This window comes from Fundulus heteroclitus, unplaced genomic scaffold (assembly GCF_011125445.2).
Source record: "Fundulus heteroclitus isolate FHET01 unplaced genomic scaffold, MU-UCD_Fhet_4.1 scaffold_65, whole genome shotgun sequence".
NCBI lineage: Eukaryota > Metazoa > Chordata > Actinopteri > Cyprinodontiformes > Fundulidae > Fundulus > Fundulus heteroclitus.
In genome coordinates, this window is record NW_023397088.1 from 140741 (window position 1) to 212829 (window position 72089).

The following is a 72089-nucleotide window of genomic DNA, read 5'->3' on the forward strand; positions in this document are numbered from 1 at the left end:
ACATTTGCAGAAAACATCTAAAATATCCTGAAAAACCTCCAGAAACTGCATCACAATGAAGCAAACATGCAGCCTGAAAACTTTAGAGTTGAGCTTTATTTCAGATTTCTTGGTTACAGGCTGAAAATGAACCAGAGAGAAAAAAGAGCAACTTTGCAGTTTCATCAGATTCAGATCAAAACTACATGGGGCCACTAAATGCAGCTTAGTTTTCATTTCATCCTCATTGGTCCACAGAGACAAACAATATCAGACACTAAATGACAGACATGATCAGATAAACAGGATCAACATCTCTAAACTCAGAGTTCATCATCAGGATCCAGTCAGAGTCTCTTTAAACTCAAACTGCTGCAGCTTCAACCTCTGGATCATCAGGACAGCTCAGCTTCTCTCCTCCACTAAGATCATCACCACCACTTCCTGCAGAGAGAAGAAGGAGCAACAGAGGAGATCAGTGAGTGTTTCCAGCCTCTGGAAGCTGAACATGAACATCTCATCTGTTTGTGAAACATCAGCTGACTAAGAAACATGGAGGCTGTCCCTGAACACATCTGGATGAAACTACTGAGAGAAGGACACATGTCCAGATGTGCTGAGTGGACTTCAGCAGAGCTTCTGCTCTGTAGAAAGACCACATGGCAGTGTTGTAGTACTCGAGTCCGAGACTCGAACTCGAGTCCGAGTCATTAGCTAAATTTAGAGACTCGTGACTTGACTTGGACTTGAGCACTGATGACTCAAACTTGGACTCGGACTTCTACATTCAGATCATTCTGACTCGGAAATTGAGAAAAAGACTCGACTTTTTTTATATCATTAGGCTATAATTTTAATATGTCATTAGAATATTATTTGGTGTATGATTTTAATATCTAAATGTCGTACCGCGCACGTGACGTCACCATCTCATGAGCAACGCCCCTTGCCGCTAAGGTTGGGCAAACAGTGTCAGAGCGCACGTAGCAGCCAGCCATTACACATGCAACAGATACAAGGATATGACCGAGTTTTTCACTGTTAAACTTTCACAAGAGGATGTCCAGGCGCCCGGTTTACTGGTAGAACTATGGAACAACATACCAACGTTCAGCTCAAACGATGGCTTGAGTGTCGAGGGCTTAGAAAGACTGGGAAACTGGCCAAGTTGATAGAAAGGTAAGTCGTTGTTTTTCTCCTGCTCGGCGTTCATGGCGTCATCGGCCGTTTTTTTTCTGTTTGTAGTCACCGTCCAGGAATCGGTATAAATTTTCCGGCCCGCCGAACAATTTAGTCCGGTCCGGTGGCCAAATGCATTAACATTATCCAACGGCTGTATCTCCTCGCTGCATCGACCGATCTGCACCAGATTTGTTGTGAGTCATGGGGGAACGCTGCCGAACGCGTTTGTGGGAATCGCCCGGTGGACGGGCGAGGAAAATGCGTAACAGCATCTGCGGTGGCGGCCGGCCGGCGGTGCGCGAACCCCGCCGGCCGGCCGGCTGTGCTTGCGCTTTGCTCGACGCAGCGATAAACCGCCCTGGCGCAGCGCAAGCCATTGAAAAGAATGGGTTTCACAGCGCAGCAGTGCGGTCGTCGCAGCCTGTCTGAAAGGCCCATTAGACTTAGAAAAAGCGGCAGTTTTACTGAGTAAAACCAAGGGTAACTACAGCGAAAGAGTTATTAGTGCAATGGAATGTTACTGCTTCATGTCATACATCACACGTCAATAGTGACTCGACTCGGACTCGACTCGGATGAGTAGTGGAGTCGACTCGGATTTTTTTTTAAATGACTTGGACTTGACTCGGACTTGAACACTGGTGACTCGAACCTGGACTCGGACTCGAGGCATAGTGACTTGACTACAACACTGCCACATGGTGACTAAATGTAATGATGGGCTGTGAAATCAGTGATTTGCAGGCTGCAGTCAGACTGATCTCAGAGCTGTGACTAAGATGAAACTGATCAGCTGTTTCCTGTTGAAATGAGAGAACAAAGAGTCTGAGATCAGATCTGATGCTCCACAGCTTGATGAATGAGGACCACTGTCTCTAGACATGGTGGAAGGCTGTCAGCTGGAATCCAGCTGCATTTCCTGGAGACATGAACACAACAACAACAGTCATCTTCACATGGACACAAACACAGGAACACAACAAGCTGCTGGCTCCTCTGATTGGCTGGTTGTTGTCTTTGTGTCCAATCAGGAAGCCTGTCACCATTCTCCTCCCACTGAGAAGCTGCAGCTTTACTGGAAACACTGGATCTTTGCTTTGGTACCAACTGGGTTCAGAACAGTTCTGCTGACAGCAGCTGGACTCACTCCAACCATCTACTTACAGAGATTTCAGTTTGTAGTCTGGACTCTTTACAAGATCTTGCAGCTGCTGAACATCTGACTCCTTCAGGTTGTTGAGTTCCAGGTCCAGTTCTGTCAGATGGGACGGGTTGGACTTCAGCGCCAAACACAGAGAATCACAGCTGATCTTTGACAAACTGCAGTACCTCAATCTGAGTAAAGAATAAAAGATGTGAGCTGAAGCCACCAGGATGCAGGTTCTAACAGTCCAACAGAACCAGTTAAAGAACTCTCATTAATATTAATGACAACAAGCTGCTGCTTCAATAAAGACCTGCTGACTTCAGCTCTTCAACAATCAACAATATCAGAACTTTCAACAGTTAAAACTTGTTTAGCAGTTTTTAAAGTCCTGGGGTCTCATTTATAAAACTTTGTGTGGAATCTGTACCAAAAGTGTACGCCAAGAAAAAGAAAATGGTTTATGGCAAAAAATATTCAGATTTATAAAACCATGCACTCACACACCAGCAGCCATTTTCCTTTATAGATCACAGCTGTACCTGTACATTTGGTACCAGGTTCTGGCTCAGGTTCTGCCCTCTACACGCCCAGATTCAACCAGAAACGGTCGATGCAAAGCACCTCATGAATGTTAATGTGTAGAAAATGTGTCAGCTGATCATTTTTTCATCATGGTGACGTGGCAGCCATGGAGAAAAAGCAAAGAAACGTTGGGAAAATTTCCCAGAGAGGCGTTTATTAAATGTGGAAATCAGAGGTAAAAGCTCAGATGTTGTCCACATTAAAATAAGTTGTTAATAAGCTGTTAAAATAAATTGTTAAAAAGTGAACAACGCTGTGCTCCGTGTTGAAATTCCCCTGTGGCTGTGCGTTCAGATCCACATTCAGAGGAGAGAGGTTTCCCCTCCATTATTAACCCCCCCCCCCCCCCCCCCCCCCCCCTAAAAAGGTGATGACTGCCTGGGTGTGAGCAGAAAGCCTCCTTCTCTGCTCTCTGGGGGTTGGAGAGCTGCCTTTCAGCTCCTCAGAGGGAGGTGGAGCCACTTTCCCCTGTGGGGAACAGCACAATGCATGCTGGGAGTCAGAAGCAGGATATTGGCCAGTCCTCATTATTGGCCAGGAAATATTTGATCCCTGAAAGCGTTTCCTTAATTCTCCATCTGCACGGTCTTCCAGCAGTGCCAATGCATCCAGCGAGCAGCATTACGCACGAGTGTGTTTGACTGTTTCCAGCAATTAAAGTGATTGCTGCTCACCTGGTCACAATAATCTGTGGAACACGTCACCCTGGTGATCATTGGAGAGAGGAATGTGAACGTAGAAAACCAGAGAAAATGTTTGCAGACTTTGATTTAATATTTAGGGTGACTTATGGACATTTTATTTATTTGAAATGTCCCAGATGTATTTAAGAGTCACCAGGACAAGAATGAATAATACTGTGGTTTTGAATGCTTCTGATCAGGATGATCTATGATTAAAGTCTGATATGGAGTGAAATGAACGTCTGAGAGGAATCCTCATGCAGGTTGGCTGTAATTCACCACTTCACCATCTGCGTCTCCAATTTCCCTGTCTCCAGAATGAGCGTACGCCTGGGTCAGAGTTAGCATGAGGACCACACATTTTCCCCTCAAGTTCATTTTTATAGATCCCAACTTTTGATGGAAAGTGGCGTACGCACATTTCAGGTCCATTTTGTGTGTATCAAGCTTTCTAAATGACAGCCCTGCTGACTTCAGCTCTTCAACTCTGTCAGCTCCATCCAGAGCTTCTAAAAGTGCTGAAGCATCAATCAGGGATTATAGATTTGTTCCTGTCAGACAGATTCCTGGAGCTGAAATTCACTTTTCTAAACTGGGTTGAATTCCCTCTGACCCGCTTCACATGAGGGGCATTTATACACACTGGGGGTCCGAATGCTGTCCGGTTCTGACCTGAGATCAGGGCTCAAACTCAGTTACACAGAGACACAACATTAAAAACTGGCTCCAAGTCCAGGAACAAACTCAGGAAATATTTATTAGAATAGAAGATCTGAACTTTGTTTTTCAGATGAATTATATCCAATTATTCACAGAAATATAAACTCAATTATTTTAAAATCATCCTGTAGAAAATGTAGAAAAAGTGCTTTAATTAAGTTTTAAAGATATTAAAAACCTTCAAATAAATGAAACATCAGTATTTTTCATTTCTTCTATCTTCCTCTTTCTCAGTTCTAGATAAAATTAAATAAAATTAATTTCCCTGAATGTAAAAGTCCCAGAAACATGATGAACTGATGTCTGATATTTGATCCAGTAGAACTGATTTAAAGAGTTAAACCCAGCAGAACCAGAACATGTTATCATGACGTGTTGTTAGAATATTTCAACGGTTCTGGAGGGGTTACTTGTACTACCGTCTCCATCTTTGTTCTTCTATCCCTGGTTTCCTCACCTTCAGGATGTAAACCTCTGGATGTGTTGTCTCTCGGTACCTCTCCCTCAGCCCACATGGGCCCGTCAGGACCACATCCTAGCAACACCAGCAGCTATAGTGAGGTGGTCAGCTTAGCGCTGGCTTTCAGTAGTGATGGTCTGCTTGAAGCTGAAGCTCTGGTGCATTTGTTAGAAACAGCAACACAGTCCTTCAGAAGAACTTTGTTGGGGCTTGATTCATGGGGCCGGGTCATGGGTCAATGAAGTCCAAAGCTTCATTTGGGACGTCATTGATCTGGTGGTTCAGCACCTGCTTCATGGCTTTCAGCAGAAGTCCATCATGTGTAACAGCCGCTCCATGTAGCTCTATAATGAACCAGCAGGTTAAATAGGGATGTAGTACTATGGACCGGGCCCTGGAACCTTTAATCATGGCTCAGCGTACCACCTATTCACAGGAGATACTACTTGTTATTTATTTAGATTTCTCCTCAATAATTACTGTTTAGTTTAATGCTGCTGCCTCCACTTAGCAGCAATTTATCAATTTATAAACCTTAGATAACCTACGAAGAATTAAACTTTAGTCCATTCTAATCTGATGTTAGAAACACTCCCATGAAATACAAAATAAAGTAATATATAACTGGAAAACAAAACAGAGATTCAGACAATAAGTTTAGATGAATGTTTTAGTAAAACAATACTAATTAAATAAAAATAATTCCAGTCACACCAAATGTGATCTCAGCAGTGTCACAATAGTTTCTAACAATATTCACCTCTCAGGGTTATCAGGTCAAACTGCTCTCAGTCCAAAACATCACTAATCAGGTCAGCTAATATTGACTAAATACGGATAATTGAAGTCAGAATAAAGCGCTGCAGGCCTGAGTCGTTGCTTGGGTTTGCTGTGGCTAAAAACAAACATCCAGTTCACTTGCTGAGAAAATCAACTAAAATCAAGTGAACTTGTTAGGTTCATGGAGCCCAAATCCTTTAGAGTTTGGACTGGATGGGGAAGGCTAGATGGGGGATCCCTTTAATCTGCAGCTGGTCCACATGAGGAGGCAGGTGAGGGCAAAGGTCAACCTTCAAGGTCGTCCAGGGCAGCAACATGTGACGCCAAAGCAGCTGAATAACCAACATCTGCTCTTCCAGCGGGTCCAAAGATTGGCTCCTGGTCCACTCTGGACATCAACAGCTCTTAGCTCCTATTAAATTATTTACAAAACTCATTTTCTTCTGATATCGAGTCAGTAAGAGTTTAACTGGACAATAATGTTAGGAATTATGTTCAATAAACAATAAAGAAGCTGCTACCTCATTGAAATACATGCTAATAGCTCTTAGCAGTGCTAATTTTGGCGCAAAGCATCATTCTGAAGCAGCAGAAAACACAAAGACTTTTATCTTCAGTTTGCTTCTTAAAGTCTGTTACTTGTCTGTAACTTTGCATTAACCTCAGTAGTAGACAGCTTTAATCTCTCAACGTTATAATTCTGCTCCACACCGGGCCCTCTGGCTTGTCTGCTCATGCCTGTGAATATTCTCAATCATCAGAGTCATGGCAACTACAACAGGATTAAATCCAAGGTTAGCAGACTTTCACTCAGTTTCTGTGAAAACGTTTCAACACCTGATCCAGGAGTCTTTGACAATCCTGGAGGCTCTCAGTTGAGCAACGTGGAGTTTAGGAGTTGCTGTTTTTAGGCAATAAATCCTGGCAGGAAGTGTGAAACAGAAAGAAACTTTACCTGGAGCAAAGCAGTGAAGAAGAAAGCAGACTTTACCATGAAGATACTCAGTGTGGATCAGTAGAATATCAGCCAGATGTCTGCAGTTTAGTGTCAACACAACTTTCACATCACAAATATCAGAACTAAAACATGGAGTCTGACCTCAATATCTGTAGTTTGCAGAGGGGAGTCTGGAGAAAACCACAGAGCTCCTTCACTCCAGCATCTTTCAGGTCTTTGTTCCAGCTCAGGTCCAGTTCTGTCAGATGGGAGGGGTTGGACTTCAGAGCCAATCCCACAGAAGACCAGCTGATCTCTGACAACCTGCAGTCCTTCAATCTGAATAAAGAATAAAAGATGTGAGCTGAAGCCAACAGGATGCAGGTTAAAACTGAAATATGAAGACATAAATAATAAAATGTAGAAAATGAATTTCCCTGAATGTAAAAGTCCCAGAAACATGATGAACTGATGTCTGATATTTGATCCAGTAGAACTGATTTAAAGAGTTAAACCCAGCAGAACCAGAACATGTTATCATGACGTGTGAAGGTCCAGATCAAGATGTGTTTCTCAGCAGTGGCGGCTGGTGATGAAGATGTTCTGGGGTTAGGGTTGGGGGGGGCACTAGAGGATGGAGATTACCACACAACAATAAACTCTACTTGAACATAAATCCATCCATGATCACTTGCTGCTGCTGGATATTTAAGTCTGATCGCTCTGGCGTCTGTTTAAAATGCTGCTGTCTTCTAGTCTGGGTCAGGGTTCTGGTAGAACAGTGGTTCTCAGACCCATAATGTTCTAAACATGGATCATTTAACAGAGTTTCAGCTCAGATTGTTCTGGATTTATCTTCAACCTAAACCAGCAGCCTGCATGGAGGCTTTTCTCTAAGGAAACATGGCGTCTGTTTAAAGTTCTGCTCATTCAGTCCCTGATCACTGAACATTGGTCTCATGTTCTGCTGCTGGGCTCAGATGTTCTCCATCATACTGGGTCAGTTGTTCTCAGTGGGTCTCTGTGTGTCTGGTGGGTCATTTTGAGAACTAAAACCTAAGATGAGGAGACTTTCTCCACCTCTGACCCTCAGCTGTGGATCAGCCTTCCTGAAGACCTGAGGGCAGCTCAGAGGTTTGAACTAAATAATCATCATCTTGATTTTTCACTCCATCGTTGTACAAACCAATCAATGTGTTCTTTGCATTTAACCCATCCCTCAGGGAGAAGTGGCCGTCCACTGGGTGGGTCCAGGGGGTTTTCTGGGGCTAAGGGTTTTGCTCAGGGACAGAGGGCAGCAGACAGTGGGATTTGAACCAGTGAACTTGCAGCCTTTCCAGAAGACAAGTGCCCTGCTCTATCCACCTGGTCACCATTCCCCCACCAATAAATACATTTAACTAAATATGATATCAATAGAAATATTGGTATTTATTTTCTCTCATAGTTTATTTTACTTCTTAAATATTTTGGCAACTTTTATATTTTTTCTTTAGGGTTTATTATGTTGTTGCTGTTTAAGTTAATAATAATCAGGGTAAGAATCATACGTAGCTCACATGCTAAAGAGAACCATCAGGCTACTAATCAGGCAAAGATTCTGCTCTTTCTGCAGGCCAGCCATCACTCTTTTGGAGACAAAGATGTTTTCATCCTGGATTGAGAGGAATGTTGGTCTGACAGAGTAAAGGAGTAATTTTTGTGAAGAGAATCCTCCTGTAGATAAACAGGGGTGGTGACCTCCGTGTCCAATTATCCCATCTTAAAATCCTGTTAATGAAAGTATCACTCAGTGCCCTGGGAACATTTAACCTCTGCATTTAACCATCCCCTAGGGAGCAGTGTACCTCCGACACTGAGGGGCGCATGGGGAGCATTCTACAGTCTCTCTGATCTATTGCCACTGTTATCTATTGCTTATATGTTATTTAATACCCAGGTTGAAAAAACAGAGAAATACAGGTTAACAGGAGCAAACTCGCTGTACTGTCTGTTCACTGCCTCATCACTGATTTTCTGAGACTGAATTTTTGGTTTTTATTCTCTTTAACCCAGAATCATCAAACTGACAAGATATAAAAACTTTAAATATTTCACTCTGTGTGATGAATCTATGATTTTCTCTTTCTCATATGAGGGTCAAAAATGTAACATTTTCACAATGTATTTGATGAGATTGGTGTGCATACTAATATAAATTATGATTATTCAGTTTTTCTTTGTTTTACTTCTTGTTGCTCAAACTTATTAAAGGCATACTATGCAACATTTTTCAGTTAATTAATGTGTTCCATACCGTTTTGGATGATTAAATGAGTAATTTCAGGTCGAACAAAGGTTTTCTCGGCCGCCCTGGTGGTCTGTGGGGGAAATACCGTACTTGCAATTGCAGGAGCACTCAGCCCGCACCCACAGGCTCAGAAGTCTTGTGCAAGACCGCGAGAGTCGGTCTTGCTTTTACGGCGAGAACTCCATGTGTTTTTGCCCTGCCATTCACTATATGCACGCGCGAAAGCAACAACAAAGAACCGCGTGTTAACGTCAAATAAACATGCAAGCATATCTAGTTTTTTTTATTATTATTATAATTATTTATTTATTTATTTTTATTTTTTTGAATGTTGGCGAGGCGGTAGCGTGAGCAGATGCGCTGCGGGAAACCCTGATGTTCATACTTTCACTGTGATAGTCATTGTTTGTACTGCCGTTTTTTCGACTTTTCGTTGCGTTCGCCTGTCTGCTAAGCTCAAAACAACCGCGCCTGGCTTGACGGAGAAACCAAAACAGCTGAGCATCTTTATGACAGTGCACTTTTACTTTCGCCCTCTCGGGGGAGCCTCGCTGGAAAATCAACCCCGGTCTCATAGTATACCTTTAAGTGGTTGCTGAACAGTAGGGGAGAGCAGGGTAATGTGAGACACCGGGTAATGTTCTCACACCAGCTATATCTCAGCAAAGGAACCAAAGTGTGGTCATGTGATCATTATGTTTTCAAGCCCCTCCCATTCCACCCTTGCTAGCAAGGTGAAGTTGGTGCTGTGGTAAAACTTGTGGTTTAATACTTCATACAATCCATGAGGAGTGGTTAAATGAGCTTCAGTGTTACATTTAGTCCGTTTATCAGCAGCAACTTTTGGCTTATTTAAACTCACTTGTAACTTTCGGTTGTAGTTTCTTGGGGTTATGTTTAATGAAAAGTCAATTCTTTGGGCTTAGTTTTTTCCAACAGAACACCTTTTTCTGGTTTGCCATGTAGCAAGAAAGCGGGTTCGACCCTCCATACTCCTAGCCTCGTAAGACCATCCTGATCTCGCGAGCTTTCAAGGTTTCACTCGCAGATCAGTCTGGCTACTTCCGTTAAAGAAAATTTGGAGCCGTTCACCAAACGAACGTCCAATCAGCGTTGGCTTTGAGGCGGGTTGAGGTGTGACGCAACGAGAAGCGCGACAGTTCAGTCTAAAGAACATGGCGGCTTCAGCCGATGAAACTAGCGTTAGCGTGGCTATCAAGCAAGTTTTATCGGAATTACAGAGTATTTATTTGCTGAGCCAACGAGCCTTTACCTTTAGCAGCAAGAGTAGCTTGGCTTGTGGTTGTGTTTTGGTCATCGCTCGTAACAGAGCGACGACGAAGCATGTTGACGAGTACGTCATATGCTTCGTTGATCTGATTGGTTTATTTGGCCCGTCTATCACCAACATAGGCCAATCAGCTAACCAGTATTTTCGGCCCTTCCCAAAATTACTTCAACGGAAGGTTTCCAGATGGATATGCGGAGCAAATCCATCTGGCGGAGTCAGGTAACCATACTCCACACCCCCGCAACAACTTTTTACAAGCAGTAACGCACCAGTATGCACAAATACCAGCAAAATACATGCATTTGGATTGATTTATGTCTGCAGAGGGGTGTGTCTGTCTGTGTGTGTGTGTGTGTGTGTGTGTGTGTGTGTGTGTGTGTGTGTGTGTGTGTGTGTGTGTGTGTGTGTGTGACTGTTTTTAAGTCTATTTAATACATGTATTTTTCTTAGTATTAGCTGGAGTGGTGGCCTAGTGGTTAGACCAGTGCGCGTTCACTCTGAGAAGGTTACAAGTACCCAGTTTGATCCCCGCAGACTGCCACTGTGCATCCCTAAGTAAGACCCTTAGCCACAGATTCCTCCCTGGGTGCTGTGATAGCTGCCCACTGCTCTCTAAGGAATGGGTAAAATGCAGAAGACAAATTTCATTAGAACGTACACTTATAAATGAAAAAGAAACATTTCTTCTTCTATGCTATGGATTCAGTGGGTTTCTTCCTGAAGTTTGATCCATTGTGAGAGAGGAGAGGACAACCTCGCCAAATGTTCTACTAATCCTGCCTTCTTTCCTCTCATTTTGAGCCCTCTACATTTCAACCAACGTTTCAGCAGTTCTATCTGGGTTTCTCCATCGAAGCAAGTTGAAATGAAGCTCCTGGGACATCATCATCTTCCAAAATGATTAGTATGGCTGTTGTTGCCATTCTAGTTTGCACTCTTCCTGTCTGACCTGTCAGGAAACCGGCTGTCTCGGGAAAAATGTGATGCCATTTAAAAAATGCTCTATTGTTAAAACATGTATTGTTGTGGTAGTTTTAAAGTGGAAAATGTAAGTGGATCAACTTAACCCCAACTAGGGCTAAACAATTTTGAAAAATACTCTAATTGTGATTTTTTTAACTTATTATTGCGATTTATTGCCATTTTTTTCAGTTTAATTTATCATGTCTTTTTAAACATATACAAACAACAAATCTATCTGTTTCATCGCTGTGCAGATCAGGTGCTAAAAGAGCCACTGCGTCTCAACTCGGACCAGAGATGAATGCGTTCTGCCTACGATATATTTCAACCAAAATTGCAATTTGATTTGGACTTTTCTCTGCATTAACCACAAGCAACAAAATGGCTTCTAAATAAAGATCTTTGAAAACAAGGACTATTTAAAACAAGAACTTTTAAGGTTTTTATTAATCAGAATATTATTCAAGAGAACAGCTCTTAATTGATTTGGACATCAATTCTTGTTGAACATAAAGTGCAAAGTGCAGCCAAAAAGCAAGTCTATGTATTAAACTAATTGACCAGTACTTAATAATATGGTGAGATTCCATAAAGTTTCTGGTAAAACAGTATAATTATATAAACTCTAAAACAAGTAATAAAATTAGATTATCTCACTGCTGCAACTGTCTTCCCTTCCATGTGGAGGCAAACCCACTTTGAACATATTACTGACACCTAAAGGAGACGTCTGATTCACTAATTGTTACATAGCCAAAAATTGCAGACCTCTGCGATTTGGAAATTGCATTTTTTTAAATGGGATTATATTGCAAGTGCAATTAAATGTGCAGCCCTAACCCCAACCTGTTCACTTTATCCCATTAATTTCTCTGGTCTGTCTAAGAAAACATTGACCCAGAGTCTATGGCATCCGACCTTCAAAATCTCTGTTTGGAAAACTGTTTACCAGCCACGGACTCCGTGGATTACCATAATAACACCCTGAAGAGTATTCTGGATGTCCATGCCCCATTCAAAACCAGAACAGTCACTTTCTCCCAATCAGCCCCCTGGTACACCATGGAGCTATGTAAAATGAAGGCAATTGGGCGTGCTATTGAGCGGAGATTCAAAGCAACAGGTCTTACTGTGCACAAACAAGCTTTCCGAGAACACCAAAAACACTACTCAAAGTCACTCACAACGGCACGGTCACAATTTTATGGAAACATCATTAGAAACAGTCCTGGAAACTCCAAGCAGCTGTTCTCCACCATAAGCCAACTTCTCAAACCAATAACCCCCTCACTTACAGAAACTACAGAAGAGCACTGTAATAATTTCCTGGACTTTTTCAAAACAAAAATAGACTCACCCATCTCAATTGAACACTCACAGCTTGTAATCACACAGCCACTACAATGCCTTCCAGAAGTCTCCCAACATGAGGTTGAAAAGATCATCAAGAGAATGAAACCCACAACCTGTGCCCTTGACCCCTTTCCTACAACTCTAGTAAAAGCAAACGCCCCGGCCCTAAGCCCTCTGATTACCAATGTGATAAACCACTCCCTCCATTCCGGCAATGTTCCACCTGCCCTTAAAACAGCCATAATCAGACCACTCCTGATAAAACCTACCCTAGACCCAGATACACTTTCAAATTACAGGCCCATTTCCAATCTCCCATTCCTCTCTAAAGTACTGGAAAAAGTTGTTGCCACCCATCTCCAGGACCATCTCAAACAAAACAATCTTTTTGAGAAATTCCAGTCTGGTTTTCGCTCTGGTCATAGCACTGAAACAGCCCTGGTTAGAGTCACAAACGACCTACGAATGGCAGCAGATAAAGGCTCACCTTCCCTCCTCGTACTCCTTGATCTGTCTGCTGCTTTTGACACTGTTGATCATCAGATTCTTCTCAACAGGCTACACAAAACCACTGGACTCTCTGACACTGCTCTGAACTGGTTTCAATCATACCTCGCTGACAGAACAGAGTACATCTCAATTGGCAATACAAGTTCATGGCATCACAAAGTCACCTGCGGAGTCCCCAAGGGATCAGTACTGGGGCCCATCCTCTTCATCATCTACATCCTCCCCCTCGGTCATGTCATCAGCCATCATGGAGTCTCATTTCACTTGTACGCTGATGATACACAACTGTACATAAAATCTCATCCTACTGCAGCTTCAACAACAGCATCATCATCTTCAACACTCATTGCCTGCCTGGAAGAGATAAAGATGTGGATGAAACACAATTTTCTCCAGTTGAACAGCTCCAAAACTGAGGCAATCCTTGTTGGCACATCACACCAAGTCCAGTCATCCCCCATTACCGGTATAACCATCTCTGGCCAGGACATTCCCCTCTCCACAACAGTCACCAATCTCGGTGTAAGATTTGATCCACAACTAACCTTTGAACCCCATATCAAACAACTCTGCAAAATCTCCTTCTATCATCTAAGAAATATTTCAAAACTCCGTTCTACACTCACCTTGGCTGATGCAGAAAAACTGGTCCATGCCTTTGTCTCCTCCAGGCTGGACTACTGTAATGCACTTCTCATCGGGATCCCTAACAAGAGTCTGCAGAAACTACAATATATTCAGAACAGTGCTGCAAGGTTCCTGATGAAAGTCCGAAAGTATGACCACATCACACCCATTCTCCACTCCCTTCACTGGCTCCCTGCTTCTGCAAGGATTGAATACAAGATCTCAATTCTCACCCACCAGTGCATCTATGGAAATGCCCCACTATACCTGAAGGAACTGCTCTCCCCTCTCACCACAACACGATCCCGCCGCTCAAAACACTTAAATCACCTCCTCCTCCCCAAGACTAAGCTAAGCACCATGGGCGATAGTGCCTTCTGCTCTGCCGCTCCTCGGACCTGGAATGCCCTACCTGATCATCTGAGGGAACCACAGACTATTCAGACTTTTAAAAAAGGATTAAAAACATTTCTTTTTAGCAGGACATATGTCTTTTAACATTTTACAATTATGCTATTGATTTTATTCATAAGTGTTTTAAAGCGATGCTTAGTTTTAAATCTTGATTTTACCCTTCTATGATGATTTTACCTGTAGCACTTTGAGATTTTTCTTAAATGTAAAGTGCATTACAAATAAAATGTATTATTATTATTATTATTATTATTAAGTTTACCCTAAACTGGGGTAAAGCGAGACCCAAGACAGCTTTTTTTAAACACAATCATATTTCAATGGCCTTTGTCGTGAAAACATTCTGCTCATTCTCATAGTTAGAAAACATCAGGAATTAATAGGAAAAGAGTAAACTCTACTGATATATCATTTTTACTTAGCTAGAGGGAAGTAAATGTAAAAAGGCTCACGTTACCCCGTTCTCGCCTATGCTGAGTCCAGAGACCTTCTGCTGCACTAGAGGTTTTTATTGTTAATTATTGTGGAGTAGTTTTAATAGCCACACTGCTGGTTCTGGCAGGTTGAGTTTGTTCTGGTTCTGTCTGATTGAGCTGTCAGATTGAAGAGGACGGTTTCTCTCTGATCCTCAATCTTTTTTTAGATAATGCTATTTTTCTCTTATTTAACTTGTTTCTGTGTCTGTGTGTCATCCTGGCACCACTCTAGAAGAACAAATTTCTTAGTCACATCTTTTCATTAATGTTTGATGAAAAGATGTGACTAAGAAATAAAAAATAAAGCTATATTAAATTCATATGATTTGACTTATTCATTTCCAATTTTTTGTTCATCAGTTTCAAACATTTTAAGAGTGAATTGTTCAATACTGTGAAAATATTAAATGAGAAAATAAAAAATGTACAAGGCAAAACATTTAGACAGCAGGTTGTCTTTAAAGAAAATATGTTAAAAAATTATTAATTGGAATATGTTTTAAAGTAGCAATGAAGGATTAATAGATAAAACCAACCTCAGTTTCTTTATGTTACAGACTAAAGTCTCCAGGATAACACAGAGTGTCTTTATTTCAGAGTCTCCAATGGTTCCTCCATGGATCCGTTTTATTTCCAGTTCAGTCAGACGGGAGGCATTGGACTCCAGAGCTGAGGCCACAACTTCACTGTAAGTCATTAAGAGTTCATATCCAGCAAGTCTGTGATCAGAGGAACAAGAACATCAGTTAGTTAAATCAGACTAACAAACACTGATAAACAGACTAAAAGATGACTAATTAGTGATGTCATCATCAGATGAACATCTGCTCTTCATATCAATGTCCTGTTTGACCCACACAGAAAATCTCTTCAGTCTCTTCAGGTCTTGGTTCTACAGCAGAACTGATGTGTCTCTCATTTAGTTAAAAGCTTAATTTAACTGCAAAGATGAAGAAAGATCATCTACAGTAAAACAACAGAACTGACAAAATATATGTGGGTGGACATGTTAGGATTTGGCCGTCTCCTGTATGTAAATTATTACCAGAGCTGTCAGTTTTAACGCGTTATTAATGCATTAACTTTGTTATTCCATAACGGCGACAATTTTGTTTTGTCTGCGTTAGTCGCACGTCAAAACACACACCGTTCCTCAATGTGTTTTTCCTCACAGCGCTCTCTGGACTGTGATTTTTTTTTACGCTTGGTGCTTTCCGTAGTTCCAAGAATGCTATAGATACTAGCACAACAGACCCATGCTCACTGTTGCCAAATACGCTTATTTTATGCGACTTTGAGCTTCTTTTTTCTAAAGTCGCTAGTAAATTTAATCAGTTGCGGGTTGCGTTTTTTGGGGCTTGTTTCTGAAAGTGAAGTCGCTTATTTGGGCTCTAAAATAAGTGACGATAAACAGGAGGTATAAAGAGAACCGATTGCACTACAGATACTTGAGTATAACCAGCTGAAATATCCCTCTGCCTCAATTCGCGCTGCAGTGCCTCCTCCTCTAGAATGACAGGAGCTGAGGGAGTAAAGACAGAGGAAGCAACTCTGCCTGTATTTTCTGTAGCTTACGGTTGCAATAACCGGTGATAACTGCCGAAAGTAGATTAGACGGTGCAGATCACCATTTCGAGGAGAGATTGGTTCTGAAGATGAGCTTTTTACACACTGATAACATTGCAGAAACCCAACCCATAAACCATACTTTTATGCTTTTTAATTCGCTGTGTTTGTATTTAACAAACTAAGGCGGAATCCCGTTGCCAAATGAAGTAGCTGGAGTTACCGTGACAGCACAAAAAGCTCCTGACCCAGTTGCAAGCAAAGTGTAAGACTCTGGAATGAACTGGAAACTTCAAACCTTTTTTGAGGCTTTGAAAAAATAAATATAACCAGCATGCAAAAATATACAAAAAAAAACATTTGTTGGTGTGAAAGCTCAGAATTAGATGTGTGTGAGAGTGTGAAAAAAGGAACAGTAAAACTTGTGACTTTATAAAATTGTAAAATTAGAATTACTTTATATGTAAATGCTTATTACCATTTCTTTGTTTAAGTGGCAAAAAGTATTTTGGCAATAAATATTTATTTATTTGCACATTTGTTCACACATTATCTAAATCACGATTAAAATTTTTAATTGTTTGACAGCACTAAAGACATATTTGAGTCTAGTGATAATACACTTTGGATGTTTTGGCTTCATCTCACTAACAAATCATCTCTAACTATAGATACAAGTGATGCCTCTTACTTTTACTGGAATTGACCAAACTGTGTAAAATTACTTGTATCAAAAAGAAAATAGGAGTCTCCAGTTTTCATTTAGTAAAAGAGAGTCATCACTCAATGTAACAGATAACAGTGTTACATTACTTACAATATAACACAGTGTGTTACTACAATTCCATCAATAAAGCAGCATTTCTTCAAAGCTTGCTCTCCGCTGCAGGAGTTTACCAGTGGGTGACTTAGTTTAGCACTTTACTTCTTCAGTGGTATAATACCTGAAGTACATTCTACCTGTCTGCTGTCTGCAGTGGTGGGACCACTATTTAATTTTACTATAAAGTGTATTTTAGTTTGATTTATTGCTTTAAGAACATGTTTTTCTATAAGAGTATCATAATCATCATATCTACATATTTATATTGCAATTGATAGATTAATTGACTCTTGACCCACTTGTGCCACCACACACTAAAATGGTAGATTAGTGGACAATGTTTTCAGATTTATACTCCAATGATTATTTATTCATTATTATGAATTTATTATTTGACACTTGAACACAGGTTTTTTAAAGTTTCACTAACAGGAAAGTCATCCAAATGTTTTGCATTTTAGATCGCAAAAACTAACTGATTAGATCCTTTATCCTTTATTTAGCAGGCAGAGCAACAGGCTGTTGCTGAGGGTGTGTTTACTTTTGCTCTATTTCTCAATATTGACATGCCTGTGCATATTCTCAATCATCAGAGTCAAGGCAACTACAACAGGATTAAATCCAAGGTTAGCAGACTTTCACTCAGTTTCTGTGAAAACGTTTCAACACCTGATCCAGGAGTCTTTGACAATCCTGGAGGCTCTCAGTTGAGCAACGTGGAGTTTAGGAGTTGCTGTTTTTAGGCAATAAATCCCGGCAGGAAGTTGGAAACAGAAAAAAACTTTAACTGGAGCAAAGCAGTGAAGAAGAAAGCAGACTTTACCATGAAGCTCCTCAGTGTGGATCAGTAGAATATCAGCCAGATGTCTGCAGTTTAGTGTCAACACAACTTTCACATCACAAATATCAGAACTAAAACATGGCGTCTTACCTCAATATCTGTAGTTTGCAGAGGGGAGTCTGGACAAAACCACAGAGCTCCTTCACTCCAGCATCTTTCAGGGATTTGTTGTCACTCAGGTCCAGTTCTGTCAGATGGGAAGGGTTGGACTTCAGAGCCAAAACCAGAGAAGAACAGCTGATCTCTGACAAACTGCAGTCCTTCAATCTGAATAAAGAATAAAAGATGTGAGCTGAAGGAAAAATGCTGGTTATTTTTTCCTGGACTTTCCTGCTTGTGTCTCTGACTCCTTTATTGTCGGCTATATTAGATGATGCTGGATTCATGGTGAGGATATTTACAGAGAGTCTGCAGTCATTTCAACAAGTCCTCCCATTGTTTAGATCCTGGCTCACTGAAAAGGGCTCCTAGAAAGTAGAGCTGAACAATATCAGGAGAACATGGCTGTACAACCAGCAGACAGGACCCACCAGACTCTGCTTAGGAACATTTTTACTCCAACTTCCCAGAAACCCCTACACCACTCCCATATCTGTCATGGTGGTTCATCTGGACCTTTCCTCTCCACGGTTCTGACCTCCTCAACCCTCTTTCTCCTAGAAATCCATCATCCTGCCTGTCTGGGTCATCTTGGGGTTCTGGGACCTCCTGTAGTTTGGCTGCTGGGCCGAACCAACAAACTCCAGCAAGAAGCTCCTTCTAACAGCTCCAACACTGAACATCTCTAGCTGGGCAGTCTTTCCATGAAGCTTTCTGCTTTCAGCCACATCCACCACACTCTTTTCCTCCCAGCTTCTCTGGCTTTGGTCCCGTTCTGACTGCTGCCGGGTCTGGCTCTTTATTTTTCTCATCTTGGTCCTTCTGGCGTCCATGTTGGATCTGCTCCCCTCTGCTGTGCTGCTGAGCAGAACTGTTTATGGTTCTTCTCAGTTTCCCTCTGCTGGACTTTTTCTTTGGCCTTTGTGAGCGTTAACTCAGAGTCCATTGGTACCGGTTCAGACAGCTTTATGTCCTTTTATCCCAGCTACAGTTCTGTTACCTGACTCCGCCAGATAGATTTGCTCCGCATATCCATCTGGAAACCTTCCGTTGAAGTAATTTTGGGAAGGGGCGAAAATACTGGTTAGCTGATTGGCCTATGTTGGTGATAGACAGGCCAAATGAACCAATCAGATTCGTCCTCGCTCTGTTACGAGCGACGACGAAAACACAACCACAAGCCAAGCTACTCTTGCTGCTGCAGGTAAAGGCTCGTTAGCTCAGCAAACGAGCAAATACTCTGTAATTCCGATAAAACTTGCTCGATAGCCACGCTAACGCTAGTTTCATCGGCTGAAGCCGCCATGTTGTTTAGACTGAACTGTCGCGCTTCCCATTGCGTCACACCTCAACTCGCCTCAAAGCCAACGCTGATTGGACGTTCGTTTGGTGAACGGCTCCAAATTTTCTTTAACGGAGAGTAGCCAGACTGATCTGCGAGTGAAACCTTGAAAGCTCGCGAGATCAGGATGGTCTCACGAGGCTAACAGTTCTGGCCCGTATGAGTTCTTCTTCCAGTTCTCCAGAACCACAGTTTCCTGCCAGTTTGTGTCCAGCTGTAATAAATGGTTCTGCTCTCTCTCCATCTTGGTGACGTCTGGAACTGAACTGGGCTCTTTTAAAGATGATGGAGGATTTCCCACATAGTGCTGCTCAAACACAGCTTTTCCAGCTCCAGGCATCTTTTCTCTGCTCTAGTCAAAGGTCAAACAGCTAAAATGTCATCTACAGCTTCTCCCACAGCAAACAGGAGTGAAATAACTTGATCTTCCTCACATTTCTCATCTAGAGCTGCTGCAGTCTGAAACCTCTCCAATCTTCTGGGAAGTGTTTATAAAATTATGTTAGAAACACTCCCATGAAATAGAAAATAAAGTAATATATAACTGGAAAACAAAACAGAGATTCAGGAAATAAGTCTAGATGAATGTTTTAGTAAAACAATACTAATTAAATAAAAATAATTCCAGTCACACCAAATGTGATCTCAGCAGTGTCACAATAGTTTCTAACAATATTCACCTCTCAGGTTTATCAGCTCAAACTGCTCTCAGTCCAAAACATCACTTATCAGGTCAGCTAATATTGACTCAAATATATATAAATGAAGCCAGAATAAAGCGCTGCAGGCCTGAGTCGTTGCTTGGGTTTGTTGTGACTAAAAACAAACATCCAGTTCACTTGCTGAGAAAATAAACTAAAATCAAGTGAACTTGTTAGGTTCATGGAGCCCAAATCCTTTAGAGTTTGGACTGGATGGGGAAGGCTAGATAGGGGATCCCTTTAATGTGCAGCTGGTCCAGATGAGGAGGCAGGTGAGGGCAAAGGTCAACCCTCAAGGTCGTCCAGGGCAGCAACATGTGAAGCCAAAGCAGCTGAATAACCAACATCTGCTCTTCCAGCAGGTCCAAAGATTGGCTCCTGGTCCACTCTGGACATCAACAGCTCTTAGCTCCTATTCAGTTATTTACAAAACTCATTTCCTTCTGATATGAAGTCAGTAAGAGTTTAACTGGACAATAATGTTAGAAATTATTCAATATACAGTAAAACCAGCTGCTACTGCATTTAAATACATGCTAATAGTGCTTAGCAATGCTAACTTTGGCTCAAAGCATCATTCTGAAGCAGCAGAAAACACAAAGACTTTTATCATCAGTTTGCTTCTTAAAGTCTGTTACTTGTCTGTAACTTTGCATTAACCTCAGCAGTAGACAGCTTTAATCTCTCATCGTTATAATTCTGCCCTCTGGCTTGTCTGCTCATGCCTGTGCATATTCTCAATCATCAGAGTCATGGCAACTACAACAGAATTAAATCCAAAACGTTTCAACACCTGATCCAGGAGTCTTTGACAATCCTGGAGGCTCTCAGTTGAGCAACGTGGAGTTTAGGAGTTGCTGTTTTTAGGCAACAATTCCTGGCAGGAAGTTGGAAACAGAAAGAAACTTTAACTGGAGCAAAGCAGTAAAGAAGAAAGCAGACTTTACCATGAAGATCCTCAGTGTGGATCAGTAGAATATCAGCCAGATGTCTGCAGTTTAGTGTCAACACAACTTTCACATCACAAATATCAGAACTAAAACATGGAGTCTGACCTCAATATCTGTAGTTTGCAGAGGGGAGTCTGGAGAAAACCACAGAGCTCCTTCACTCCAGCATCTTTCAGGTCTTGGTTTCCACTCAGGTCCAGTTCTGTCAGATGGGAGGGGTTGGACTTCAGAGCCAATCCCACAGAAGAACAGCTGATCTCTGACAAACTGCAGTTCCTCAATCTGAATAAAGTATAAAAGATGTGAGCTGAAGCCACCAGGATGCAGGTAAAACTGAAATATGAACAAATAATTATTAAAATGTAGAAAATTAATTTCCCTGAATGTAAAAGTCCCAGAAACATGATGAACTGATGTCTGATATTTGATCCAGTAGAACTGATTTAAAGAGTTAACCCAGCAGAACCAGAACATGTTATCATGACGTGTGAAGGTCCAGATCAAGGTGTGTTTCTCAGCAGTGGCGGCTGGTGATGAAGATGTTTTGGGGTTAGGGTTGGGGGCACTAGAGGTTGGAGATTACCACACAACAATAAACTCTACTTGAACATAAATCCATCCATGATCACTTGCTGCTGCTGGATATTTAAGTCTGATCGCTCTAGCGTCTGTTTAAAATGCTGCTGTCTTCTAGTCTGGGTCAGGGTTCTGGTAGAACAGTGGTTCTCAGACCCATAATGTTCTAAACATGGATCATTTAACAGAGGTTCAGCTCAGATTGTTCTGGATTTATCTTCAACCTAAACCAGCAGCCTGCATGGAGGGTTTTCTCTAAGGAAACATGGCGTCTGTTTAAAGTTCTGCTCATTCAGTCCCTGATCACTGAACATTGGTCCCATGTTCTGCTGCTGGGCTCAGATGTTCTCCATCATACTGGGTCAGTTGTTCTCAGTGGGTCTCAGTGTATGTCTGGTGGGTCAATCTGAGAACTAAAACCTACGATGAGGAGACTTTCTCCACCTCTGGCCCTCAGCTGTGGATCAGCCTTCCTGAAGACCTGAGGGCAGCTCAGAGGTTTAAATAAATAATAATCATCTGGATTTTTTATTCCATTTTTCAATAAAGTTTTTACTGTTGACTCCCTGAAAGGTCAAGGAACAGGAGCTAGGAGCTCTTAGTAGAACGTTGCCCATGCAGCCTTGATCTGACCATCCAGATCAGCCATTTTTTTCATATCAAACACACCCATCCTGTCTTTGAGCTAGCTCAACCTTTCTCACAAACACCATATATGAACACAAACACCTGTTTGATTGGGATATTGCTGCAGTGAGAATTACTCTGTTGGTTTTTCTACAGATGGCCTCTTATATTTAATTTCAACTGAAAGTTTCTAGTTTAATGATCAGAGTTTATTGATTGTAGTATTTCAGAAAGACTTTTATGCCAATGTTCTACATCAGTCCAAAACGTTTTTAAGTATAAACTATGGTTAGTAAATATAATATGAATATTCTGAGAATCTGAAATCAGGAAAGAATTTATTTACATGATAAAAGTGTTTCAAAATTGCATTCAAACAGTTGTGACACAGACAGTTCTTTATAAAAACAAGTAATGAAGCATGAGTGAATGATGTTACTTGGATAAATAAAGAAAACTAACCTCAGGATGTTAACTCTGCAGACTGAACTCTCCAGTATCTCACACAGATGCTTCATTCCAGAGTTGTACACGCCTTCGATCTCTCTTATCTCCACTTCAGTCAGATGAGAGGGGTTAGACTTCAGAGCTGAGGCTACAACTTCAAATTCAGTCGCTGAGAGTTTGCAGCCATTAAGTCTGTAATTAGGGAAAAATAAAGTAGTTCTTATTAAACCAGACAACATGATAAACAAAGACTAAAATAGGATGACTGAACAGTGATGACATCATCTGATCTTCCCATCAGTGTCTGTGTTTGACATGAGAAAATTAGTCTCTTCATTCTCTTCAGAGGGCTGTTTGACAAAACCAAGATAACAGATTAAACCAGGATATTCCGGATATCTTGGATAAATTAAGCCTCGACTCGGTTTTCCAAAAGCAGTAACATCAGTTACCATGGTGATTTATTCTCTCAGCTAGCATGTTCCAGACCAGGCTAACAGCCAGGCTTAGTTAATCCTGATGCCTTCTTTGTTCAGTTAGCGGTCACACTGATCAGAAACCAGGGAGTTTTCTCTATGTTTCTGTTTTATTTTCTGTGTGTTTTGGTATTTTTTATCAGCCTGCATTAAAATACCCATGATACACACTGACATTAAGTCAAGTACTATTATTATTTTAACACTTGTTTCAAGGTGGATGAACATGTCTGTTCCCAGGACCTTCAGATCACTTCACTGTGATATACACTGGACCCCAGTGGTAACTTTATCAGACGTGATGATTTACAGAACAAGCTTGGGCCTCTGATAGGAAATACAGGTGCTGGTTATATAATTAGAATATCATGAAAAAGTTTTTATTTTTTTAATAATAATAATAATTGTAATCCCCTGGAGGCCCAGGGGGAGAACCAGGACACGCTGGAGGGACTATGTCTCTCTGCTGGGAACGCCTTGGGATTCCCCTGGAGGAGCTGGCCCAAGTGGCTGGAGAGAGGGACGTCTGGGCCTCCCTACTGAAGCTGCTACCCCCGCAACCCGACCCCGGATAAGCAGAAGACGATGGATTGACGGATGGATGGATGATCGATGGATAATAATAATATCGTCTTTATTGTTATTGCAACATACATTACAACAAAATGTGTTCTCTGCTTTTAACCCATCACCCTGGGGGAGCGGTGGGCTGCCATGTGCGGTGCCTGGGGAGCAATCTGGGGTTAAGGGTCTTGCTCAGGGACCCAGAGTGCAGGCTGTGGGGATTGAACCGGGTTCTTACAACCTTATCTGACTGCAAGCGTGCTGCTCTAACCATTAAGCAACCACTCCCCCCCTTTTTTCAGTAATTCCATTCAAAAATTGAATCTTCTATATTATATTTCTTTATCACACGCAGGCTGATATACAGTGGGTACGGAAAGTATTCAGACCCCTTTAAATTTTTCACTCTTTGTGTCATTGCAGCCATTTTCAAAAATCTAAAAAGTTCATTTTATTTCTCTGTAATGTACACTTAGCACCCCATCTTGATAGAAAAAAACTGAAATGTAGACATTTTTGCACATTTATTAAAAAAGAAAAACTGAAATATCACATTTTTATTTTGCAATCAATTTTTCAAACAAAAAAAATTGACACGTTAATATGAGATATGCCAATGCAACTTTAGGCACTATTTGGCTAAAAACATTTGTTTTTCAAGGTTATTTGAACATATCGTGATATAGCCCGAAGATATCATATTAGATTTTCTTCATATCGCCCACCCCTACTGACAGGTATGAACATGAAAACTGTGATCATGTACAGCACTCATTAATTAGTTGGGGCTTCTTTTCCCTGGATTACTGCAGCAATGCAGCAAGGCCTGGAGTCGACCAGTCTGTGGCGCTGCTCAGGTGTTATGAGAGCCCAGGTTGCTCTGATTCTATTCTAGGCAAGGCAAGGCAAATTTATTTAAATAGCACAATTCAGTACAAAGACAATGAAAAGTGCTTTACATGATTAAAATATAGCAAAATAAAAGCAAGTAGGGATAAAATGTAGAAACAAAGAAGAACATTAAAAGCAGTAGAACAGTTTAACTAGAACAGTCAAAGGCAATTTTAAACAAATGTGTTTTTAATCTTGATTTAAAAGAACTCAGGCTTTCAGCACTTTTACAGTTCTAATTTCTAATTCTCTGAGATACTCATTCTGGGGTTTTCATTAGTTATTGGTTATAATAAACACAATTCTAAGAAATAAATACTTGAAATATATCGGTCTCATTAGAGCCTGATAAATCCCCATCAATTATCTTCTCACTGCCCCCCAATCCTGTCCAGATAGACATTTAAACACATTATTTACTTTTTTACATTTATTTTAACTGACTCTATATGCTGATTCCATGTAAGATACTCTACAAGCTCCTATGTCCAGCTGAGTTAGCGAACTGCAGCCTATAGTCCATTAGCCAGCTTCTTAGCATCGGCTAGTTGCTATGCTAAGCTAGCAGCAAAACACAGTCCAAAAAGTTTTGAGTAGAAACTTCTCTGTCTTCTACCTCGGACTTAAGCACACTTACTCACTGTGGATTATCGTGGGGACAAACCACGACACAAATTACTGTTTATAGTCTAAAAACAAGCCAGTTTAACATGGAGATGTTGGCTTATGGCCGCCGAACCGGATCTCTGTGGCTTCTCTTGCTGCGCTCTCTCATCCAAACTCATGATACATTCACTGACTACCTCTGTGTAGGAAATTACACTTCTCACATGAACCATTATTAAAATGAAATACAACTATGCAAATAGATGTTTAAACACATTATAAACACATTTTGAAGATGAACACTTTTAATAAACCATGAATAAACGAATTTACCAATTTAAACAATTTTTTGCATTTATGAGCTTAGCTATTTATTAGCATTTACTTTTCATAGACTTTTTACTGCATCTCTTGTTTATCCGGGCTACTGCGGTCTATTTCAATCAGTCTAATTCCGCTTTTTAAAATATTTGGCACAGTTTGAAATATAAAAGTTTACAATTTTGCTATTTTTCACATGTCTGATCTTAAAATAAATCCTTGCGAGATAATGTGTGTAGACAGAGAGGTAGAGAACAAAATGATTCTCCAGAAGAAAAGTTTCTACTTGTCACTGTGTCCACAATCTTTAAATTATTTTAATTCCAGTTACTAAAACATCTTAACTAGAAAATATGTTTAGCTTTTGTTCTGTCAGATTGAGATGGTTAATTTAGTTTGATATATGTATTATTTTACAGACATCAGAGATGGCAGCCTAAATGGGAATATTAACAACACAGAAAACTGAGAGGGAAGGTGAGCAATGATTTTATATTTTTCAGTTAAACACACGAGGCTGCCTTCAATGATTTCTTGGTGTTACACAGGACCACCAATGTAACAAGGTGCCATTTTCTGTCCTCCAAAATAAGAGCTTAATCAAAATGTTTGAACAAAGTTGGTATTAATGCAGGACAGTAAACTAATTGGTTTTATATTATTTTAGCATTTTTATAAAGCTGGTCATTTTTCTTTGCAGATCCTGGCATGAAGGGAGCATGCTTTCTAACAGACTTGCTTCTTTCTCTAGAATATCTGTGGCATTTGGAAGCTCGCAGAAGGTAGCGCCGGAGAAAGCTTCTCAGTTTTCTGGACCAGACTGAAGGCCTCATGTGGTGCTCAAAATTTTGTCAACATTTCCAGCCTTTTATTTGGTCTTTTGCTTGGTGATGGATATAAATGTTGTTGTGGCCCACTCCAAAAGCCCCACATAGCTAGATTTGGACTCCCCAATTAATGGCAATAAATTGTAAGCCACCACTTGCTTCCATCTCGTTGTGCTTCCTGGTGACATAAAGACACATGCATGTGTTGCTGCTCTCCTCTATGCCCAGGCAATGTCACATCCAAAAAGCTTCCCTGTTCCCAGGTGCAGCTCCACACATTTCCTCCAGAGTTAAGACACCTGGTTCCAGCTTAATGTGTTAAAGTCTTCTTTGCTGGTTTCTGATGTCATGGAAAGGAAGACTCGTGTCCTGAAGAAGCTTGTGGTCTGTTGAGCATGCTGAAAAGTATGGTATCTGTTTTTCTATGGGCATTTGCTCCATCTAATCTCTATGCCAGTGGCTTTCACCTGATTTTTGGTAAAAATATGACCCAATTTATTGTCCATAGTCAAAACATTCTTTTGTAGGAGTGGATAAATTATCCTGTGTTAAATTCTCCTTCTATGATTTTTTTGATGTGATTTTCTTTTCTTTTTTTTCTTTTTTTTCTTTGCTTTTTAATTCCTCTCTCAGCTTTTTTCACATCAGGCCCCTGCTTTATATAATAAAAGACCTTATATAATAAAATGTTTGGTTATTTGTTTTTGCACAATGGACACGTCTATTTTATCACCTCATACAGTTTTAACTAGAAACAGTTATTTAAATTAACATTTTCATGAATTACTAATATATAATAAATGCACAATAAACTGGGTTATACATACATGCAGTCCACATTTAAAAATCAGCAATACAATAGTTGTATCTTCACCAGAGAATTCTTCATCCCGGGTCATCAGTCAAAACATCTACAGCCCAATATTTTCCTCAAGTTATTTAAATCTTTTGTTTAAATAATTTAGTTCAGCTCTATCATTCAGCTCCTTTTCCATCTGATACCAGATAAAACAGACTGACATCTGCTAGACCTGGGTTTAAGGAAATATAGGAATAAGTCCTGAAAATAGTGATAGACATAACAAGGTCTTCTATTGTTTTTGACGTGTCCACCAGAGGGCGCATTGACAGCATAAATCAGGGATGGGCAACTTCCCTGATAAAGAGGGCCACATTTTTTTCAGCATGACCATTGGAGGGCCACATGACCACGCACTTCAAATAATTGGATATGAAAGACGATACAAATTATTCTCAATAAGAACAAATTTTAGATGAATTTATATCTGTATGTTTACTGCACCAACATATAACTTTTTTCTGCATATAAATGCATTTTAATATGTCCTTAAGCAAAAGACAAACCGTTTGCTTTAAAAAAAAAATTGCAAAAAAGGAATTTAAACTCCTCCATATCAATGCATTCAGGAGCATGGGACATTTCAAATTTACAAGGAAAGACGCATAAAACGGAACAGAACTTAACTCAAACAATAATGTGTCTATCCAGAAACAGTGTGGGCTTTCTTACAATACTCTCTATAATGCTCTATAATTGTATTTCTGTTATTTTTTGATTATGCACATCTGTTAGCTTTTTATTCTGAAAAATCTAATGTCCCATGCTCCTGAATGCACCATAGCTTTCTGACGCTCGCGAATGCATCACACTGGTCTGTGAACGCTGTAGCGGCCCCTCAGATTTATTGATCAAGACGCAGAGAGTTTCAAACGGGTGTTGGTTTATTTCGTCCTTTCAACGAGCACCATGCACTATAAACACCACAAACACCGTGAAAACTAGAGAAAAACAGAAGACATACAAAATACAAAATGTTTTCCTATAGTTTCACAAATAATTAACGCATAAATCATGTTCACATATTTTCATACCTCATTCCGCTTTCCAAGGGCACTAATCAAAGTTTCTTCCATCCGTTAGCATGCTCTCTAGCTAGACACGCTCTCACAGCTCGGATCTCTTACAAATAAAAGGTACGAACAATACAAGAATAATAAATGAAATCAGTGATTTCATTTCAGGGGTGGATCCAGGATTTTTCAAAGGGGGGTGCGCACCTAAGGGTCATGGGGTCAAGGGTCATGGGTCATGGGGTCGAGACAATGTGAGGCTAAATGACCAAAGAATACCATCTTTACTCTTTCACACTACCCTAATTATTCATCTAAGGGTTTTTTAATTGATAATAATTTTAATGGATTAACATAAGTGGAATTAGCATGATTACCTTATTGTAATTGAAAATGGGTTATTAAGTTTAAATCCCCTGCTTTTTACAGCATGCACAAGGTTAAAAAGTAGTTTGAAGAAAATATTATCCCTATCAACAATTAATCAAACAAAGATTTTCTTTATTTCCAGAAATTATATTTATATAGAAAATGAAATAAAAAGACCCAAGGACTAAAGAACAGTTTGGTATGGTTCAAGTGACAAAAGAGTTTTAAAAATATACATGAATTTTAACAATATATTTTAACCATATAAACTATATTAAGAAAGACCCAAGGACTTAAGAACAGTTTGGTATATTTCAAGTGATAAGGGATTTTTTTACATATTTCAACAAGATAAACCATGTTGAGAATTTTTTTTTTAAAGTAAGTTAAACCAATGAACATGTACGGTGAAGTTAAGCCATAAGCCTTTAATAGAACTGTAAGACTTGACAAAGAATATTGTTCTCTTCTACAACACCTTCTACTTTATGATGACGATGATAATGGGTTTACAAATGTCAACCCTCTAGGATGCTTCTAGGCAAATATGTCTATGATTTTGTTGATGTCTAAATGAATGTCCTTGTGGACATACATAAGTAGCAAAGCCACAAACCTTTCCTGTCCCATTGTTGACCTCAGCAAAGTTTTCACTGCTTTAAGGCCCGAGTTAGCACGTTGCACAGAAGCACTCGTGACAGGTATAACTGACAGAAGGTGACGAATCATAGAAATGTTTGGGTAGCACTTCATATTTGTTATCCTTAGAATTTCAGGGAGAGAGCTGGGTTTTTCCACTGATGAGGACCACTTTGTGTGCCACAACTTCACTTCCTGCCTGAATGTTGATCCTGATGGTAGATCATCTTTATATGATGTAAAGATCTCTTTCTCACTCTCATCGTTCATCATATGCAAGTTGCTTGGCAATAGTTTTAAGCCTAGTATGTTTTCATAAAGGAGACCATTCTTAGTTTTAACAATAAAACTCATTTGGCACTAAAAGGTTTAGATCAGACAATACACACTACACAATAACTATTGTATGCGTGTCAATGTCCACTATTTTTTTTACTTTACACTCTTTTTCAATACTTTTCAAAAACTGCAACAAAAATTTAATTTTCATAACTTTCCCGTTTTTTGAAAAAGTTTTACTTAAATAGCATTACTTTACAACTTTACTTTATAAACATTTTCTAACCATCATCATACTTTTTTTCTGTGGGGAGAATATAAGATTAAGGTTGATCCATACTCCAATCTGGAAGGTGGCGGTAATGCACCTAAAAGTTGTTTGCCAACCACTATTAAAAAAAGAGAAGAAGAAGAAGAAGTCGTAGAAGAAGAACAGGCTCGTCACTGCGCGCTGTTATCTAACATGGCCACGACCGGTGCGGCAGAGAGTGATGGATTAATTAGCGATAGTGATGGATCAAACTGCCATGCATGTGGGCATTGTTGCTTCAACAATAACTCTAGAAAATTTCAATGGTGAAATCCTCTGGAAATCTGAAATAACTGTTGTTTATCGCAGCTGTGTGAGAGCAGTGCCTCTCTGCTAAGAAAAAAACACAGGATGTCATGTCAGCCCGTCATTACTGCCCATATTTGGGCACTAAATGCCGCCCCCAGTATCGGTGATTGCGACGACAATTTATGCCGCGCCGGCGTCACAGTGCGTTCTAAATGACAGGTACTGGCTATTAATCTTAATTCTATGAAGGATGTTTAAAATTTCGGGCTCTTTAAAAAATACTTTTGGTCTCTAAAAGGGGGTGCGCGCGCCCCCTGCGCCCCCGCCTGAATCCACGCTTGACCACAATGCAAAACTTTCTTTACAAGATTCAAACAGATGAACACGATTAATATAATGTACTTTTAAAGTTTTTTACCATTTCTCTCACCATGCGTGAGCGTGACATCCACTGAGCTATATAATACACTGGAGTGCTGATTTTGCCGAAAAACTGAAGTCACTGGCCGCCATCTTGCTACTCCCTACTCTCACAGAGTCCCATAGGATTTGGTTGCAACAACAAGCAGTTTTCTGGCTGAGTGAAAACGTTTCACAGGTAATTCTACAGTCAGTGGATGTATTAACAGTATCAACTACTAGGATATTAGGTGCTGAAATATTTTACATGTTATTCATCCATTTTCCAAAACCACTTAATCCCTCATGGGGTCACGGGGGGTGCTGGTGCCTATCTCCAGCGTTCATTGGCGAGAGGCGGGTTCACCTGGACAGGTTGCCAGTCTGTCGCAGGGCAACACAGAGAGACAAACAGGACAAACAACCTTTCACGCACACACTCACACCTAAGGACAATTTGGGGAAGCCAATTAACCTAACAGTCATGTTTTTGGACTGTGGGAGGAAGCCGGAGTACCCGGAGAGAACCCACACATGCACAGGGAGAACATGCAAACTCCATGCAGAAAGACCCAGGGGTGTACTTGATCCCAGGACCTTCTTGCTGCAAGGCAACAGCGCTACCCACTGCGCCACTGTGCAGCCCTATGTTATTCATATTAAATATATATGTATATATAAGTATGTGTGTATGTATATATATGTATACACATATGTAAATATATGTTTTTGTATATTGTTATTTATATATTTATAAATGTTAAACATATATATTTAAATGAATAAAATGCAAAATATTTCAGCACATGACTTTCTCAGTACTTGATATTTTTAGAACATAACATAAAAGTATATGGCATTTGACATTTTAAAAGTCTTAACCCCCCCCCCCCCCCCCCCCCCCGAACATGAGAAAATCCTCGTTATTCGATGCTGTAGCGCACATATTCCCTATGTAATAGAGTGGTTTGTTGCCCCTAGTGGTAGAAATGCAGATATACCTGTTCTAGGTATAGTTCTTAGTAGGCCAACTTATTAGCGTTAAGTTAGCAAGAAAGCTGTACTGAGTGGCTGTCTGTTTCCCCTGCGTTCCACCATTAAAAGACTTCGTCTCCACATTCCCTCTGCTAACTTCTTCCGACCCCAGAATATCACAACTGGCGACGAGGATTTTAAAGATTTCCACAGCGTGACAGAAGTGAGCCCGTCAAAGGACTTTGTACGGAAGTAAGGGAAACAACCGTATGATATTTTTTTTCGAAGCTACAAGATTTAGCATCGAGAAGCTAATATGGCTATGCATGTGGGTCGTGTGGTTGAATATGATGAATCTAAGGAGGATTTTGAGTCATATTTGGAGCGTTTGGAACAATGGATGTTGGCTAATGATGTTCCGGATGAGAAGGTTGTTTGCACTTTTCTCTCTGTGATCGGAGCAGATACATATGGGCTGCTAAAGAATCTTGTGTCTCCGAAAGTACCGAGCACGATGGAGTATGCAGCGCTGACTGCAGTGTTACGAGCACACTATAAGCCAACACCAGTGGTGATAGCTGAGCGTTTTCGATTCCAAAAACGTAACCAAAAGGAGGGGGAACCAGTATCAGATTACGTTGTTGCCCTGAGGCAGTTATCAGCCACATGTAATTTTGGACAATATTTGGATGAGGCGCTGAGAGATCGTTTTGTCAGTGGGCTGCGCTCGGATGCTGCACAGCGCAAGCTACTGACAGAAAAAGATCTTACCTTTTCACGTGCGTGTGAGATTGCCGTGAACATGGAACTTGCTTCAAAAAATACTATGGAGTTTTCTGGACACCATGACACTCACCAAGTTAATGCACTGAAAAATGTTCCAACTTTTTCCAAGAGAGGATGGACAGGACAGAACTCAAAAGAGGGACAGATCTCAAAAGAGGAAAAAAATAAAAATAAGAGCTGGATGGGGTCTAAAAAAGATACAGCAACAAAGCAGCCGTGCTATCGGTGTGGTGGAAAACATACGGCACGCGACTGCAGATTTAGGAATGAACAATGTCATGTTTGTGCAAAAATAGGACACATTGCTCGTGCTTGCAGGAATAAAAAAAGCAGACAACAAACTCAGTATGTGGAAACGGACACCGAATCATCAAACAGAAATGATGAAGCTGAACTTTTTGGAGTTTATTCAGTGTACTCTGTCGCTTCCACTGAAAAAGGTTACACAGTGGATGTTTTACTGGGAGACAAAAACACCACCATGTTGCTGGACACAGGATCAGCAGTTTCAGTGATAAGTGACAAGTATTACCAGTCACATCTCACCCAGTTCCCTATAAAACCGGTTGGGTTAAAGTTGAAGTCTTACTCAGGCCAAAGCATCGCTGTTCGTGGATGTATAGTTGTACCTGTACAGTATGGAACACAAAAGAGTACTTTACCACTGATTATTGTTCAGGGAAACAGGCCATCCCTGATTGGACGAAACTGGTTAAAGAAACTACAGCTAAACTGGGAACAGATTTTTACAGTACACAAGGTACTAGTGCAAAAAGATGCAAAACCAGGATTACAGGAAGTGATCCTACGCCATCAGGCAGTGTTTTCAGAGGACCAAGGCTGCATTAAAGGATTTAAGGCCAAAATTCGTATTAAGCCAAACACTACACCAGTTTTCTGTAAAGCTCGCCCGGTTCCTTATGCACTAAAGGAAGCGGTAGAAAAAGAGTTGGACAGATTGGAAAGGGTGAAAGTGATTTCAAAGGTCGAGAAAAGTGAGTGGGCATCTCCCATTGTTACGGTGCCCAAAACTGACAAAACCATTAGGATCTGTGGTGACTACAAGGTCAGCATAAATCAGTGCATTGAAGAGAAATGTTATCCATTGCCTAATGCTGAAGACCTTTTTGCTACTTTGGCAGGAGGAACATCATTCAGTAAACTTGACCTTTCTCATGCCTACCAGCAGCTGGAGTTAGATGAAGAGTCAGAGAAGTATCTGGTTATCAACACCCACAAAGGTCTGTACAAGTACAGTCGCCTCAGCTATGGCGTATCCAGTGCTCCTGCTCTTTTTCAGTCGGTGATGGATCAGATTTTCCAAGGGATGGATCATGTGACATGTTTTCTGGATGATATTCTCATCACTGCTTCATCGGAGAGGGAACATCTACAGAGGTTGGAAGAAGTTCTCACACGCCTGGAGAAGCATGGTGTGAGAGTTAAGCTTGCAAAGTGTCGTTTTCTTCAGAGCAGTGTGGAATATTTGGGACACAGGATTGACAAGGATGGACTGCACCCCATGGAGGAAAAGGTTGCAGCCATAACAAACGCACCAGAACCAACAAATGTCACTGAACTGAAGTCTTTTTTGGGTCTTCTAAATTACTACAGTCGATTTCTAAACAATCCATCTACCATCCTTCAGCCTCTCCACAACCTGTTGAGAAAAGATGAAACATGGAATTGGACTACAGCTTGTACACAAGCATTTGAAGATGCAAAAAGACTACTGCTGCAGAACAAAGTGTTGGTGCATTATAGCACACACCTGCCATTGAAATTAGCCTGTGATGCATCACCTTATGGGGTTGGTGCAGTCATTTCTCATATCTTGGAAAACGGAGAGGAAAGGCCAGTGGCATTTGCATCAAGAACGTTAACTGATGCTGAGCGGAAGTATGCCCAAATAGAGAAAGAGGCTCTTGCTATCATTTTTGGAGTCAAGAAATTCCACAAATATCTGTACGGAAGGAAATTCACACTCATAACAGATCACAAGCCATTGTTGGCTATACTGGGACCAAAGTCAGCGGTGCCAACACTTGCTGCTTTGAGGATGCAACGCTGGGCTCTTATTCTAATGGCATATAGCTATGACATTGAATATAGAAGATCAGCTGACCATGCCAATGCGGATGCGTTGTCACGTTTACCGCGGAACTCACCAGACAACACTGCAGAAGAAGAAAGCATCTTCTACTTCTCTCATGTGGAAGAATTACCAGTATTAGCAAAAGACATTGAGAAAGCAACTATGAAAGATCCGCTTCTTAGCAGAGTATGGAGCTACACCATGAATGGGTGGCCAAATTATGTTCAGGATGAAACACTTAAACCATATTTCATTCGCAGACATGAACTGTCAGCAGAACAAGGATGTGTTCTTTGGGGACAACGTGTTGTCATTCCACCAAGTTACCGACAGAAGGTGCTGAAGGACCTGCATCATGAACATCCAGGCATATGTCGTATGAAAGCTCTCGCCCGCAGTTACCTGTGGTGGCCAGGGTGTGATGGTGACATACAAGAACTGGTCCAAAGCTGTCAAATCTGTCAAGCTGTGCAGAAGTTGCCAGGGGTTGCACCACTCCATCCGTGGAAGTGGCCAGAAAGAGCATGGCAACGGATTCACATTGATTTTGCTGAAAGGGACAAACAGTATTTCTTAGTGGTCATTGACAGTCATTCAAAATGGTTGGAAGTTTTCCCGATGACATCTATCACATCACAGAATACCATTGAAATCTTAAGAAGGTTATTCTCTGCATATGGGCTTCCAGAAGAACTTGTTTCAGACAATGGACCTCAGCTGGTGTCACAAGAATTCCGCCAGTTTTTGGAGTTAAATGGAATCCGTCACACAGCTGTTCCGGCATATCACCCTGCATCAAATGGAGCAGCAGAGAGGTCAGTACAAATCCTGAAACGATCTTTGATGAAAAATGTACTGGAGGCAGATGGGAAGGCCACATTGCCACTCAGTCATCGCTTGGCAAACTTCCTGATCATGTATCGCAGTACACCGCACACTGTGACAGGTTGCACACCAGCAGAGTTATTCCTGAAACGTCAGATCCGAACTCGTTTCAGTCTTCTCAAACCTGAACTTGCTCAACACATTAAACAGAAGCAGTTCAAGCAAAAGCGACATCATGATCGCAGAGCTCCATTCTTACGTGTTTTTTCTGAAGGAGAGACTGTTCGTGTCCGAAACTTCAGAGGAGGATTTGTGAAGTGGACTTGTGGAACAGTTCTGAAGAAGTTGGGAAGCGTCACTTATCGGATACAAGACGGACAGAGAACGCGCACCATACATGTTGACCACATGTTACCATGGAAACAAGCTGTGGAGAAATCTCCAGTTATGTTTTCCCCAGTGCTCGTAGAGGAACCTGAAGAGATCAGAGACTGTTTTGTGCCAGGAAGTCCGAGAGGAACACTAACAGAACCACCGTTACCTGCTGCATCACCTGGGCAGACAACAGAAGAACCTTCAGTATCAACCCCTAAAACAACCCAAAGCCCATCAGCGGAGCGCAGATACCCGGTGCGGCACAGAGTTCCTCCAAAGAGACTGAATCTTTGAAAATGTGTATTGTATGATTAGTTACTGCTAGTTGATTTTTGAAGTAATAAGGCAGTAAGTACAGTTAAATTGTTAAATTCTTAGTAAGGCAGTAGGAAATTTTATTTGCTGTTATGCATCTTTCCCTACTATTTAGTTGCAGTAGAAATCTAAAAGGGGAGGAATGTAATAGAGTGGTTTGTTGCCCCTAGTGGTAGAAATGCAGATATACCTGTTCTAGGTATAGTTCTTAGTAGGCCAACTTATTAGCGTTAAGTTAGCAAGAAAGCTGTACTGAGTGGCTGTCTGTTTCCCCTGCGTTCCACCATTAAAAGACTTCGTCTCCACATTCCCTCTGCTAACTTCTTCCGACCCCAGAATATCACACCCTAGTTACTGGGGGGAAATAGGGAGTACCAATATGGCGGCTGGTGGCTTCAAAGCGACTCGTTCAAACAGACGGTGATTAGCACTCCAGTGTATAATACAGCTCAGTGGTGACATCGGGATGAGAGTAGCAGGAAGTTTAGCGTCACAACAAAAAAAAACGTCAGAAGAAGAAAACAGTGCTCTTCAAAATAAAAGCAGCACAAACCACAAAGTATCACTGTAGAACCACAATGTCTTGTGAACACACAAAATAATACTGTGTAGGACAATATTAATGCCATTTTTATCAGACATTTACAAACGCGGTGCTGTGTAGATGCACGTTTGATCTTCCGCTTAAGACAAAGCTTTGCAGTTTCAAAACTCACGTCGGCTCTCACGGTTTATTGTTGTGTGTGAATGACAAGAGACCACAACAAATAAATCAGCCATATCCCTAGCATAAATGCCCATCCCTGGCATAAATGGTTTCAGCTCTTTCAAGTTTAATAACATTTTTTCTAATACAACATATTTTTTGTACAAAATAATTACAGTTGTTATAAAATTAACCGTATTGTGTTTGTGCATGCCCAAAGGAGCTGATGGTACGGATCGTGCTACTGATGCAGATCAGGTTGTGACAATCACTCTTCCTTCTCTTCATCTTCATCTTCACCCGGCGGTGTTGTTGTGCTGCTTGCTGGCAGCCTTCCGTCACCATTAAAACGGAGCTCCATTAATAACTTCTAATTTCTTTGGGCACCGTCTGAATTTTCTTGTCCACTACGAAACATAACAAATGTCCTCCTCCATGCCGGGCCACAGTATTCATTTGAGAGCTTCCATACAGCACTTTGGGTGGTCAGCATGACTGGAAAAGCACTATATAAGTTCAGTGGAATTCTGGCATACTGTTATGCAAAATGTGATTCCACCCCTTAGCCAATCAGAGACAGTCAGGCTTCTGAAAAGACGCCTCCAAGTCGACTCGCTGTGATTGGAATCCCAGAGAACAAGACACTAGAAATGGTTACATTTCTATTGAACCATTACTAGTGGGAAGGCCGGAAATGCGACATAAAATGGCCTAAAATGGAAAGTAAAAAAAAACTTTGCAAAACTGCAAAAAAATAATAAATGTTAAATTTTTTGTTTAATTTGACACGTGTAACATTTGTTATCACTGTGTCATTCTTATCATGTAAATGGAAGAAGAAAAAGCATTATTGGCTATAAGTATTGGCCAAAAAAAAAAAAAAAAGTCAGCCCCCTTATCTGGTATCGGTTTGCCTGATGTCAGAATAATCTGTATCGGCCTTTAAAAAAACCTGTGTTGGTCAACCTCTACTATATTCCATCTTTTTCATTTTCTCCACATTCACTTCTATTCCTCAAAACTCACTTCCTGACACATCACTTTCCTCTAAGTCCAATTAATAATAATAATAATAATAATAATAATAATAATACATTTTATTTAAAAGGCGCCTTTCTAGACACTCAAGGTCACCGTACAGAAGGGTAAAAAACAGAATGTCAGAAACAAAATCAAAACAAAAAACATTTAAAAAATAAATAAATAAATAAATACCGAGGCTGGGACAGGGAAATTGATAATTAAAGAGAATAGGCGGTCTTAAACAGATGAGTTTTGAGTTGTGATTTAAAATTTAGAAGTGAGTCCGTGTTTCTAAGTAGGGGTGGTAGAGAGTTCCAGAGGCGGGGGGCAGAGCGGCTGAATGCTCTGCTCCCCATGGTGGTGAGACGGGCGGAAGGGACAGACAGATGTAAAGCAGATGAGGATCTAAGAGCACGGGAGGGGGTGGGAATGTGCAGGAGGCCTGACAGATAAGGGGGGGCTAGGTGGTGAAGGGCCTTGAATGTCACCATGAGAATTTTATATTGAATGCGGAACTGCACGGGAAGCCAGTGAAGCTGTTGGAGGACCGGGGTGATGTGGTGGATAGAGGGAGTTCTTGTTATGATGCGAGCAGCTGAGTTCTGGACCAGTTGTAGTTTATGGAGTGATTTCTGAGGAAGGCCGAAGAGGAGAGAGTTGCAGTAATCCAGTCGGGAGGTGACAAGGCTGTGCACAAGTATGGCAGCAGTGTGTGGGGTAAGGGAGGGATGGAGGCGGTTGATGTTTCTTAAGTGAAAGTAGGCAGACCGGGTAATGTTATTGATATGGGATTGAAAAGATAGGGTGCTATCGAGGATGACACCCAGACTCTTAACCTGGGGGGAGGGGGAGATGGAGGAACTGTCAATAACAAGTGGGAAACTGTCGGTTTTGGAAAGGGTTGATTTGGTGCCGATGAGGAGAACCTCAGTTTTACTACTGTTTAATTGAAGGAAGTTGTTAGTGAACCAGGCTTTTATTTCACAGATGCAATTTGTGAGGGAGGTGGGGGGAAGAGAGGACGATGGTTGTGTGGAGAGGTAGAGCTGGGTGTCATCAGCATAGCAATGGAATTGGATGTTAAATTTGCGGAAGATATTGCCAAGGGGAAGGAGGTAGATGATGAAGAGGAGGGGCCCGAGTACAGAGCCCTGGGGCACGCCTGAGGTGACGGGGGAGGGGGTGGATTTGAGGGTCTTCAGTTGAATGTACTGAGTGCGGTCAGAGAAGTAGGAAATAAACCAGTCCAACGGAGTGTTAGTGATGCCAATGGAAGAAAGCCTACTGAGGAGAGTGGTGTGACAGATGGTGTCAAAGGCTGCACTCAGGCCGAGGAGGATGAGGATGGTGAGTAGTCCAGAATCAGATGCCATGAGGAGGTCATTGGTGATTTTGATGAGTGCTGTTTCAGTGCTATGGAGTGGCCGAAAACCAGACTGAAATTCTTCATACAGGCTGTTGGCAGATAGGTGAGTATGGAGCTGGGAGGCAACTGTTTTTTCAAGAATTTTGGAAATGAAGGGTAAATTGGAGATAGGACGGAGGTTGTTGAAGTTGATCGGGTCGGCACCAGGTTTTTTTTACAATCGGAGTGATGGCAGCAGTTTTGAGAGGTGTAGGGACAGTTCCAGTGGTGAGGGAGGTGCGGATGATAGCGGAGATGAGGGGAACAAGAGAGGGGAGGCAGGTTTTGACAAGTTGTGTTGGGAAGGGGTCCAGTTGACAGGTGGATGGTTTGGATTTCCGGATGAGCTCTGTGATTTCCGAGACAGTGGGAAGATGGAAGGAGGAGAGTGACTGTGTAGGCGAGGGAAGATCTGCTGAGGTGCTGAGATGAGCCGTTGATCCAAGGTTTTGGTGAATGTTCTTGATTTTTCCTGTGAAGTATGACATGATGTCATTGCAGAAGGAGGTTGTGTAAAGGTGCGGGGGGAAAGAGTCCTGGGGTTTGATAGTATTATTGAGTATAGAGAAAAGTGACTTAGAGCTATGTTGATTGGCAGTGATTAAGCTTGAGTAATACTGTGATTTAGTGCTGGCAATGGAGTCCTTATAGTGAATAATGTGATTATTGTACATTTCTTTGTGTATAGCAATTGTCACTCTTTGAGTTGTACTGCCTTTTTTCACTTCTTTTTTCACTTCCATCAAAGTCTGCACTCATCCTCTTTGCTGAGAGTTCAGAATGATCAATTATTCATTTACATCTCCAATTACAGAGACAATAGAGCAATCATGGTTGCTTTACCTATGCGGCACATTTTTACCCTAAATGTTTCAAACTATGTTTAAAACAGGTCAGTCATCCACTGCTGGAAAGTTAACAGTGCAGCTCAAAGCAACTATAACATCAGAAATATTCTGCTTAATACCTTTCCTGTCTCACAAAGGTCTATCAACAGTTTTTGCTATAATAATAAATCTTCTTAGTTTATTTTTCTTACATAGTTTGTTGTTGTTAATGATGTTTTGCTTGTTCAGCTTGTTCCAATCTCTGTCCTGTAAATTATTCTGGAACATATAGAACATTGATAAATAGATACATGATCAGATAAACAATGATGGACGCTTTTCAGGTACTTCTTTGGGTTTTTGTTGGATGAATGGAGACTAAAGTATCATCAGTGTTACCATGGTGACCAAATATCCATCCATCCATCCATTTTCTGTCCCTCATGGGGCCTCATGTTTTAGTTTATCCTGTTATTTATTAAGTTTTAGTCTTAGCTTTATCTTCTTTTTTAGGTTTGTACTTCAGGGTTGTTTCTGTTCTTATTAAATCTGGGGTAGTTTCTGTTCCTGTCCACTTGTCCTGTCAGCTTTTTAGTTCTCCCCTCCTTGATCACTTCCACCTGGTTTTGGTTCATTAGTCCCTCCGTGCTCACCTGTCCGCCCGCCTATTCATACCTGCCTCAGTTCTCTGCACTTTGCCAGAACGTCTCTTCTCAAGCCAAGGGTAAGAGCCTCCCAGCTTTCCATTTATTCTGTGTCCCTGCCTGTTTGCCCGTTTATTGCCCGACCTGTCTCTCCCTTCTGTCTCTGAGCCTCACTGATCCTGTTTGGTCCTGTCTACCCGTCTGGAACCTGCCCCGTCTGTCTCTGGAGCCTGGAACCTGGTTACTCTGGATTGTGTGCCTTGGACTCTGTTCTGACCGGTGTACCTCCCTTCCCTGTTGTGTCTGCTTATCATCATTTAACCAGCCCGGTCAAGTTCGGACTCAGTTTTTTCCCTGTTTTTTCCCCTTTCAAGTCTGTAAAATAAAACCGTTTTTGAGCGCAGCTCCGAGTCTGGCTTTTTGTTTCACTCTGTCATCATTCGATAGCACAATGAGCATTATTTCCACATTAATATGGAATATTCATTTGATTTAATGGTGTTATGTATAACTTTAGGGTTAATCCATCAAGTGACCGATCGCTACAACGCCACCTAACTTCCAGGAGGAATGATTGCATTAATAAAATCAAGTGTCCTAAAGATTGATTTCTACTGAGCAAATCGTTCTTTAAAATGTTATCTTATCTAATAATGTTGTTAAATTCAGGATTTGCATTGTGCATGGATTGAAACAGGTATCATATGTTGACAACTTCTTGAAGAGAAGTTGTCACTCTATTCTATGTCTATGCAGAGTTTGCTGTTAAAAGATCGCCAGTGCTCCAATAATTCCTTTCAACTATTTGTTATATCAGCTGTTTCGGCTGATATTCACTGGACAATACTTAACAGACCAAGAGTTATTTATTAAACATTAAATAAATTAAAACAGGGGGTAATGGCAAACAATTTTATGCTTCACTTTGTTAATTTTAGTATGTTTTAATTGTAAAGCACGTTGGTCCTCTTTATTAGTCATGCAAAGGGTTATATAAAACACTGATGAATATAAATATTATAAAGCTCTTATGTTGCTATAATAATGTCATAACGTCTCTCCACAGACGTGATCAACTCTGGAGATCTGAAAGCTGCAGAGCAGTGAGATCAGCAGAGAGTGAAGCCTTGTTCCCTCCTTTAACTCAGCCAAGGTCACTGATGTCAAACCTGTGATGGTTTCTAACATCACTTCCCTCACTCCACATGAAATGATCCACTGTGGGGACCCCAGATGTAGGAGATCAGAACAGGATGGAGCAGGTAGATTAGACAAAAGAGATGCAGAAAGAGGAGCAAGTTGAAGGTGGCTTGAGGAGGAAGCTGTGGAAGGAGGAAGAGGGAAGAATGCTATAATGAAGGATGAAGAACATTAAACTGGGAGGATGAAGAGATGTGAGGAGAACAAATGAGTAGAGATAAGGTGAGGATGAATGGATTAGAGAGGAAAGAAGCAAGGAAATACTAAACGTCCTGCAGAGGACAGAGAGATACAATGTTTGTAGTTAGAGACCCAAAAACGTCCAGAAGCAATTTGAATAATGAAGAATAAACAGGATGACAATAGTGCTGAATCAGCATCACTAAATGAAGACATCTGGACTCACCGAGCCTTTCTGCAGTTCCTCACAGCTGGAATCAGTCTCAGTCGTCCTGCTGCTGTTGTGTTGTACTTCTCCAGGTCCAACTCATCCAGAACCTCCTCTGACATCTGCAGCATGAAGGCCAGAGCTGAGCACTGGATCATAGAAAGCTCCTTCTTTGATATTTTCTCTGATTTCAGGAACTTTTGGATCTCCTGATAAACTGAGAGGTCCTTCATCTCCACCAGACAGTGGAAGATGTTGATGCTTCTGTCTGGAGAGATTCTATCATCAGTGTTCATCTCCTTCAGGTTGTTGATGACTCTCTGGATGGTTTCTGGACTGTTCTCTGTCTGACCCAGCAGGCCTCCTAAGAGTCTCTGGTTGGACTCCACAGAGAGGCCATGAAGGAAGCGAGCAAACAGGTCCAGGTGGCCATTTTTACTGAAGAGGGATTTCTCCATGATTCTCTTCATGAAGTCCTCCAGAGATGTTTTCCTGAAGTATCCCAACAGGCTCTTGATGGTGTGATGTTCCCCCAAGAATCTGTTCATCACGTTTGTGTTCCTGCTGGTGAAGCAGTGGAACATGTAGACTGCAGCCAGAAACTCCTGAATGCTCAGATGAACAAAGCAGTAGACTGCTTTCTGGAACATCACACTCTCTCTCTTGAAGATCTCTGTACAAACTCCTGAGTACACCGAGGCCTCTGTGACATCCAGACCACACTGCTCCAGGTCTTCTTGGTAGAACATGATGTTTCCTTTCTCCAGATGTTCTAACGCCAGCCTCCCCAGCTTCAGGAGAATTTCCCTGTCAGCCTCCATCAGCTCCTGTGGACTCCTCCCATGTCCTTCATGGTACTTGTTCTTCTTCCACCTTTTCCAGACCTGCTGGAAGCGTGTATTCATCTTCTTCTGACTCCTCCCATGTCTTTCATGGTACTTGTTCTTCTTCCTCCTGGTCTGGACCAGCAGGAAGTGAGAGTACATGTCAGTCATGGTCTTGGGCAGCTCTCCTCTCTGCTCTGTGGTCAACATGTTCTCCAGAACCGTAGCAGTGATCCAGCAGAAGACTGGGATTCCACACATGATGTGGAGGCTCCTGGAGGTCTTGATGTGGGAGATGATTCTGCTGGACAGCTCTTCTTCACTGAACCTCCTCCTGAAGTACTCCTCCTTCTGGGCGTCGGTGAAGCCTCGTACCTCTGTTACCCTGGCAACACATGAAGGAGGGATCTGATTGGCCGCTGCAGGTCTGGAGGTGATCCAGACCAGAGCCGAGGGAAGCAGGTTCCCCTTGATGAGGTTTGTCAGCAGAACGTCGACTGATGACTTCTGTGTGACGTCAGAAACCAGCCGACTGTGGTTGAAGTCCAGAGAAAGTCTGCTTTCATCCAGGCCGTCAAAGATGAAGAGAAGTTTGTGGGCAGCCAGCTGCTCTGCTGGGAGCTTCTGGAGGGTTGGATGGAAAACATGGAGCAGCGTGAGAAGACTGTGCTGCTCACCTCTGATCAGGTTCAGCTCCCTGAACGACAGCAGAACCACCACACGGACATCTTGGTTCTCCAAGCCCTCGGCCCAGTCCAGAGTGAACTTCTGCACTGAGAAGGTTTTTCCAACACCAGCGACGCCGTTGGTCAGAACCACTCTGATGGCTCCATGTTGGTCAGGTAAGGCTTTAAAGATGTCGTGGCACCTGATTGGAGAGTCATGGAGGTTCTGGATCCTGGAAGCTCTCTCCAGCTGCTTCACCTCATGTTGGGTATTAACCTCTTCACTCTGTCCCTCTGTGATGTAGAGATCAGTGTAGACCCTGTTGAGGAGGGTTCTACTTCCTGGTTCATCACTTCCTTCAGTCACACGTTCACATCTCCTCCTCAGACTGATCTTATGTTCCTCTAGAACCTCCTGCAGACCAACATCTGCTGGAACAGAGAAGAAAAGACAACTGAAGGAAAAACATGATTTAGTGATGAAGTTGGAGCAGAAACATCTGGAACATGAGAAGGTGTCATCATTAGAAGGTCTCTTAGTTCACATGATGTGATGCTAACCAATGGGATCCATCCTTAGAACCAGAACCTTGTTAGATGGTCAGACAGCAAAGTTCTGCCTCTGCTTTGTGGCCAGTATCTGTTCACTGTCAGGATCTGATTCACAAAGCAGATCAGATGAAGAAATGCTGACAGAAACATGCAGCAGCTTTCAGCAACATGAACTCTTTAGCATCAGGTCACCATTGTCCTCATTTCTCTGTTTCTATCTGACCTTCTCCCACAAACACAGCAGTTACAGAAGAGGCAGAGAGACAGAAAATGTTTCCTGGCAGCATTTTCAGCCTTAATGAAGGAAATCTGGAGGAAATGCTCTAATCTGCCAGAGAAACAGCTCATTGGATCAGGTAGTGTTCACATTTCAGATGTTTTTCTCACTCAGAGACTGGATTGGATGTTTTTAAAGAATAATTACAGATTAGAAATGACATAGGACTGATTTGGCCCTTTAGAAGTAAACAGCAGATAGAAATATTCCATGTTTCTACAAATATATCTCCTGTAATCTGAGATCTATTGTCAGAGTAAATAAAGGTTTCTGTCTCTCAGACTTTCCTTCCCTCTTTCTGTAAAGCAGCAGTGCAGCAGGTTGTTTTCTCCACCTTTTTGTTTCCATCAAAATGAGCAGCAGCTTTAAGGAGATTTTCAGTTTTAATGCATTTAGCACAAAGGGCTGAAAACAGAACCACTTCAAAGCAAACCCAATAGGTTGTTGGGTTGAACACAGACGTTACATTTACAGCAGCTGGAAATCCAGAGATTCAGGGGAAATAATTGATCACAGAAAGACTTTTAAACAATTTAATTCCCAAATCCCAACTAAAGACGTGGAATTAGTTCAACAGAGAGGATAGAAGGAAGTTCTGATTGGAGATGTTCAGTCTCACCTGGAGCACAGCTGCTCTGATTGGCTGCCAGCAGTCCAGCTCCTGTTCTGAAGAAGTAAAACATGTAATCACACCCCTTCTCCTTCCTTTAGATCTTAACATAAATAATCCTCCAAATTCTAGATTTACTTATGAGTTTATAAACCTCTAAAGTCAATATTTTAACAAATTAATCAACATGCATCTAAACACATATTTACATCCCAACAATTATACCTACAGCCAACGTGACCCAGACTATTGTACATGTGTGTATAACCAGGCCAATGAATACTACTGGTTTATTGACTAACAGCTTATGATATCTCAGCAGAGTCACATCTATCAGTTAGAAACTGGTTTCTTACTCTGAGTCTGAGGGTCCATCTTCTTCACTGAAGTCTGGATTGTGATTTTTGGACCAGTCACTCCTCATAGACGGACAGCTGGATCCTGGAGGTTCTGCTCTCTGTCTGTGGTTCTGACCTCTGAAACACCAACATGTTGTTATTCAGATCACATCAATCAGTGAGAAACTCTGAGATAAAAACCAGAGAAGAAGCTCTGAACACAAACTGCTGCAGAGAAGCAGAAGGTTTAAAGATCCAGAGCGAAACATTCAGACGGTTCTGTTGGACCAAACTGAACATTATCTTAATAACCGGGTTCTACTGGTCTGGATCACATGGGTCCAACCAACACCTGCAGGACAACAGGCTCATGTCACAGTTTAATGGAGCTGATGAGATCAGATTTAGATTAATTATTCTACAAAGTACTTCTATAGTATACACTACTAATACTACAAAGCCCAAAAAGTTCTGGACACGGTCCGATTGATCTCATCTAGTCTGAGAAGGTGGAGAGCAGAGGATCTGGTCCCTGATAGCAGAACTAAAGCTGTTGATCTGGTCTGAGGAGCTGATGTGGCCGTCATTAAAGAACAGAACACATGAACGGACCATGAAACAGAACCTTAGAACAAGAACAAAGCAGCAGCAAATGCTGCTCTGGTCAGAAAAAGTTCCCAGTAGGAGTTCATACTGGACCTGATATTTGTCCCTAAAAACAGCGTCAGCAGGAATTATTACTGGTCTCAGCTGACAGCTCTGATGGCCCATGGATAAAAACTATGTTTCATCCAGGAGGTTCTGGCTTCCATGGACCGGTACCGCTGGTCTGAAGGCACCAGTCTGAACAGTGATGAGCTGGGTGGGAGGAGTCTTTGAGGATGTTTGTGGCTCTTCTGATGCATCTGGACTTGGTAACCTCCTGATGCATCAGCAGAACCACAAGCTGAACAAGGTCCAAACCAGAGAGATGCTGAAGATCAACCAGTTAATGTTCTAGATATTATATCTCTGTGGAGTCACATGGATCAGTTAGAAACTGGGTTCTTACTCTGAGGGTCCAGGTTCTTTACTGAAGTCTGGAGGTCTATTTCTGGACCAGTCACTCCTCATAGATGGACAGCTGGATCCTGGAGGTTCTGCTCTGTCCTCCTTTAGATCACAATCCTCCATCTTCTGGACTTCAGTCAGCCTGAGAGAGAAACCAGAACCAGTCAGTTCCCAGTGGTTCTGGTCCAGTCAGTGTCTGTAAAGCAGAAAGCTGATTCCCATCATGTGTGTAGAGGACCAGAGGAACCTGAGTTCAGCAGGTACCATCTGGGTCTGGATTGTCCTCTCCTTCACTACTTCATGCACCTCCTGATGTCTGCTGGCTGATCTCCTCAGAACCATCTGGAGAAGTTCTGGTTTATTTAGAAAATGAAGCTAAAACTGAGAGTGAAACCTTTTCAGGTCTAAACTGGAATCATGTTCCAGGTCTGTAGAAACATCCAGAGTGAGGTCAGATGTAGTGAATGAAGGAGGGAACATTTCCTCTGAAGTTCTGATGTGTTGGTTCTGAACACAGCGGCCCGCTCACATGTTGGAGCCGGCTCCTGTTAGAGAGCCTTCAGCTAAAGCAGCGCTTCTGAAACCTTTCAGGTCCAGACCTCCTTTAGAGGAAGATTTTCTGCTGAGAGTCAGATTTAGTCTGAGAAGCAGAAAACATTCCTTTTAGCTGAAGCTCAGAGAGAGCTGATCTGTTTCAATGTTTCTCTCCTAGATGAAGCTGCTGCTGCCATTACCGGTCCATAATTTCTGTAACATAGAAAGTACTCCTGGTGATGGTTTACTTTACAAAGTGTGTCTGAACGCACCATGAATCTTTCGTAACTCTAACACTAAATGAGTTGGGACAGAATGTATCTGATGCATATTTGCATTTTTATGCAGATGACACATTTATTGCACTGGATCCACTCCTACTCATGTCATGAAACCTTTGCAGAAAGCCTTTGTCACTATCCAATGTTGTTTAATGAATTTGAAACTTGTTCTTAATACAGATAAAACTAAATTGATGTATTTTTCCAGATCCAGGGAGCTTCAAAAGATCCCATCTCTGTGTTCTCTTCTGGAGGAAAGGAAACAGAGCTGATTTACACATATAATAATCTGGGCATCTTGATTTATGATTCCCTCACTTTTAAACCCCATGCAGAAAATCTTGTAGAAAAAAAATGTCTAAATTAAAGTTGGGGTTTTATTTCTAAAGAAGTTGTGTTTTTCATATGCTGCTGAAAAGCAGCTTCTCACTGCAACTTCTATTTTGTGTTGGACGATGGAGATCTTCTGTACATGATTGCTTTGCCACAATGTCTTAGGATGATTGACTTTGTCTATCTCTCCTCTCTGAGGTTCATCACAAACTGCTAAATGTCAACACACCACTGTGATTTATATCCACAGGTGGGATGGCCAGGTTTAGCAGCTCCAAGGAATTCCCATTGGTTAGCTTTTATTAACCAGGTATTACCTGGACTTCTGCCTGTATCTGTACTGCAATGGCACTGAGAAATGTTGACTCGTATAACTTTTTTCACTTACACAGTTTGTTGCTTCTTTCTGTCCCTTTAGCTCAGACTGAATTGAGGAAGAAGGCTTTAGTTTACTCAGTGTCCTCCTCATTGAACTTGCTTAAAAAAAAACATTGAACTAAACAGAACTTATCTTATTGAGTGTTTTTTACTTCTAAACTTAAACTTCTTCTGGCTGATTTGATAACATGCCTGTTTTCATAGTTGTTGTTTTTTTGACCGTGTAACTTTTTGTGTGTCTGTTTGTTTCTGCCTCTTAGTGGGGTTTTTAGTCTCACTGGGACAATATTCTGGTTAACTAAATAATTATGCCCAACAACATCACAAAATTTAACAATTTGATAATCAATTTGTATGGTGATTTGCAGGCAAAGTTTAACATCTTTTCTTACCCATTTCATCGTCCACATTTGTGTCAAACCGTGAACTCGTTTTATTGAAAAAGCTGCCATTTTATAAGCAGCGGCTGTTTTCAGAGCTTTCCTCTTTTTAATTCTAGCCTTCTCCACGCTGCCCTTGTTCTTTCCACTCCATTGACCAAGAGCGATGACATGTTACGTCAGCGTGCGTCAGAAAACAGCGTAACTGACGTGATCCACTAGGTGTCATGACTGAATAGGCTTATTCGCAAAGCCTTTGTGTGACGTCACAAAGCATGCCTGCGCGCTGACTGGTTGGCAAAACATGGCGGATAGTGTAAAGAGGAGCAACTCGAGTGAATATCTTATGCCTTTCTCCGCGTATGCGAACTCGACACCTTCTGATGCGAAAGAGAGATATAAGATAAAGTTATTGTACAACGCTGGTACATGTTCCTTGCCCGATCTATTTATTTTAACGGAACAATGGAGCAAAAATCCCGACGAGAGGCCGGACCTAAGATTTGGCTACATTTACATATACTTGATCGATACGGCATCCATTTTCACCAAAGAATCGATGAAAGCCTACAAATTGTTGGAAGCATACAAGTAAGCAATAATACAGCTTTATTTTTGTTTATAATTTTAATTATGAGAAAATGTTATATTCAATTCAATTTTATGTATATAGTGCCAATTTATGAAACATGTCATCTCAAGGCACTTTACAAAGTCAAAATCAATCATATTATATAGATTGGTCAAAAATTTCCTATATAAGGGAACCAGTTGATTGCTTCAAAGTCCTGACAAGCAGCATTCACTCCTGGAGAAGCGTAGAGCTACAGGGAGAGTCGTCTGCATTGTCCATGGCTTTGCAGCAATCCCTCATACTGAGCAAGCATGAAGCGACAGTGGAAAGAAAAACCACCCATTAGCAGGAAGGAAAAACCTCCAGCAGAACCAGGCTCAGTATGAACGGTCATCTGCCTCGACCGACTGGGGGTTACAGAAGACAGAGCAGAGGCACAACAAGACAGACAAAAAAAGCACAGAAGCACACATTGATCCAGTAATCTGTTCTACATTAGATGGTAATAACGGGTGATCTGTCTTCTCTGGATGTTAACAGAACGTCAGACCAGGTGTACCTACTATGAAGAAAAAAAAGAGAGAGAGCAAAAACTTAAAAGCTGAAATGACATCAGGCATTTCAATGTAATGCAATGAAAAACTGAATAACAGTAGAACTCAGCAGAGTGAGAAAAATAGACCCTGATGTCCTCCAGTAGCCTAAGCCTATAGCAGCATAACTATATAGGTAGCTCAGGGTGACATGAGCCACTCTAACTATAAGCTTTGTCAAAAAGGAAAGTTTTAAGATTAGTCTTAAAAGTAGACAGGGTGTCTGCCTCACGGACCAAAACTGGGAGTTGGTTCCACAGGAGAGGAGCCTGATAGCTAAAGGATCTGCCTCCCATTCTACTTTTAGAGACTCTAGGAACCACCAGCAGACCTGCAGTCTGAGAGCAAAGTGCTCTGTTAGGAACATACGGGGTACTGAGAGCTCTGATATATGATGGAGCTTGATTATTAAGGGCTTTAGCAGAAGAATTTTAAATTCTATTCTTGATTTAACAGAAAGCCAATGAAAGGAAGCTAAAATTGGAGAAATATGATCCCTCTTGTTGATTTTCATCAGAACTCTTGCTGCAGCATTTTGGATCAGCTGAAGACTTTTAACTGCATTTTGTGGACTTCCTGATAGTAAAAAATTACAATAATCCAGCCTTGAAATAGCAAATACATTAACTATTTTTTCAGCATCACCCCTGGACAGAATATTTCTAATTTTGGAGATATTCCGGAGGTGAAAAAAAGGAAACTCTGGAAACCTGTTTAATATGGGACTTAAATGACATGTCTTGGTCAAAAAACACCAAGATTTTTTACTTTATTGCCAGAGGCCAAGTTAATGCCACCCAGATTAAGTGATTGATTAAGAACTTTATTTTTTGAGGACTCTAGCCCAAAGATTACAACTTCGGTCTTGTCAGAATTTAAGTGCAGGAAATTTAACGTCATCCAGTTTTTGATGTCATCAAGACATGACTGCAGTCGAAGTAACTGATTGGATTCATCAGGATTTATGGATAAAAATAGCAGAGTGTCATCAGCATAACAGTGGAAATTAATCCCATGCTGTCTGATAATTTTGCCAATCGGAAGCATATATGTAGTAAAGAGAATTGGTCCAAGGACTGAACCCTGTGGTACTCCACAGGTGACCCTAGAGCTTGAGGAAGATTTATTATTAACATGAACAAACTGGAATCTGTTCGACAGATAAGATTTAAACCAGCCTAATGCTTTCCTCTTAATCCATACAGTATGCTCAAGTCTTTGTAGGAGAATATTGTGATCAACTGTATCAAATGCAGCACTGAGATCTAACAGGACAAGTATAGACACAAGTCCATTATCTGAGGCCATGAGAATATCATTGGTGACCTTCACCAGAGCTGTTTCAGTGCTATGATGAGCTCTAAAACCTGACTGAAACTCCTCAAGTAGGTCATTATTTGTAAATGTTCACATAGTTGATTAGCAACTACTTTCTCAAGAATTTTAGATAAGAAAAGAAGATTAGATATAGGTCTGTAATTTACTAACTCATCTTGATCAAGAGATGGTTTCTTAAGTAAAGGTTTAATAACAGCTACTTTAAAAGCCTGTGGTACATATCCATTTAATAAGGATATATTAATCATGTCTAAAATAGGACTACTGATCAAAGGGAATACCTCCTTAAACGACTTGGTTGGGATTGGGTCCAACATACAGGTAGAAGGTTTAGATGAAGCTCGAATTTTAGATAGCTCAGAAAGCTCTATTGTCTCTAAACAGTTCAGACACTGGATCAACAGAGCTATGACTCTGTGTAAGTTTGGCAACTGTACTGAAGAGAAATCTAGGATTATTTTTGTTCTCAATTAATGATGAAAAATATGCTGCTCTAACTCTGCGAAGGCTCTTGTTATACAACAATGGACTGTCCCTCCAGATTAGGTAGGATTCCTCTTGGTGTGTAGAGCGCCATTTTCTCTCCAATTTCCTAACATTGTGCTTCAAGGAACGCAGCTCTGAATTAAACCAGGGAGCCAGCTTCCTGTGAATAATCACCTTCTTTTTCAAGGGAGCTACATTGTCTAATGCAGAACGCAATGACGAAGTCATACCGTTTACAAAGACATCTATTTGTGAATTGGAAGAAACAACATTGCTGCTATCTGCAGGGTATTTCTGCAATACTGACGATATTAAGAGGGGGACAGACTTTTTAAAGTTTGATACAGCATTATCCGATAAAGATCTACTATAATGGAACCCTCTTTTGGGGGTGGAGAACTCAGTTAGATTAAACTCAAATGTTATTAAAAATGATCAGACAGGACAGGGTTGTGAGAGAATACTGTTAATTCTTCACAATCAATGCCATATGTCAGCACAAGGTCTAAAGTATGGAGCCGAGAGTGCATCGGTTTATGCACATTTTGAGCAAAACCAATTGAATCTAGGATAGTTTCAAAGGCTACACTAAGGTTATCACATTCAGTGTCAACATGGATGTTAAAATCACCCACTATAATAACCATATTAGTATTTAACACCAAATCAGATAAGAAGTCTGACAGCTGATCCAAAAATTAAGAGCATGGGCCTGGTGGACGATACAAAACAACAAACAGAAGAGGTTTTATTGCTTTACAATTTGGATGAGGGAAACTGAGGGTTAAATGTTCAAAAGAACTGTAGTTATATTAACGTTTTACTTGTGTAAGTGCTATGCCATAAGCTGGTTGAATATGCTTATTATTATTATTAATTATAATTTGGTATTATAATTTAAATAATAAATCATTCAACTCAAAATTTCGCTATAACAAATATAGTTCAAATGGTGGTGATGTTAGCTATAAGCTTATAAGTATTTATACCACTAATGTATTAGTTAACTTGCTGTTATGAACTCATTTATGCTGGAATAAATGATCAGGTCGGACTGTTAACCGACCAGGTTTATCCAGCAGGCTGTGAGAACCCCAATGTAACTGCAATTAGAGTTTAAATCCTTATTCCTTATCACCATCCAATGATATTGTCTCTGTATTAATGTCAGATGTTAACTCCAAAGGAGGTTAGCTCTGATTTCTGAATAACCATGTAACTGTGAATTGGACTGAACACAAAACAATGTCTATTCCGCAGTGGTTGGTTTTATTGAACCAAAAGCAATTCCCTGTTACAGTAATTCTCTGATTCAAACAACTTTGGAATTCTTACTCATTACTAAACTAAAACATGCAAAATATATATGTGGAAATAAAGAACAAAACAAGAATAAACAATGGATTAAAATGAGCGGTTAGCAGATCTTAACTTAACTCAAAGTTGTTTAACACCGCCCTCGAAGCACCGGCATTTCACGTATCAGCCTTGATAGACAGAACAGCTTCGGGAATCTCACTGGACGCTTTGATGTCTTACACAAAGCTAGTTCAGCTAAGCTACCTACAGTTCAGATACACGTGACCCTCCCAAGATGGCTGCTACGATGACGTATGAGGGGAGGTCCTAATGACGTAACCACGCTTACGCTGATAGGATAATGCCTCGCTTCGAGAGGGGGGGGGCAGCTAACTGGGAGTTTAAAGCAAAGCCCGCGACTTGAGCTCGGACAAAGAAATTAAACTGATAAGAAGCGAAAAGAGAGAGAGGGGGGAAGCAGGGAAGAAGGTGAAAAGAAATAAATCGGTAACCCACGGCGGGGTTCTTGATGGATCACAAATCAACACAGCAAATCAATTGTACAATGCATGCACATACAAAGAAAATGTTCAGCAAAATAATTCCAACTTCGTCGTGGAATAAAAGCATTAACCAACACCTACAAAGTTCTACCGCCTGCCCAGGCACTTCTAAACACCCTGTTGGTGAGACAGAAATGAAAGGGGAAAAACCCCGTTACTTTGAGTTGCCTCGGGGCTGGTCCGGAACGCTCCGAGTGTGCGGCTTTCTGGACCCGTCTTGACGAGCGCAGTTTTCCGCAGGCTGCAGCGGCACGGGGGGAAAAAAAAAAGCTCCTTCGTTTCTTCCTCCGGGTTCGGTCGCTTTGTTGGCCAGACAAAAGCGGGGTCCTCTTCGATCAGTGGGAGATGCGGCGTCTCTCAGTCTTTTGATCAGAGGGAATTTAAAAGTACTTATTTAAGTCGACCTCCTGTTATAACAAGCAGGGAATAACCGTTGCGTCGAAAAATCTCGGTCCAGCGAGCAATCGAACACGTGGCGTGGGAATCAGCTGTGCGTGTCTTCTCGGGTTGGCTAAAAGCCAGGGAAGAAGGAAGCTCATCGTGTGTGATCGGCTTTTATAGCCATCACCATAGCAACCTTATCTTGATCGGCGGCCATTTTGCCGTGTTGCGTGATGGGAGTTGGTGGCCATTTTGACCACATTGCATCATGGGTAACGCAGTCCGTTACGTCCCGAATTGATGCTGTTTCCTTGATCGGCGGCCATTTTGCCGTGTTGCGTGATGGGAGTTGGTGGCCATTTTGACCACATGAGTTGGTGGCCATTTTGACCACATTGCATCGTGGGTAACGTAGTCCGTTACCGCTTTCTGTCACGTCTGAACTGGCACAACATAAGGGTGACGTTCTCTGTAAACAAAGATCACGTGATACAAAGTGTTAGTTTAGCTCTCTGTATTGTATGTCATATGTAAAGAAACTTTACATACGAGAAAAAGTTTTATTAATTACTGTGTAAAGAGCATTATTAAATAATGATTGATTCTTAACATTATTTACTATTCATTTCTTTTTAGGTATGTTTTAAGTGGACATGTACAGGAGGTATTGTCACACAAAATTGATCCAAGCTCTTTTGTTGCTCTGAAGACCAAGGTTAATTCATCCCAGAGAATACGAGACAAACCACATGAACCATGGGTTTATTTAGAGAAATCTAGTGGAACTGTCTACAGTGCACATTGTGCATGCATGGCTGGTTAAATATTTTTAATATCTATTGTGAAATTATGATATTTTTTTATTACATTTTTCTATTGATCAGTAATAAGAATTGAATGACATTTTGAATTACTTGCATTTTTATTCAGCTTGCAAATAAATTGAATACATGAATGATATTTGAAATAAATTATTTTTATTGTGAAAATTTTGTTTTTAATTCCAGTTGTACACTTATATTGAATGGAAAAGAATACTTAAAATACAAATAAAGGAAAGAATTCCCATATCAAATTCAGTGTAAAACTTTTACACACAGAAAATAGTTAAAATAAAATAATTTCAAACAAACATGTCACTTCTTGAGTGCGAGAATTTTCTCATTTACATAACTAGTTTAGGTTGCAGAGCGCAGAACAAATGGTAACTACACTGTCGGCATGTGGGACCATGTGCATTGTCATATTGTAACTCAAGATGTTAAAGTTCTTTAGTCTCTCTATAGCTCTCTCAACATGAAAGCGCACATGAGCAATCCTGCAAGACAGTTCAATCTCTTTAGCAGATAATTGGGCCTTTCCCTTGGTAAATGAAGGTATAACAAGTGTTGCACCATGGTTGGCCAAGTCTTCTGAAATTAAAAATCCCCGGTCTGCCAAAACCTGGTTACCATACTGAATGTTGTCCAGAAATCCAGTCCTAGTGTGATCACTTTGTCTGAATTTCTCCCACCAAATGCTTTTGAAGCAAAAGAAATGACCCCTGTTGGTGTTATGGAAACCTAAAACTTTATGGTGTTATTATGTTTGTAGTTAGACCTTAGGCCCGTTCTTCGTATGTCGCTAACTCAGTTAGCTGGATTTGAATAGAATATTCTTGTACTTCACTTTTACTTGTTCTAGTGGGTCCCGTGGAGGCTCTGACATAAAAGAACAAAGTAAATATGAAATTATTAAAATGCAAAAATACATACTGTAGAAAGTGATAGAAACATCTACCGTGGATAGTACGTACGCTGCTACTTTTTGCCAGCCCTCTCTCCAGGCTTTAGCAGACTTTGAGGTGTTCCCTCTCGTCTTTTTGTTTTTTTGTCGTCATTTTAGTAGTTTTAGAAATACACATACATACATTGAACAATTGGACCCCCCTCCAACAAAAATGACAGAGCAACTAGTTTGACAGGAGCAGTTGAATACTAATCAAAAAAAGGAAAAAAGTAATTACATTACTTATACAGTTGGTGTCAAGTTCCGATGAATCTTTTATCACTCCTGACCAGTAGGATGCGATCTTAGTACATTCCCAGAAGACATGAAAATGTCCTGCAGACACATTTCCACAGTTCCTTCAACATTTTGCCTTCTTAGTGTCGTTACAATGTTTACTTTTAATGTTAGGTGCAACCAAAAAACGCACAATGCATGTCCAGGAAAATTACCTCCATAGGTCAGAACTTGAATTACAAATATTTAACCAAACATCATCCGTTATTGTTATTTTAGCTTCTTTTTCTCATTTAACCTTAAGATATGTTGTATTACATTTTCTCTCTGTTTGTAGACATGAGTATAGTTTGGATATTGTTTTTTTCGCGAGGTCTTCCGTTGCTGGAATCTAATAAGATTTTAAGTATACCTGTCTCATCCTGCTCCAAAAATGTATATTTTTATTGTAATGGTATCTTAGATGAAGGTATCTGAAGAAATAAAATTTTTCCAGGTTATAGTTATCTTGAAGTTTTTTAAAACTCTTGAATTCACTATTGCTTGTAATATTCCAATAACTTTTTTGTGTGACTACTGTGTAAATCCCCTGTTGTTTTAATTAATGACTCAAATTCGGCATAACCTTCCATTAAAAGCTCGTGTTCTGCTTGGGAGAAAACTGTGCGGGTTCTTTGGCCATGCTGAACAGCCAATAGCAGTGTTGCTGATCATTGTTTCTACTATCAATACATTTCCCCTTTTAAACCAACGCATGAATGCGCAGTTATCTCAGATAACTCAATCCAGCCATACTAATCAACAGGTGTGTTCGAAGAACCCAGTTAGCCGGATCAGGATTAGCCCGATGAAATCATCTTGGATGTCTCATTTGATCTCGGATGTTTTAAGCAACGTACAAAGAACGGACCCTATGTCTGTGCTCTAGCTTTCCAGGTCTCTGAATAAAGACTTCAAAACAGTCAATGATGCTGGAACACCTTGGGGATGAGACCTTGAATATGTGTGGCATATTTGCTTTCAGGTATTCTCTCTCTGGCCAATGAATAAGGAAACAAGATTTTCTAGTCAGTCTTGGAAGTCCTTGATTAAGAATGTCCGAAATTGTGGTCAGCGAAAAATTAAACTCATAGGCTAGATCCTGATGCTTCAGATTTAACCTGAGCTTCATGAGAACACAAAATAGAATACTCTTGGGTGACATCACTCTGCTTGTAGGTAACACACATTTCACAAAAAAAGCAGCCACAAGAATATTGCCACAGATGGAATGCCAGTGTGAAATTGCAGCTTTCTATCACTTTTTGTCACTTGTTGTTCTAAATGTTGCTTGTTCAATAAGGTTGACAAACGCAACTTTTCCTCTTGAAGTCGTCCTAGAGCTGCTGAGTTTCCTTCCGGAGGTCACAAATTTTCTGCACACAAGAATCATGAATTGATGTTGACGGCTCTGTAATAAATAAATAATGTTACATGAAAATCATAATCTCACATCAAAGATCACATTTTGGTAAACTTCTGAATAAAAACATTCTAATTTTAAAGAATCAAGGACGAAAAACAATTATTAATTGTGACAAACTGAAAAGTCTTTTTCTGGGGAAGCTGATCTCTTTTCCTGCCTGGTCAGATCTAAAAGAACTGATGCTGCCTCCACATGCTGCTTTCTGATTTCTTGCTTTTCTGCCCTTAAAAATCTGGACTGTCTTTGTCCACAATCTGTCTGTCTCCTTGCCTCATCATAGCCCAAGTTAATGGAGGGCACATAGTCTGGATTTAACAAGTCATTGCTCTTGACACCTAAAATGTGGAACTAACATTTTAAATCGTTGCAAAAAACGTCATCATTAATTGTATTATTTAATTTAGTGGCATAGTCACTGATGAGACAGAGGATTCAAACAGAAAAAATAAATGTACTGTCAGGGGTAATCTGGTGATTTTACCAGAAAAATAAATCTGGTATGCTTAATCTAACTAAATCAGGGGTCGGCAACCCGCGGCTCCGGAGCCGCATGCGGCTCTTCGATGCATCTGATGCGGCTCATCTGCTGAAAATAATTATGTCGGGGAGCTGTGTACCTCATGCAGGCAGTCGTCAATGCTGGCTGACGAACACTCCTCACCAGTTGGTGGCAGTAATGCACACTGAAAAGATGTTTGCCAACTGCCAATAAACTCAAAAAGAAGAAATAATGCTTGCTGGGTGGCTGCAGAGCGAAATAAACACAGTGAGCGCAGAGAAGGCGGCATTTTCAGATGCTGTTTTTTTGTAGTAAATTCTACAAATGACAAGGGGACCACGGTGACACGGGACCTAAAATAACATGGAGTCATTGATAAGGGGGAAGAGAGCTAAACAGCAGGGTAAGAGTCATTTCTATATCTGACGTTTGTTCATTTTCAAAGTGAGGAAAAGTGAACAGCGCTTGGCTCGAGGCTGTGAGCGGAGTCCTGCACGGCTGAAGTCGAGCTTCAGGTGCCGCCTGAACGTCTGATAGCTCGTCTAATGCAGCTGTTAGCTGGTTAATGACAGGAGCTCGTTTACGTGCGTAACTTTCCCGGATGTGATTAAAATGTGTACGGATTAAAAGAAAAGTATTCCGAAAGTACCGTTTATATGGGATGAAAATCAAATAATCCAACCATGACGTGTGTTTACTCGCACCAAGCTTTATTCAAAAATAAAAACTCTGAAATTAGCAGAGTTGATGATTTCCATAAAACATCAGTAGACGTTTTGTAATTCGTACAGGAAAAAAAAAAAAAAAAAAAAGAGGCAAAGATGCGTTGGTTCTGCTCCGGGTCCATTCTGTCGCAAAAAAAAAATTGTTATATGCAGTGTGATTTAATTTAAAATTTCAAAAGGATTTTATGGCTCCCAGTGTTTTCTTTACTGTGTGAAACTGGTCCAAATGGCTCTTTGAGTGGTAAAGGTTGCCGACCCCTGAACTAAATGAATAAACCAACCCTCCCATCACAATCATAGTAATAGAGCTACATGTATTCGCATTCAGTGTGCTCTTTATAGTTATTTTTTAAGCAATGATACGTTACAGATATTTTTAAGACACATCTTAAAGAAAAAAACTTTACCAGTCACAAAATGCAGATGACAAACTTGGTCATGATCTGCCGGCTCCCACGGTTGGCCATTCAATGTTCTCCGCTTTATCGCCGCGATCCAGAACTTTCTTCTTTGATCTGGTTTCTTGGGAAACCGGTAAAATCTTTAATGATTATATCTGTTGAATCTATTAGTACAGCCGATCACGCAGCACGAAACTGCCATGGTTAATAACCTCAGTTGTTATCGCCGCAGGCGGCCATTTCTTGTTTTTCTGCCAACGTTAGTCACGTGACAAATGTGTGACGTCACGGCGAATAACCCTAAGAAAAAGAAAAGAGAGAACAACGGCCCTTGCGGCCCAAATCTCTTCAGCCCGGTTCTGGTCCCGGTCCTCCAGGTGAGACACTCCGGGCCTGGAATGGAGCAACACTTTGGAACCATGTTGACCAGAATCCGGTCATTGTTGGACAGAACCAGAGGTTTGGACCAGAGTCCGGGTCTGATCCAGGATCAGGGAGGGTCTCAGAGGAAGCTTCCAGTCAGCTCAGAGTCTGCAGCAGACTGAGCTGTCAGCTGGAAGCAGCTGTAGAAAGTCTAAAGGCTCCAGAAACCCAGGAGAGACCCGCAGGAAAAAAGGCTTAACTTACCTCTGTTAACCAGCGGAGACAAGATTTCCGTCCTGCTGTCTGAACATGGAGTCTGATCTGAGGGAGTTCAGCAAAGTTTCACTTCTGTTTTCCAGCAAATCTGCTGACTGGTGTTTTTATGTCTAACAGAAGCGTCTAGAGTCAAAGTTTGATTCGTAGGAATAAATATTTACAGCTGACAGCTGAGGTAGATTTAACAGACTAGAAGAAAAGTACAAGAAAGGAGGAAAACCTTCAGTTTTTCTATTTTAAACGGTCCCGTTATCACAAGAGTTGAACTACAGTTCCCATGAGTCTCTACAGGAAGCTGCAAAGGCTGCTGGGAAAGCCAGCATCCCAAAAGAGCCCCTAAAAGGCTTGTTCAGACTTCCTGTTCAGTGTGGTGGGAAATCTTGTTTTTCCGTGAATATAAACAGTGAAAAACAGCAAAAAATAAATCTAAGCAACGAAATACCTGAACTACAGTTAGATACAAAGAAAAAAACACCAAGACCACAGACTGTTGTATAATTTACTATTAAATGACTTTTCTACAGGATAACATGATGTTTGTCAAGATGCTGAACTCAGCAGATTACAATCATACATTTGGTCATTTTAGATTCATTAAAGGCAAGTTTAAGGGGTTTAAATAAACTTTATTACAAAATAAACCTCTCACAAAATGACTGAATGTTCTGCTTCATCCATTTTCTAACACGCTTATCCCTTGTGGGGTCCAGAGGGGTGCTGATGCCTATCTCCAGCTGTCAATGGGTGAGAGGCGTGGTACGCCCTGGACAGGTGGCCAGTCTATCGCAGTGTTCTGCTTCAGGAAAACATTTTCTAAAGTCCACATAAAGATTTAGCTTCAGTAACTTCAGCCGTGGTTGAACTTGTCCTCTTCTGTGAGGCAGAAGCAGCTCCCAGCCTGGTTCTCTGCTCCTCAAACTCTCCCTGAGAAGAAAAAGAACCGCAGCCCAACATCTGCTGCTGAAGGTTCAGGCCACAGCAGGAAGGAAGGATCCAGGCAGCAGAAGCAGCTTCTGCAGCCGTTTAACCATCTAACCTTTTTATTGCTCCAGTTTCCTGCGTCCTGCAGATAAAATGGTTCTGGTGCTGCAGCAGTGGAGGAGACTCTGCTCCTCAAAGCCAGAGATCCTGGTTCTCAGACCAGAAGACCCTGGAAAAATAGAGGATGCAGTTTCTGACACATTTTAATTACAGGTTGATGGATTAAAATCTGCACCCAAATAAAAATTGATCATTGATCTCCCTGATGGTCCGCTCAGATCTAACTCCACTCAGAACCGACGGCTTATGTTCCCGTCCAGAAAGACATGATGAAAATGAAAGACAACAACATTGTCCTGAGTCTGGTTCTGGGAATGTGGAGGAGGTTTGAGTGAGTGGAGCGAGGGGAGCAGGTTGTGTTCTGTGGGTTGGTAAGTTCTTTGAGGTGGAGGGGGGGGCATCTCCATGGATGCATTGATGTGTGAGGAGGGAAACTTTGTACTCATCCTGGTGGAGATGGGAAGCCATTGTAGTGAATGGATAATGGGGGTAATGTGCTCATGTTTCTGCACTCTCACCAGGATCCTAGCTGCAGAGTTTTGAATGTACTGAAGCCTCTGCAGACTCTGCAAAGGCTTCAGTACTCTGCAGACTCTTTCTTCATCACTTCAGACTCCTGATTTAGAGGAAATAAGAATCATGAAATAAAGCAGTTCAATGATCCTCTGCAGCATCAAACAACAGAACCAAACATTTCTAAGAGACCAGGAGCTGCTGTAGTCGTCCTATTAAACCTGTCAGAGAAGAGAGGCAGTTTAGCGTCTTTCAGATGAGAATTTAGTTTTCAGTTTCTTCTCCTTTCTTCCACTTAGCTTTCCATTAATTTCACAGAATACAGCTTTATACCAGCAGACATCTTCTGTCTCTCTTTTGACGTTTCTGTCTCTATCATGTACATTTATACATGGTTATATTATGAGGCTACCTGCCATTCTTCCTTCCTTCTTGTTTGAATGAAAATCTCTTTAGATCTAGATCTGCCAGAGTTTCTATTTTTGAACGTACCTTTATTCAATTTAAATTTTATTATATTTGAGATCTGTTTCTGATCCATTCATGGGCTCCATCTAGCTAAATATCTTTTCCAAGAATAAAGCAGGAAGGTGGATTTTTGTTTCCATCAGACAGACTTTAGGTGATTTGTGACAATCAAAGCAAATGGTATTTTTGTAGGACATCTGAAAATGACCATAGAGCCGTTTACTTGTTGACAACGTGCTGTATTACACTTTAATGTTTAAACACACGTGATCATCCTCATAATTGACTTAGCTCTTCTCCAAAGATCTACAGTAAAATATGAAATATTTCTTCTAGTTATTGTAGAAGTGACCTTTTAACATAATATGAAGAGAATTTGTTGTCAGCTTTTAGGAGATATAAATTACTTAAAATGAGACAAACGCATATGTTATATGGGCATTATAAGGAACTTTGACTTGGCTTTTCTCCTAAGATCTACAATAAAATTATGAAATATTTATTCTAATTATATTAAAAGTGACCCTTGAACATAATAGGAAGAGACTTTGTCACATCTTATGATTTTGGAGAAATAAATTACACATCCAGAATGGCCATTATAAGGAACTTTAATTTCTCCAAAAATCTACAGTTGAATTATGAAATATTTGTTCTGGTTATAGTAGATCTCTGAAGGTAATAGTTTTTTCATAAATAAAGATTTTCAGGGGATTGTGCTTCTCCTTTTTCTTTATTTCTATCTTTTTTACCTGCACATCCACCCCTGCTGCTTGTTTACCGTAATGCATCATGTATGCAAGACGCTAAACTTTACAACAGAGAAAACATCTTGACCAGGGCCGGACACAGCCTCCATGGGGCCCTAAGCAAAATGTGGTTTTGGGGCCCTCTCTTCAGTCTATATATAGTTGATCATTCACACACCTACAATGAACTCCATGCAGCTCTGGCAGTGTTGTTTACATCCTATTAACAGCCTGACATGTCTTTACACATGTATGTGTTACACGTTAAAATTAGGCTGTTGCTGTATCTCCAAAGGTAATCTAATCAGAAACATAAGTAATACCGATGCAATAATAATATGAATCATATCAATTAATGAATGATGGATCATGTCCAGGGTGTCACATATGCTTTTTAATCTTAGGGGGCACATCCAGCTACAAGAGTAGCCTGGGTTTGATTTACACAACATTCCAAGATTTTTGTTTAAAAATGTGGAACAACAATGTGCAACAATAAGTTGTAGTGTTATAAAAACGAAAACATGCAACAACAAATAACAGATGTATAAAAAAATAACAAATTGATTTACACAAAAACAGAAAGCATAAAATAAAATAAACAATAAATATCACTCAAATATTTAATGATTTAAATGAACAGCAATACCTGAAACAAGGTAACACAAATGGTTTAAAATATAAATATAAAGTTGACTAATTAGGTATTAAAACTCTAAAAATGTGTATAACTATATGTGCAAAGGTTTTAGCAAAAAACAAAAAAAATCTACTGTAAATAAAAGCCATTATTCTCACATTTGACTTTGAACCTGAGGAAAGTTTTTAGATTTTTTTCACATTTCTAAAAAAGCAAGTGGCATCCATGGACACTTTAGCAGCATCAGAAACTACTAGATTTAGGCTATGGGCTCCACAAGGTACATAAAAAGCATTTGGATTTTTTTAAAGCCTTTCCTGCACACCTTTATTTGCACCTTTGTCATATGATTGTCCCCTACAGTCCTCAAAGAGGATGTTCAGCTCTTCAGCTTCTGAAGAATCAGTGCAGACGAGCCATGACCCGTGGATTCTGGAACTATAAGAAACCCCAAGAAGTTCTCAATGATCTCTGGTGTTTTCACAAGATTCACTGTGCGCACAGCAACAGATATTTGTTCTTGATGACTTACATCTAGGTTGGAATCCAGTATCATGGCGTAGTATTTTGAATCTGATTTCTGACACCATTGTGTCAAGTATTTTATCACATAGGCTATCAACTCATTTTGAATCGTTTTACTAAGGTATGTGATGTGCTCTGCTCCACTGTTAATGTGTCTCACATGATCTCTGAACACAGGATAAAATTTAGCTAGCAGTTCAACTTCTTTGAGAAAGTTCCCATTGTTGGCCTTGTGCAATGTGTCAGAAGATCCCCTCAGAGTCCGGTTCCTTTCTACCAGTGACTGGATAATACTGACTAAGTGTGTGAGAACATCTCTCCAGCATTTTCTTTCTGCCTCGTGGAGGCCCATTTCTGCTTCATCAATGGTTTTTCTGTTGGAAAGAAGCAAGCTAAATTCCTTCCATTTCATTTTGTAACTACATTGATTGTTGACCCAATCCAGCTGTCCATCAGTTGCCAGTTTTAAGGACTTCTTGGAAAATAATTTGCAGCAAAAGCAGTAGACTGCATCTTTACTTCTTGAATAAGTCAGCTAACTACGCTTAACTTTTTCTTCATTGACTAATTGTCTGTGGGTATAATGATAATGGAAACTTCATCCATCATACCTTTTAAAGGAATGAAAAGTTCTCCTTGATAGGCAGGTTCCTCTGATCACCAGCTCAGTCAGAGAGAAAAGAAGGTCACTAAGCTGGGTCATCTGGTGGAGCTGAAGATGATCCGCTGTGAGAAGTGGACGTTGTGGTGGAGGATGCTGAGGAAGTGAACCAAGAAAAACAATGATTAAGAAAGAACGACCAATAAGGACATTAAATTACAGTTTTGGACATAATTATTAATCTCAGAAAGTCCTGCAGCACAGTGAGCATTTAATTTACCAGGTAGATCAACTGTGGTTGCAGTCATGGAGGGGACAGTGGACACAGGACGGGGTGTGAGCTCTGTAGAGGATAGAGATGTGGATTGGCACTGGGATGATTCTTTGCCTCCAAAGTACTTTAACAGTGCGCTCCTGCAAAGTTTCGGATAACTTATGAGTTGATGTAAAAAATAATATACTCATTTATTCACATGAATTACAATGTTCTGCAGCAGCAAGCATGTTTTTTAAAACGTTCTGATTTCACCGTCTTTAAATGAAACTCTGTTAGGACTGTAAACTTTTCTGCAGTAAAAGCCCATTCTCTAGTTTCTAAGGTTCTGTTTTAATGAGCCTTTCATGGACCACGGTACCTTGATCCATAACAGAACCACGGCTGCTGCTTCTTCTCTGGGTGACCTTCATGCTGCCAAGCCTCCTCTGGAGCTTCTGGGACAGAAAGCAAAGCAACATGTTGGTTTTGCTGAATCTCCTCCAGCTGCAGCAGTTTTCCACCTTAAAGCTGCTTCAGGGCAGATCTGAGGGAAAGAGGAGCTGAAGAGTTCAGCAGATGTTAAAGCTTCATGTCTCCCAGCTCAGCTTCATGCTGCTCTTCATGTGTCCCTGCAGGAAGCTGCTGCTCTCCCTCTGTGTGCCATGCAGCAGCGCCACCTGCTGTCCACACCAACTAACTGCAGCCATCAATCCTTCCTGTCTGCATCTGCTTCAGTTTGTCTTTAAACCATCATCTGTGTTGCTGCTCTGCTGGAATCAGACAGGAATCATGGTGGAAAGTTCAGATCTCTGCAGGAAGGAACTAAAAGATCATCTGAACTGAACGCAGTCAGAAAAAGATGGAAAAGCTGCAAATATTCAGCAACTTGGGGATCATGATTTCCCTGCTGTAACCTACCTGACCTTTGACCTCACAGAGCCCAGCCTGGAGGATCTTCTCCACCATCACTGTCACTATTTAAACGAGCAAATCAATCATCTGTTGCTCAGATAGAAAAGTTCAAACTGTTATGTTGAGTAAAGTTTCTCTCCTATCCTTGCTTTCTAAATGCCAACAGCCTGACAAAAGGATTCAATCTATGTTGCGCGGTTGAAGGCCTGATTGTGTTTAGTCTCAGAGAGAGAGCCAAGGTTGAGGAGCACAGATAGCGGTAGGCAGAAAGGAAAGCTGCAGGCGTCGGGGAGTCGCTCTTGAAGGCTGCCTCTAGTGAGCCAGATCTAGAAAAGAACATTTCTCTGTCTAGTTAGAGCAGATTGAACATCTTCCACAGACTGGTTCTGTTCTCCCTGCAAGGATCCAATAAATGCTGATTAATGAAGACCACCCATCTCCTCCTTGTTAATTCAGAATAGTCATTTATTTCCATCAACATGTCAATAAAGTCACGTCTTCATCTTCAAACGTCCTTGATCCTCAGCGAGCTCTGAGCAACCAGAGCTAACCTTCTGGTCTGAGCATCAAGTGTTGGAGGAAAGAAACCTGCCTAAAACCAGCAAAGTTCAACCAGGAAATAAAGCCACAGAAGTGAGAAAGTTTCCTTTAGACCTCGTCTACAAAAGCTTTAGAAGCCAAACTGTCAGATATTTAGCAGATAGAAGCTGCAGCCGTAGAACAGGATCCTAAAGAAGCACTTTGCAGATTTTCCTGCTTTCATTTCTAATCATCAGAGGATGGAACAAGTCGCTGCTTTGCCTCTTTTTTCATCACTCCACCATTTGGACTTTTTCCCTCTGCAAGGTCTGCAGCTGGAAAGTTAGTGAGAACTGCTTTTCTAACTATTGCTCTGTTTTCTCTTCTGCTGGGGAGTCCAGAGTCCGTCTGAGCAGCAGAACCGGTTCCCCTCGTCTCTCATTTAGCTTCTTAAATGCACATGAGCAGCAACACTGGAAAAAACTGAACTTTATTAAAAAATCTTCCTCCCAGAATCATGTCTACAAAGTAGCTAAAAGCTGAGCTCCTGGTTCTGAATCTGCTTTTATTCTGATCGGTTCTGGATCCGTTCAAAGCTAAAGATGATATTTGTGTTTAAAAGTTCATGAAAAATAAAGTTAAACATTTAACTTCATAAAGAATATTTTAAAGTTGTTCAAAGGTTCTGGGGAAACAAACCAAAGGCAGCAGGAGATGGTTTCCACATTCCTCAGACAAGGATCATTATTTAATGTCTAGAACTGGACCAGAACCAGCCAGCCAGGTTCTGCTCCTTTAGCCAAATCAATACATGGTTCTGGTCGGATGGTATTAAGGTTTTAGGACAATAAACAACTGCAACATATTTCCATCATTATCAACAGGGTTTAGTGCTTTCATTTGCTTTGTTCTGGTTCTGAAAGCTAAAAGTTCTGGTCCAAATGGTCCTATCAGCTGATTAACACACATATTAAACCAAACCTTCCTGCATCTTTGTCTTTTTATTCCACATGGCAGCTGCCCGCTAACCTTTAGCTAACATATTTATTATAAAATGAGCAGTCAAGGTTCTCCTGAGGAGATCCATATAGAACCAGAACCGATCTGATAGAACCTCTGCAGGTTTTAGAAGCAGCTGCTATTTGTTTTAAAGTCAGTCAGGCTGTTATCAGCCAGTGAGCTGAACCACCTTAATGACTCCATCTAACAGACTAGTAACACAGCAGTAATAACGCCATCAGTGGAAATATGGAACATACTAATAAACTGAGATTTAGAGATGAAAATATGAATCTTAGTTATTGATCACAGGTTCTACAGCGGCTGGGTTCTGGTCCACAGAGCTGGATAGAAAAACAGGCTCAGAATAGACGTCTATTTTCCAGGTAGAAGCAGCAAATCTTCTAATGGACATGTGGAGGTAAAACAGCTACAGAACAGATATTTACTTCCTTTAAACAGAGCCTCTGCCTCCAGATTGGAGAAAATTACAGATTTATTCCTGACAAACGTTTCATTGCAGAGAAAAACACAGCAGGGATGATTCTAGGAGGAATATGTTGCTTTCTTTAACTTGTTGTTCATTTTATATTGATTTATTGATATTGATTTATTGATATTGATTTATTGATATTGATTTATTGATATTGATCAGATTTCCATCTCTGGGTTAAAGCGTTTCTTTTCTCTAATCAGTAACAGCTTCATGTTCTACATCACAGAACTATGTTCACTAAAGCAACACTTTTTAGAACCAAGTTAATGATGGAAAAGGACAATAATATGTTGAGATGACGGTTAACAGTGAAGCAAACAGAACCAGAACTGTTGTGGGAACTGAGCGGGTCCAGAACGGTGCCTCCTTCCTGTTTTCCCTCCTTTCATGCCAACAGCAGCGTGCTGTGTGTTTTCTCCCTGGCCATAAATGCCCTCATGGTGGCCCACAGCCCTCTAGATCTCAACCTGCAGCAGCACTGAGCGACCAAACGTCTCAGCAAATTCCTGCATGTAGTGGAAGTTCAGCGCTGAGCAAATATTCTCCCTGGGTCCAAAAAACAGCCAAAGTTCTGGTTTCACCGCAGCATTTCCACCGTTCTCCAAGATCTCAGTCCAGACTCACCGCAGATCTGATCCTTGTTAAGGTTTAGAGATTAAAAAGTTAAAGGCCAACCGAGCAGCACCACAGAACTCACTGGTAGAAACTGGATTCTACTGAACAACCTCAACCTGCAGTCGGGTTCCTGAGCCCGCTCCAGGGTCCGACTCCTACAGAACCGCCTGGAACCAAAACGTCTTTAAATGAAACTCTGTTAGGACTGTAAACTTTTCTGCAGTAAAAGCCCATTCTCTAGTTTCTAAGGTTCTGTTTTAATGAGCCTTTCATGGACCACGGTACCTTGATCCATAACAGAACCACGGCTGCTGCTTCTTCTCTGGGTTCTGCTGGGTTCTGGTGTCGTGTGATGACTGCAGCTCTGTGATGTCCTCACAGTCTGATTTCTAAATGATGAACAATGACAAGCGGTCGGCTCTTTGGCCAAATCTCCATCTGGCTTCATGTTGAGCTGCTGGAACTGGGCTAGAAAAGCTGAAGGATGGAAACATTTCTGAGAGCCTCCATGTTGCTTTGCTCCCCATTCTAGAAGCTCCCAGCTTTCAGCTTCCTCTGACTCCCAGAAGCAGAGATTTCTATTTGCTGGATTAAAGATGGAGTTTTATCTAACATCAGGGCTGTTAGAACTGCAGCTCTTCTCTTCCTAAAATGCAGCGTCTTATTTCTAACGGTTCTACCTTCAGACTTCAGAGTCTCCCTTCAGTCCAACTCTGCAGTCTGCTCACTGCTCAGAGAAAACCTTCAACTGCTTCTGCTGCTAGGAAAGTTTACACACCATCAAAGCTGAGCACATTCATTTTCTCTGGCTTTTCATCCACACATCAGCTGCTCAACATCCATCACCTGCTGCAGAGTCCTGCTAGCAAACTTAGTTACAATACAGGCCCCTGCTAAAGTATTCACACCCCATTAAACTTTGTCTCATTTTATCAGCTGACCACCACAAACTGCTGATTTTATTGGGATTTTATTTGGCAGATCAACACAAAGCAGCACATCCAGGCTCATTAGTGGAAACTTTTTCACACTGAATAACTTTATCTAATAAAACTGAAAATGTCTCATCAGTCCACAGAATATTTCCCCAAAAGTCTTGATGATCATCAAGATGTTTTTGGTAAATGTGAGACGGGTCTTTGGGTTCTTCTGGGTCAGCAGTGGTTCTGGTCTTGGACCTCTCCCATGGAGGCCATTTTTCCCAGTTTCTCTCTAATTGTTGAATCCTGACCTCTGACCTTAACTGAGGCAGTGAGTCCTGCAGAGCTTCAGATGTTGTTCTGGTTCCTCTGGGACCTCCTGGATGAGTCCTTGTTAAATCACTCAGTCATTTAGATTTTACTCAGATTTTTATGCTAGATGTGCTTCGTTCCACCGGCTCGTTTTTTAGCTCGGCTTTTTTCACTTCATTCCACTATTCAGTTTAGAGCATTTTAGGATTCTAGATTCAAACTAAAGACAGCTGACCACATGGAGAATTGTGATTTTCTGGTTAAATTTCATGTGTGAAACATTTATAAATGTGCTAAAATTGAATGTTTTGGCCTCTTTTAATGTTTTGTTTCCCCACGTGTTAAAATGACTGCTATGCTGGTTAAGGCTAGTGTCTCGTGTTTTGTATTAAACGATTGCCTTTCTCCTTGATCTGACTTTCTAGCTTTATTCATCTGTATCAGTCTGTTGAATATTTCTCCATCATTATTCTTCTGGTGCTTCAATTTGCAGACGGTCCCTAAGCATCTGCGGAGCAGCGAGCTCTGCATAGAGTCCAATGTAATTCTCCCAGCGCGGTGGGAGACTCGTTTTGAGGAAACTACGATTGTAGCTCACTGTCTGCCTTGCTGTGGTTGCAGAGAGGTGTCGCTTTGTAGAAGAAATGATCCTCCGATGAGTTCTTGACCCGGAAAAGCCCAATCTGTGAATATCTTTCTAACTTTAGCGAAGTGATGTGAACTGGCTCCGCCGTCTGTTGCTCCGCATCTAGAAACCCTGCGTGCTGCGGTGACGTCACAGACTCGGTGCTCGTTAACCGCCAGATGATTAACAGGAAATCAGTTCTTGAAATGAATAAACGCTTGTGTCCATTTCCTTGTTTTCTCCGTCAAAGTAAACTTTGTTGTTAAGCAGCTTCCATGAATTTGGGGCGTCTGCAGGATTCTATGTGGAGGCGGCGCACAAACCATCAGCGCACCTGAGCCACACCAACACTACTCCTACCACATGATGCGTGTGGCGCACAGAAACAGCGCATCCATCCACACCATGGCCCAGTGCGCACCACGTGACGCACGCTCTCACCAACAAACGTAGAGATATGCCCACACAGCTGATTTCTAAGCAGTGATGCCAGGAACGCGTTACTTAGTAGCGCGTTACTCTATTGTGCCTACTTTTTTAATGAAGATCAAACAAACGCGTTACTTTTTCCAAACTAGTAATCAGATTAAAATTCCTTATCCAATCCACTCTACGTTACTTTTTTGGTGATTTTACTTTGGGGGGAAAATGGTTTGCTTCTCTGAGAGTGACGTTGCGTCACCTCCACCACACGAGGAAAGACGCAACCGGTGACACACACGTCAATAACAATGCAGGGAGAGGAAAGGTGTGCGTTTTCCAGCTGGAAATATAGTCCTTACTTTGAGTTTGTGTCATCTAAAGATGATAATATCAAGGTTGGTTGTACTCTCTGTGCTGGTGACAAAGTGTTATCCAGCTTCAAAAACACGACGTCAAACCTGAAGTAACCTTTGACCTCACAGCACAGCGCAGTCAAACTAAGCGGCTTTGACTGCAGGTGGTTCCAAGCAAAGAGCCGTGACTGCAGGAGGGCCCCTGCCAGCCAAACAACAAAAGCTGCACTTCGCTGCCAAAGCAGTAAGTGGTGGAGAGCTGAAGAAGTTGGTTGGGCGATATGTTGTTGAAGAAATGCTGCCCTTAAACACTGTTGATTGGCCCTCGTTTGGTGCCGTCATAAACCAGATTCCTACCACTATCAGTGCCGAGCTGCCCCACACAACATCCTTTTCATCTGACCTGGAGAAGGAGAATGCAGAGATGGAGAGAAGTCTAAAAGCTGCGCTGAAAGATGTCCACTTTGTTTCCACTGCTGCTGATATCTGGTCTGCTAACAACAGAAGCTATCTGGGCCTAACGCTCCACTGGATCAGTAAATCCACATCGGAGCGCAACAAGGCTGCATCAGCATGTCGGAGAATTCACGGTAGACACACGTATGATGTGATCGCTGCAGAAATGGAAAACATCCACTCTTCTTATGGATTACTCAACAAAGTAGCTGCAACAGTGACCGATAACGGATCCAACTTTGTTAAAGCGTTTCAAGTTTATCGGCCAGCTGAAGAGTCTGATGATGATGATGAGGAGGAGGAGACGGGGGAGGAAGAGTCCACTTCCACAGACGATGCTGTCATTTTCTGGGATGTGTCAGAAATCCTCTCAGCTGAGAACCAAAGTGACGGCCAGCTGTGTCTCCCACCCCACCGCAGATGTGCTTCACACACCATAAACATCATTTCCACCAATGATGTGGAGAAATATTTAACAAGCAATGCAGAGAGCAAGGCTGTGTTCAGGAGCAGCAACATGCACAGCTCTCTGGACCAAATCAAGGAGATCTAGCCTTGCATCAGAAGCAGTGGAGGAAGTCAGTGAAAGAAAGCTGCTGCTACCAACATCCACAAGGTGGAATTCATTTTCTGATGCTGTGAATAGAATCATAGAAATGCCCATGAGTGAGCTGAACATGCTGTGCACCAAGCTGGGAGTTAAGTGTTTCAAAGACAAAGAGTAGCAGTTCCTCCATGAATACTGCTCTGTCATGAAGCCTATGACTGCAGCCCTAGACATTCTGCAAGGTGACTGCCCATGTGGGACTTTACTGGCCACACTTGAAGTCCTGATGCAGAGGACCCTGGCAGGTAAAGATGTCCTCTCCAGGATGACTGCAGGCCTTCCAGATGCCACAGTGAAGGCATGTTCCATCTTACACTGCTAATGAATATGGAACAGAATATTCAGTGTCATTGCAATTCTGGGATAAGAAGATAAAATTAATACAAATTTTAATAAGTAACCTAAAACAAAATTTGATCCATGATACTGATCCCACAGTACAAGTAATACATTGAAATTACTTTTTGGCCTTATAGCCATAAACATACAGAATCTATTATATTTTTCAGGCTATCCATATTGGTTTTGCTGCTGTGCTGGATGACAAAGATGATCTTCTCACAGCTGCCAGTTGTCCAACATTTAAACTTGGATGGCTTAGAGCTGCAGGTAGGAAGGATCTAGTAAAAGAACTTCTACCAACTGCTCCTGCTGCACAGAGTCCTCCAGGTGTGGCCTCCACATCTGCCAGCCAAGGTGAGATGGACTTTTTCTCCTTTGAGGTGGAGCCAGAGGATGACACCTACTCTGCAGAAAAGGAAGTCATGGACTACCTGAGCTCAGCATATGACCTTCACATTCTGCATCAGTTTTCAAACAGAAAGAATATTTTCTTGAAGTATAACACTCCAACCCCATCAAGTGCTCCTGTGGAGCGGCTTTTCAGTCTTGGAGGTTTGCTGCTCACGCCTAGGAGAAATAGACTTTCTGATAAGACGTTTGAAAAACTTCTGTTAATGAGCTACAACCACTGGTTCAATGGCACCACTCCACTGTTTCACTTCTAGCCATTACAGAATAAAAATAAAACAAAGAAACAAATGCAGACAATAGAGGTTACATTTGGTGTTATAAGCTGTTGCTCTTTTGTAGAACCACACTTTGCTGCTCTAATGCTGTAAATAACAGGTTCAGTGTT

At 41.2% G+C, this 72089-nt stretch overlaps 1 protein-coding gene and 2 long non-coding RNA genes across 4 annotated transcripts; all 3 read right to left on the bottom strand.

Moving 5' to 3' along the window:
- Positions 1-287: 287 nt before the first annotated feature.
- Positions 288-46622, bottom strand: LOC105923967 (NACHT, LRR and PYD domains-containing protein 12-like). The gene is made up of 12 exons (XM_036133609.1): positions 46296-46622; positions 46050-46190; positions 45017-45136; positions 44670-44755; positions 42672-43650; positions 41751-42605; positions 22382-22558; positions 20822-20998; positions 17715-17891; positions 6633-6809; positions 2326-2496; positions 288-423 (listed from the first exon to the last, which is right to left on the bottom strand). Exons 1-12 carry the CDS (start codon positions 46388-46390, stop codon positions 411-413), a joined length of 3168 nt encoding a protein of 1055 aa, XP_035989502.1. The 5' UTR covers positions 46391-46622; the 3' UTR covers positions 288-410.
- Positions 46623-56432: 9810 nt separating this feature from the next.
- LOC118561518 lies at positions 56433-59269 on the bottom strand. Its single transcript, XR_004930101.1, has 3 exons — positions 58910-59269; positions 58289-58403; positions 56433-56642 (listed from the first exon to the last, which is right to left on the bottom strand). It is a non-coding gene; the product is annotated as an uncharacterized LOC118561518 (long non-coding RNA).
- Positions 59270-62340: 3071 nt separating this feature from the next.
- On the bottom strand, positions 62341-70289 carry LOC118561513. 2 transcript variants are annotated; one of them, XR_004930096.1, is made up of 4 exons: positions 64094-70289; positions 63739-63801; positions 63469-63614; positions 62341-62770 (listed from the first exon to the last, which is right to left on the bottom strand). It is a non-coding gene; the product is annotated as an uncharacterized LOC118561513 (long non-coding RNA). The 2 variants fall into 2 exon arrangements; XR_004930095.1 differs by having other exon boundaries at positions 62341-63614.
- Between the last annotated feature and the right edge of the window lie 1800 nt (positions 70290-72089).

Excerpts from the sequence above, each read along its gene's own strand:
- LOC105923967 (XM_036133609.1), bottom strand. The coding sequence starts at position 46,390 with ATGGTTCTGAGGAGATCAGCCAGCAGACATCAGGAGGTGCATGAAGTA. Across the intron at positions 43,651-44,669 it reads TCAGAGCAGCTGTGCTCCAG|ATGTTGGTCTGCAGGAGGTT; the intron begins GTGAGACTGAAC and ends CTGTTCCAGCAG. Across the intron at positions 22,559-41,750 it reads AGGAACTGCAGAAAGGCTCG|ACTTAATGGCTGCAAACTCT; the intron begins GTGAGTCCAGAT and ends CCCTAATTACAG.